Source organism: Mercenaria mercenaria, chromosome 3 (assembly GCF_021730395.1).
Source record: "Mercenaria mercenaria strain notata chromosome 3, MADL_Memer_1, whole genome shotgun sequence".
In the NCBI taxonomy this organism is placed as follows: Eukaryota; Metazoa; Mollusca; class Bivalvia; order Venerida; family Veneridae; genus Mercenaria; species Mercenaria mercenaria.
The window spans coordinates 55,673,901-55,735,139 of NC_069363.1; the positions used below are offsets into that span (position 1 = coordinate 55,673,901).

The window sequence follows — 61,239 nt, forward strand, 5'->3', positions numbered from 1 at the left end:
ATAGTATTTCTCAGCAACCACTAGCAGGAATTTAGCCAAACATCATAAGAGGCTTAACTATCGGGAGGAAATATGAATATTATTATCATCTTCATGACTTTTCATTGAGTTATTGTTCTTTGATTATTCAGCACTAGTATACTGTAGTACCATTCCTTGTCTGGGAATTTTTCTCGGCAACCACTGACTAGAATTTAGCGAAACTTCATGGGAAGCTTCACTCTTAAGAGAAGATGCGCATACTGTCTTCATGTTCTGGTTGGATGAATTTTCACTGAATTATTACCCTTTTAGTATTCAGCAGTAGTTAAATACTATAGTACCATTTCTTGTCCGGATATTCCTAAGCAACCATGAAAATTCATAGGAAGCTTCACTCCCAACAGGAGATGCGCATATTGTCTTCATGTTCCAGTTGTAAGATCATTACAGAGTTATAGCCCTTTAATTATTCAACATTAGTAAACTATAGAGCCATCCTAGAAACAACTGAATGCTTTACTCTCGACAGCAGGTGAGCATATTTTCTTCATGCTGTGGTGGAATGATTTTTCAATGAGACTAGATTCCCACAGGCAATGTCGAGCCTGCCTTTTGACCCCTAACTGTGACCTTGACCTTTGTCTCACTGAGTTAAACATTCATGCAAAATATAAACGAGATTCCTCAATGCATATTAAAGTTATGGGTCGGACAAGATCTGACATGACCTTTGACCTCCAACTGTGACCTTGACCTTTGAGATAGGAACCTGGGGTTTGCGCATGAAACCCCGTCTCACTGAGATTAACATTCATGCAAAATATAAACATGATTCCTCAATGCTTATCAAAGTTATGGGCTGGACAAGATCTGACATGACCTTTGACCTCCTACTGTGACCTTGACCTCTGGGATATGGACTTAGGGTTTGCGCATGACACTCCGCCTCGCTGCGGTTAACATTCATGCCAAATATAAATAAGATTGCTCCATGCATGTCAAAGTTATGGTCTGGACAAACATCTGGACGATGCATGCACTGACGCACACACACCGAACAGCCATTTGGACAACTATATCTTCGCTTCTGTAAGCGGGCTCAACAATAAAATGTATTGCCCTCTGATTATTCAACATTTGTCAACTTTATGTGCCCAGTTGGTGAATTCCACTTTTATTCTTTCAATTTGCAAGAATCGTCCATTGATTTTAGCTATAGATGGGTAGACTTTCTGTCTATTAGCATTGAAGATCTGTACGAAATTATTACATATTGAAAACCACTGTCAGTTCAGGAATTGGACAATGAGTACTAGTCCCAGCTGACTACATGTTCACCCACATGCAGCAAAAAACCAGAATTCCACAAGAAGCTGTCAAATGATCACAGAAATTCCATACTGTTGCACCTTTTATTGCATACAAATATCAGATAAGCTCCTGAAATTTTTCCTAAGATTTGCCAGATAACATAAATATGAAAAGTTCTATCGCACTAAAGAATGTACATCCAAACGGCAGTATGCTATGATTGGTATAAGTACCACATAAAAACTAACAAATGTAAAAATTAGACGAACTACAATGGAAAAAGTCAAAAGTTTTCTAAAAAATGGATTGTAACAGTCGATAAAAATTATACAGAATAAGCTGTCAACAATATACAATGACCAGAAACAATGTCTGTTAATTAAATTTAAACTGAAACATTTGCAACGGCAGTATGCTATGATTGGTATAAGTACCACATAAAAACTAACAAATGTAAAAATGAGACGAACTACAATGGAAAAAGTCAAAAGTTTTCTAAAAAATGGATCGTAACAGTCGATAAAAATTATACAGAATAAGCTATCAACAATATACAATGACCAGAAACAATGTCTGTTAATTAAATTTAAACTGAAACATTTGCAACCATCTGAAACATTTGCAACCATCAACATTATGTTCAAATGTTCACAAGAAATTCCTGAAGATGTATTGATTTTGTTATACAAGGCAGTAGCAGTGATGGATCTACCCAAGTTAATGACGTGAGCACGAGGTGAATAAAAATCCCTGTCAAAGATTCAGGTATATATACTTATTAAGCAAAAGGCAAGCCTGAAGTGGTTATAAGCACAATTAAACCTGCATGAAGGTGTAGCCGAGGTGCCAGTATATTGTAAGGAGTGGTTATAACCATTTAAGGAATGTCACTGCAGTTAAATGACCCGTTTTTATATACCTAAATATAGTAATAATAACATGACTGTTCGAATTAGTTAATCATATAGATATTAACATTAAGTCTTTTTTATCAAGAATAGATGACCAGTTTTTGTGCACACTTCCGGTTATTGTAGCTGCTTCTGGTTACTGGCCTAGATTACAGGATTCTGTCCTAGGCAATTCTGTTACTATTTACAGTCGTGGCAAAAAGAGTTTCAAGACTTGTCTGACATTCGGTCCAGGATAACCCATCTGACCGAATGGAAACTCGTCTGACCAAAAACATGCCCTTTTCTCGTTATTCCGAGCCCCTAAGCCGGTTTTTCAGTGCTGGTCAGTAGAAGATTTAAGTTTCAAAAGAGTTTTTGCTATAGTTTGGTACTCCAACATCTAAACTTATAAAATCCCCATGGAGAAAAATTCTAAGGATTTTTGTAAATGAATAATCTAGGCTTTCACATGATGACCCTAACCCTCTGAAACAGCCAAATTCTTTCTTGTTAAAACCGAGACTTGCAATCATTTGTACTAGCTCTGAAAAATTAAGGCTTTTTTGAAAAAGTTCTTTGTTAAAATTAAGAACAAATATATTATTGTGTTAGCGGACAAAAAAGTTTTAAAATAAGTGCTTTCTGTTTTCTGTAAGAAGGTTATATATTACCCCAATGATTTTAGATAAGCAAATTTTGTGCCCAAATTTTCTGTTGTGTATATTTCTATTTTAATGCAAGTAATTCTATTTTCTTTTTACTTTTGTTTATCTGTCATATGATTTTTTACAACATATATAAAATTTAGAAACAGGAAATAGCTGCAAGTGCAAATTTTCCAAAGGCTCGGATCAATGAGAAGGCTCGGAATTACGAGAAAGAGGCATAATAATAATAATAATGTAATATATTCATGAACAGTATAAAAGATGTCAAATGTGTAAAAATCTTCCATTCATCACAAATACATGTATATAAGCAATACCAAATATGTACATGTGTATTAACAACTAAGAAAAAAATATTATTAATATACATGTATAAGAAATATCCTAAAAAAATTTCGATTACAAAATTATTTCAAGAACACATTCGATAACAGATAAGGTAAAAATACACATCACACTTGTTTTTTAGCTGCACATAATTTAAGATTTGAATCAGTTTCTTGAATCCACTATTTAAAACTTAACATCACTAACGTTGACTCTGATAAAGAAGAACAAATAAGTAGTAAGTTATTTTCAGGATATGATATAAAGTACAGAGAAGTACAGCATATTTTAGATAACACATTTTCCTGTATGACTTAACAACACTTTTTATATGCATTTCCTAGTCAAGCAATACTGCATAAAACTCGCCAAATAGTTTTTATTTACAAACAATTGAAAGAACCAGTCCTGTACTTTCTCAATTTCAGAAAAAAAAAAATGCATGAATTTGCAGCCTTGAGATTAGTTTGTGTAATTATTGACAACTTATGGCACATAGGTATCACATATATAACACTTGTCATAACATACATAGGCTATCACATTTTCTAGACACACTCTTATGCTTCACAGTATATAGTAGGAAATATCAAACTGGCATTGTGGTTGCCTTCATATGGCTAGCATATTACTGACCTGTTCAAAGCCTTTCCTTATATGGAGGGCTGAGCGCGAAACTATTGTATCTTGTTCTTTATTCATATACAGTTACAATAGTTTCGCGCTCAGCCCACGAATTATATAGCTTGATATGTATACAAAATTGGCATACTATTGAAAAAAAGCAAATTAAACTAATGAATGAGGTAATGTCACTACTAGAAGGTGACTATCTTGACTGTGGTGTAACCAAATGATCTAATGATATTTATAGGTTATTAGCTTCGTATCGGGAAATATGCACGAGTTCTTCAGCGGAAATATTGCGCGACTTTAGGAGCGCAATATTCTTCCGCTGAAGAACGAGCGCATATTTCCCGATGCAAAGATAATAACCTTTTATTACATACACATCTACACGTATAAATATTATGTAATTATCATAAATATGTTCAATAGCCTGAATACGATTGACAATACTGAACTAAACAGAAAACTAGAACGTGTCTGTAGGACACAGGGTGTGCCCCCCACTGGTACATTTGTCAAAAATAAGGGGAAATAATTAAAATGTTTACAGTCTTAATGGAGTATAGCATTTTATGAAAAGGATTCATTATTCTAGGCCATATACGTTTTGAGCTTTGACCACAAACAAAAAATCCACTATTTTGGATATTTCAAGGGCCATAACTCTGTAATAAATGCAAGATTCTCAGGAAGAATGCCAAGTGTGAAAGGACACATCATGATTAAGATTCATGCAAGGTTTCATGAATCTATATCAAATACTTTTTGAGCTAGGCTTGTCACAAGGTGAAAATGTGCATTTTTGACTATTTCAGGGGCCTTAACTCTGAAAATAGGGGGCGGAGCCAGACAAAAAATAGGAGGTGCGCAAGTTCATATCATGATTAAGACTCGTGCAAGGTTTCATGAATCTATATCAAATACTTCTTAAGCTAGGTGTGTCACAAGGTGAAAATGTGCATTTCTGACTATTTCAGGGGCCATAACTCTGAAAATGGGGGGCGGTGCCAGACGAAAAATGGGAGGTGCGCAAGTTCATATCATGATAAAGACTTATGCAAGGTTTCATCAATTTATATCAAATACTTTTTGAGCTAGGCGCGTCACAAACTTCGGACGGACACACGGATGCACGGACAAGACCAAATCTATATGCCCCCACCACTCATGGGGGGGGGCACAAAAATAGTGCAACAAAACACACAGAATGATGTCACGCACCCAATATGAAATTTAGGCATCAGTGTATGGAAAAATATTGACGTTTCCGGTACTAGTGTAACTTAATGGGGAAAAGAAACGAGTATGTAAAAAATATACAATATTGTGTTATTCATACAATATGTTGCAAATGTTGAATGAGAAACTTTTCATACAGACCTAAATTTCATAGCAAAACCCATAGAATGTGGCCTATAGAGTCTTAACAAGGTCTGTCCATTAGTTGACCTAGCAAAGTATGGATTAATACAAAAAAAAAAACCGGGCAACTAGAATTTTCTTTTTATGTTACATATGAGTGAAGTCAAGAGAGCAAACCAAATTGTTTTTCTCAACTAATCACTTAGCTGAAGCCCTAGACCTATTTTTTGACCTCACACAAACCAGTTTCAAATTTCAAACTCCACCTATATTTCATAAAGATGAACAGCCTAACAAAGTGTAATTAAGACTGGGCCAAGATTGTGACATTTAGCGTGTTAACAGTCAAACTGTTGACCACAATGACAGATGTAGGGTATCGTAATAGCTCTCACCTTTGAACACTGCTCAGGTGAACTAAACATAAACACTTTTCTGTACAGTAGTTTTAAAGGTTCAAAAGACCATGAACTATCCCAAGAAGTAGGCAACAAAAACAAAGACAAGAGGGCCATGATGGCCCTATATCGCTCACCTGAGTACCACTGGCGATCTAAATGATAAGATCAAGTTTTGACAAAGATCACATAAGCATACACATAAAATATCATCAGGATAAACATTTTGTTGTAACAGTTCCTTTTGACCTATGGGTCACATACTAGTCAAGGCCAATTTCAATATCAAGTTTGAGTATCCTATGCTCAAATGCTGCATTTTTGTACTAGTATTTCTTACCCTGGAAGACTTAAATAACATTTAAAACCAATCTCATTAGATTCAGCCGAGGTATATTCATTAACGTGAAATAAAGGGAGGTAATTTGTCATATATCCAGTCAAAAGTTATCTACCCCGATTGTCCGAGACAATCTGATGGCATAAATGACATTTCTAATCATAACCTTTATTGGTTACCGAGATACATCATTTTAATTTGATATAAAGGGAGGTAATTTGACATAAAATCAGTCCATAGTTATCTACCCTGATTGTTTCAGTCCAACTAATGACAATAATGAAATTTCAAATGAGTCCAATAAATACTTACTGGGATAAATCCATTTTTATTGAAATCTGGGGAGGTAATTAAGAATATATTAGAAAAGTATTCATATTGATAAACGTTCAATCAATAGTTATCTAACATGACTATTTCTTACCATGGAAGACATAAATAACATTTCAAACCAATCTCATTAGAAGCTGCTAGGTATATTCATTTACATAAAAAACAAGAGCCATGTTAGACATGGCCAATCCCCCCGCCGGGCATATTATAATTGAAGGCTAAAGTTCCTGGCAAGTTAGTGTCTGAAAGTATTAATTTTGGGGAAAGCTTTGAAGAACCATTTAGTTGTGGTCTGCATCAGGGGTTTTAAAGATGTGGAAGAAAGAATAAGTCAGTGGTGAGGTGGTTTACTGCTAAATTTTATTAATTTTCACGAACAGTATAGCTATGATGTTTTTCTATATGGCTACTGTAAAAAGAAGGAATGGAAAGCTAACAGGGAACACGAGTGCCAGAATGTCACAATATATGCCCGTCACAGCAAATTTCTTTACTCTAGCAGCTGTATTTGCAAATGGAATTTTAATTTTGTGGTTGTTTAGTAATCATTGTAAGTCTTTTGTTTTTCTAAGTCCACAAAAACTCCTTACCAGGTAGAGATATCTTAAAATACACCTAAAATTGGAAAGTAACATCCATGCTGTACCACAGAAAAGTGGTCTTGTTTATTCCCTACGGTCAATTATAAAAATGTTACAATATAAGTTATTTATAGTAACAACTAAGGCAAGTTAATCTTAAAAAAAAAAAAAAAAAAAAAAAAAAAATTGTAAGTCCACATAAAAATCTTTACCAGGTAGAGACTGGTCAAAATACACCTCAAAATTGGATGTAGCATGCATGTTGTACTACAGAAAAGTGGTCTCGATTTTTCCTTACGACTAGTAATGAAAAAGTTACAATAAAAGCTATTTAAAGTAACAACAAAGGGAGGTAATTCTAAAGAAGGGAACTGCACATGACACTTCGTCTCATGATGGTGTATAATTGTGCCAAGTTACATCAAAATCCCTCCATGCATGAAGAAGAAATGCTTCGGACAACGTCATTCTTGTATCTGACCTTTGGCCTCTAAGTGTGACCTTGACCTTAGACCTAGGGACCTGGATCTTGCGCATGACATTCTGTCTCGTGGTGGTGAACATTTGTGCCAAGTTATATCAAAATCCCTCAATGCATGAAGAAGAAATGCTCTGGACAATTTTTTTTAAGAAAATATGATAAAGGGGAATATCTCAAAAAATAGGCAAGGTAGAGTTATTGTTCTTGCACACTGCACTTCCTCCCAATGTGTTCTATCAGTGTATGAAGTTTGAAGAAAATCCCTCCAGTACTTTTGGAGTTATGCTCTGGACAAATTTTTTTAAGAAAATAAGATAAAGGGGAATAACTCAAAAAATAGGCAAGGTAGAGTTATTGTTCTTGCACATTGCACTTCCTCCCAATGTGTTCTATCAGTGTATGAAGTTTGAAGAAAATCCCTCCAGTACTTTTGGAGTTATGCTCCGGACAAAGATCGTTGCGGACGGACGGACGGACTCACAGACGGAGAGCATTTCTAATATCCCCTTCGCCTTTGGCGGGGGGATAAATAAAGGGAGGTAATTGGTCATAAATTCAGTCAATATGTATCTTCACTGACTGTCCAAATCAATCTGATAGCGTAAATGTAATTTCCAATCAGTACCTTCATTAGTTATGGAGATATACCCATTTTAATTTGAAATAAAGGGAGGTAATTGAACATAAAATCAGTCCATAGTTATCTTTCCTGATTGTCTCAGTCCAACTTAAGGCAATAATGAAATTCAAATAAGTCCTAAAAGTACTTACTGACATAAATCCATTTTGATAACAAAATAGCTAATTTTGGCCCTTTCAGGGGCCATAACTCTGGAACCCATTATGGGATCTGGCCGGTTCAAGAAAGGAACCAAGATCTTATATTGACACAAGTTTTGTGCAAGTTTGATTAAATTCAAATCATAAATGAGGCTGTTATTGTGCAGACAAGGTCAAAATAGCTAATTCTGGCCCTATCAGGGGCCATAACTCATGAACTCATAACGGAATCTGGCCAGTTCAAACAAGGGTGCAGAATGTCACAATATACGCCCGTCACAGCAAATTTGTTTACACTAGCACCTGTATTTGCAAATGGAATTTTAATTTTCTAGTTGTTTACAATGTTGTTTTTTTTAGAAATTATTGTAATTCTTTTATTTTTCTAAGTCCACAAAAAAAATCCTTACCAGGTAGAGATACCTTAAAATACACCCAAAATTTGAAAGTAATATCAATGTTGTACCACAGAAAAGTGGTCTTGGTTTTTCCCTACGGTCAATTATAAAAAAAAGTTAATCTTTAAAGAGAAAAAAAAAAAAAAAAAAAAAAAAAAAATCGAAAAAAAAAAATTACAAGTCCACACAAAAATCCTTACCAGGTAGAGATAGCTCAAAATACACCTCAGAATTGGATGTAACATGCATGTTGTACTACAGAAAAGTGGTCTCGATTTTTCCCTACGACTTGTAATGAAAAAGTTACAATATAAGCTATTTATAGTAACAGCAAAGGGAAGTAATTCAAAAGAAGGGACCAGTGCATGACACTCCGTCTCATGATGGTGTACAATTGTGCCAAGTTACATCAAAATTCCTCCATGCATGAAGAAGAAATGCTCCAGACAAAGTCATTCTTGTATCTGACCTTTGACCTTTAAGTGTGACCTTGACCTTAGACTGAGGGACCTGGTTCTTGCGCATGACACTCCGTCTCATGCTTGTGAACATTTGTGCCAAGTTGTATCAAAATCCCTCAATGCATGAAGAAGAAATGCTCCGGACAAAGTTTTCATTCTTGTATCCTTTGACCTCTAAGTGTGACCTTGACCTTACCCCTAGGGACCTGGTTCTTGCGCATGACACTCTGACTCATGATGGTGGACAATTTTGCCAAGCTACATCAAAGTCCTTTCATGCATGAAGAAGATATGCTCCGGACAAAGTTTTCATTCTTGTATCCTTTGACCTCTAAGTGTGACCTTGACCTTAGACCTAGGAACCTGGTTCTTGCGCATGACACTCCCTCTCATTATGGTGAACAACTGTGCCAAGCTACATCAAAATCATTCCATGCATGAAGAAGATATGCTCCGGACAAAGTCATTCTTGAATTTTTCATTCTTGTATCCTTTGACCTCTAAGTGTGACCTTGACCTTAGACCTAGGGACCTGGTTTTTGCGCATGACACTCCGTCTCATGATGATGAACAATTGTGCCAACTTTCATCAAAATCCCTCCATACATGAAGAAGATATGCTCCGGACAAAGTCATTCTTGAATTTGACCTTTGACCTCTAAGTGTGACCTTGACCTTAGACCTAGGGACCTGGTTCTTGCGCATGACACTCCGTCTCATGATGGTGAACAACTGTGCCAAGTTTCATCAAAATCCCTCCATGCATGAAGAAGATATGCTCCGGACAAGGTCTGTGGACGCCGCCCGCCCGCCCATCCGCCCGCCAGGGGCGTTCCCATAATACGTCCCGTTTTTCAAACGGGCGTATAAAAAGGAACCAATATCTTGTGGTGATACAAGTTGTGTGCAAGACTGGTTAAAATCAAATCATAAATGAAGCTGCTATTGTGCAGACAAGGTCTAAATAGCTAATTTTGGCCCTTTCAGGGGCCATAACTCTGGAACCCATTAAGGAATCTGGCCAGTTCAAGAACGGAACCAAGATCTTATGGTGATACAAGTTGTGTGCAAGTTTAGTAAAAATCAAATCATAAATTAAGGTCAAAAGGTCAAAATAGCTAATTTTGGCCCTTTAGGGGCCATAACTCTGGAACCCATAATGGGATCTGGCCAGTTCAAGAAAGGAATAGAGATCTTATGGTGATACAAGTTGTGTGCAAGTTTGGTTAAAATTAAATCATAAAATGAAACCACTATCATGCAGACAAGAAATTGTTGACGGACGCACGCACGCATGGACTGACGACGGACGAAGGGTGATCACAAAAGCTCACCTTGTCACTATGTGACAGGTGAGCTAAAAAGAAAGGCTGAAAGCAGCATGAATAGATGTTTGCAACATAAAGTAATAAAAATCGACACATAATTACTACATTCTTCCATACATATTTAAAAACATCTGTTAACTTGTATACATACACAGACAGGTTTTAAACTTTAACAACTTCAGACAAGTCTATTCTTGAGAATTAACCTTTAGCCTGCTGCCAGCAAGTGATTCTGCCTTTGTGACTAGTGCAGACCAAGATCAGCCTGCATGGATCATGGTCTTCACTGTTCGCTGTTCAGTTAGTAAATTAACAATGAACACCACTTCGATTAATAAATGGTATTGCCCAAATTGAATGACGGACCAGTCCATTTTAGAAATTTAGCAGGGTAAAGGTTAATACATTAAGCAGCCGGTATTGTTTCTGTACACACAGCATTGACTCTGATGTAGATGTGATAATTCAAATCCTGTCAAAAAAGTTTCATTGGTTGCACTGATAATTTTTCTGCAAGGTCCAGCTGAAAAGAAACAGAAGCAATAATTATATATCCAAATTGACACTTATCTTTGGTGTCCAGTCTAAATGAGAACTAAGAGTCAAAATCTAAAGAAACAATAAGCAGTATTTTAATTATTAAGCTTATAAGAGCTCCTGAATTCCAGTATTACCCTTTTCCTCACAGGTAACTGATAAATTCCCATATTAATTGCAGGTGGAAATCTTTAGTATGAAAATTTTCAGTCCGTCCTAACACGGAACAACCTCTGACTGGAAATACCGTCAGACATGTCTAGAAAGACCTTCCTTTGGAAATGATATAAGAATCTTTCACCAGCTGAATGTGCAGATTGAAATAATCTGACTCAGGTAATTGTTTATGTGGTAACGAGGTTCTGCCAAGTTACAACAAAAAAGTTACAAGAGAGCCAGATATTTCCATGCAAACATTCTACCAGTGATAGATTCTTTTTCTTGCATACTTTATTCTTCAAATAACAGAATAACAGAAGAAATACAATAAAATGAATGCATTTCTTTTAAGCACTATCATATCATAGTAGCATATGAATTTACACATTCATTCATAAATTACAACACATCCTGCAAGGAGGGCTATGAGTTTTTTTCCAGCAGTAGAAAAAAGGCGAGAAAATCTTGTCTGGCATGCAAGAAAAATAAATGTTCGCACCTGACAGGTGGTCCCCCACAGGTAAAATTTACTCTATGTTTGGTTAAATAGGCAGAGAAATAGTGGTCTTGGTCTTCATAAGCAGGTTTATAGTACCAACTTTTATTCAGAGATGACTTTAGCCAGGTTTGACAGTTTCTTACTTAAAAGTTAACTGTTCAAGTTAGCATTTATTTATAACCAGTGTTTTTGTTACATTTCTTAATCATTAAATCTTAAACATTCTAACCCGATTCTGACCCGATTTGATTTCCAGTTAAACAAAGAAGGAAATCAAGCTCTGTATATTTTGCGATAAACAACGGTTGATGCGCGGACTGGTAAGAGAGCATTATGATGTCAATTATGATGTCAAATTGCTGCATTACGTCCAATACATTACTCCTCAGTCAAATGAAGTCCAGCATAATATTTACTAAAATATGTCAATGAGCATGTCAGAATGAAAACAATCAAGACCTTCTTGTGATTTATTGTCTAATTTACCATGGTTCATCGTTCAGATGCTTCAGTATTTAACCACTCAGGCTAACGCCCTCGTGGTTCAATTCCTACGCATCTGAACTCTGAACCATGGTAAATTAGATGATAAACCACTCGAAGGCCTTGATTATTTGTTAATTGTACAAACTGTATAGAATGCCTGGCAGTAGCCCCATACTGTATTTCACTTGGATGGTACAGAATGCCACTTACCATACAATGCCCCAGATTTCCACTTACCTTACACTGTATTTAGCAAGAATGGTACAAAAACAACCTTTAACTAGAAGATGCTTTTGTAAAAAAGCGCATGTCTCCCCCAATGCATAGTCGTATAGGCAAGAAGTCAATAGGGTATAGGAGCGAAAGTCAAAGAGACACTGGTGGACATCTATTTGGCATGTCCAGTCATCCCACTAAGTTTCAACATTCTGGGCCTAGTGGTTCTCAAGTTATTGTTGAGGCTCCTGTGACCTTGACCTTTGATCAAGTGACCCCAAAATCAATAGGGGTCATCTACTCTGTATGTCCAATCAGCCTATTAAGTTTCAGCATTCTGAGTCAAGTGGTTCTCAAGTTATTGATTAGAAAAAAGTTTTCTATGTTCAGCCCCCTGTCATCTTGACCTTTGATGGAGTGACCCCAAAAACAATAGGGGCCATGCATCTACTCTGTAAGTCTTATCACTCTATGAAGTTTCAAGGTTCTAGGTCAAATGGTTCTCAAGTTATTGACCAGAAATGGATTTCCATTTTCTGTCCGCTGTAGCCTAGACCTTTAATAGACTGACCCCAAAATCAATAGAGGTCATCTACTCTGTATGTCCAATCATCCTATGAAATTTCAACATTCTGGGTCAAGTGGTTCATAAGTTACTGTCTGGAAATGATTTTACATGACCAGGCCCCTGTGATCTTGACCTTCAATAGAGTGACCAAAAAATCAATAGGGGTCTACTCTGCATGTTCAATCATCCTATGAAGTTTCAACATTCTGTGTCAAGTGATTCTCAAGTTATTGATCGGAAATGGTGTTCCATGTCCAGGCCCCTGTAACCTTGACCTTTAACAGAGTGACCCCAAAATCAATAGGGGTCATCTACTCTGCATGACCAATCATCCTATGAAGTTTCAACATTCTAGGTCAAGTGGTTCTCAAGTTACTGACCAGAAATGGTTTTCCATGTTCAGGCCCCTGTGACCTTGACCTTTAATAGAGTGACCAAAAAATCAATTGGGGTCATTTACTCTGCATGTCCAATCACCCTATGAAGTTTAAACATTCTGGGTCTAGTAATTCTCAAGTTATTGATCGGAATCCGTTTTCCATGTTCAGGCCCCTGTGACCTTGACCTTTAAAGAGTGACTCCAAAATCAATAGGGGCCCTCTACTTTGCATGATCAATCATCCTATGAAGTTTCAACATTCTGAGTCAAGTTGTTCTCAAGTTTTTGATCGGAAATGGTTTTCAATGTTGAGGCCCCTGTGACCTTGACCTTTAACAGAGTGGCCCAAAAATCAATAGGAATTACTGTGCATGTTCAATCATCCTATGAAGTTTCAACATTCTGGATCAACTGCTTCTCAAGTTATTGATCAGAAATGGTTTTCAATGTTCAGGCCCCTGTGACCTTGACCTTTGATGGAGTGACCCCAAAAACATTAGGGATCGTCTACTCCAGCAGCCCTACCACCCTATGAAGTTTGAAGGTTCTTGGTCAAATGGTTCTCTAGTTATTGATCGAAAATAAAGTGTGAACTAGTACCGACAAACAGGGCAAAAACAATATGTCTCCCCCTGTGGTGGGGGGAGACATAATTCCAAACAGTATTTAGTTTGGATGGTACAGAATACCACTAACCCCATACTGTATGTAGTAAGGATGGTTCTAATTACATTTACCCTATACTGTATTTAGTTAGGATGGTACAGATATAAATGCCACTTATCCCATGCTTTATTTGTTATGGAATGCCACTAACTCCATACAGTAATTGGTTAGAAGGATACTGAATGCCACTTATCCCAGAATGCCACTTATCCCATACTGTATTTAGTTTAGATGGTATGGAATGCCATTTTACACCATATCGTATGCAGAATGCCACTTATCCCATACTGTATTTGGTTTAGATGGTATGGAATACCACTTTACCCAATACTGTATATGGCTAGAATGATACAGAATGCTACTTACCCCATACTGTATTTGGTTAGGATGGTATGGAATACCACCCCTGGTATCACACATAGCCATATGTTGTCTCTCTGGATCTCCAGCCACCAATACTTCTTCTTCATGCTCCATCTGTACGGTCAAAAGTTAAACTTAATTTATGTAAAAGGTTAACTTTTAGTATGGTACCATAAAAGGGCCATAATTCTCACAAAATGCATATCAGAGTTATGGTTCTTGGCCTACATAGTCACCTTATGATAATAAACAAGTGTGCAAAGTTACAAAGCTGTAGCTCTTATAAATTTTGAGAGAAGGTCGACCTAAACAAAAATTTTAACCCAGAAACTCAAATTTTCTTCTAACAAAATGCATATAAGAGTTATGGTTCTTGGCCTATATAGTCCCCTAATGATGCTAAATAAGTGTGCATCATTTCAAAGCTGTAGCTCTATAATAGTTTTTGAGAAAAGATGGACCTAAACAAAATTTTAACTGACGCTGACGCCGACGATTAAGTGACAATACCTCGTACATTTTTTTCAAAAATCAGACGAGCTAAAAACCTCTAAAAACACAAGGTTTACTTTAGAGCACTCACTGTAACAATATACGCCCATCACAGCAAATTGCTTTTGGCTTTCAAAATACTCTACTTACTAAAACTGAGCAGACTAGTTGTCATTTTTCTCAATTTCAATTAATTCAAGGGCCATAACTCCAGAACAATAAAGACTATCCTAATAGTTATCAAACTTGACCAAGATAATGTAACTGTATACATTATGACTAAGTTTGGTGTACACCGGATAAGATTTTGACTAAGTTATTAAGTGGACACTGTCACATTTTGCAATTTTAAGTAATTCAAGGGCCATAACTCAAGAGTGACTGGGAGAATCTAGCTTGTTACCAAGCTTGTCTGAGATACTATGCCCACATGGTGAACATTAGAAACTCAAGTTAGTGAGCGGATGGTCAATTTTTGCAATTTTGTAGAATTTAAGGGCCACAACTTCAGAGCCTATAGGACAACCTGGCTGTTTTCAAACTTGCTTGAGATATTATGCCCATTAACATCGTGACCCAGTTTGCAAAGCACTGTTTAAGAGCTGCTCAAAGTTTGAGAGCTGACATTGTCAATTTTCGCAAGTTTGAGTAATTCAAGAGTCATACCTCAAAGGAGGCCTGGATTATCCAGTTGGTTATCTAATCTAGTCAAGATTTTATACCCATGAGCATTATAACAAAGTTTCTTAAAAATTGGATAAGAACTACTCAAGTTAGAGAACCTACACCCGGCATCAATTTTCTTAATTTTGAGTGAATCAAGAACTAACTCCAGTGCCTCTGAGACAATTCAACTGGTATCGAACTTGCTCAAGATATTATATCCGTTAACATTATGACTAAGTTTGGAAAACATCAAATTAGAAATGCTCAAGTTAGAGAACAGACAACTTAAGCAGACACGACTCAACCATCGCAGATGATCACACAATATGTTTCATTTCACAGACATATCAGAATTATGTGTACTGAAGTAAAATGGCAATATAGATTTCCGTGTACCTCTTAAATATAATATACAGTAGAATTCCGCTATTAAGACCACCCATGGTTCTTTGTAAAACTGGTCTTTAGCCTTAAATACTTGATCACTGTGTTAATCATAGAATTACAGATCAAACTGTGTAGTAATTAAGGACGCACTTAACTGATAATGATTTGAATTTTGTTCAATTAAAGACAATTACAACAATATCGAACCTTTTCAAACTTCATTCTCCGCTGAAATCCCAAACGTATTTACATTAATAATAACAAACAAACACCGTTTAGATCTAATTAAATCCGTTTTAATCCAGTCAATTCGATCAGCGGGCATTCGTCTAATTACAAACAAATTAATTATTTCAACAATTTCTTATGTTAAAATAGCGATGTAAAACACCAAACATCTTTAAATAACAATTTCAGACAATCAAACAGTTTGATACGTTGTTTTGATAAAGTTTAAAAGACTTGTAAGCAATTAACGGATAAATACACAATGTACACGCTTAACGTGTTAACACGATGTCGCACGTGTTAATTACTGAGGCGTTTCGCGGTAACATACAGAAAAATTTGAGTGGTCGTAATTGCGGTGATTAATTAAGTGTGAAAAAATCAAACAGTTCTGAAATTGGTGGTCGCATTAGTGGATTAGCAGTCTGGTCTCATTTTCGGACAAACGACCATTGGTTTAAAGAAAGAAATATTCCGTTCTTTGCAAAATCGGTCGTATTAGCGGTGCGGTCGTAATTTCGGCGTGGTCGTAAGTAGGAATTTTACTGTAGATACATAACATAATGTTACAAACAAAAAGTTGAAATGTCGCGGAAATGTTAGAGAAGAATTATCAATCTTTTTGCATCATATCCCTATCTACTGGTGTACAAAACTTACAGGTTCAAGATGCCTGCAGGTATTCATTAAATCATCTAATCTCTCAGAGAATCCTGGAGCAAATGCTTCTGGATTTATTGCAATAAAACACTGGCCCTGTAACAGAATAGTAAAATGTACATCAAAGGCCTGAATGGCCTGAGTCGGCTAATGATTGATGCACTGACAGTATAGTCTACCAGTTTCAGTTTGTTTTTAGTTTTTTTCTTAAAATTTCATAACACAGCTCGATATTTACCCAAAATATTATATCCGGATACGATTATACTTTTCTCCAGTTTGAACAATATATTTTACAAATTGTGATGATACGAAGACATTTAGCAGCAACTGGCAGTATCTGACATTGAAGTTTACGGTTAAATTACCTCTTATTTAAATCTTTTCATAAAAAAGTTGTTTCGTTCCGTGAAAGCAGCCAAACATAGACGATCTACTTTCGATTTCAAAAACTACAAGAAAATACAATTTAATGTTTCGCCGATTTGTTTATTTCTCGAAAAATAAGAATTAAAATCATTTTTAATATCAGTAGTAACTAAACAAACCAGTAAGAGCTTCTTCTTCCGATAATTTATCCGTTTACTGACTGCAAAATTCAACCCAGCAAAGTTTATAGAAATCATACGATGCGTGTTTACGTTCAATGTGGGATAATTAAGGCTGATGAGCTATGTTACCTAACGCATCCAGACGATTCAGATTTTGTTTTTAAAAAAGCATTGTGTGCGTTTCTGTAATTTTATATACGTTTTTATACGCTTAGAAATTATTAGACATGCGTATTTGCATTATTTCTATACGTAATTTACTTTAATACGCATCTTATCTGGAGCCCTGTGGAACTATTTTTTGTCTTTCGCTGGATGTTACCCAAGCTTTGTAAGCCTGCGCAATTCTTAAAATGCACATTTATGCTTAATGAGTTACATTCGAGAATTGCACAATTACAAGTCATAAATATGACAGATTACATCGTATATTGGTCATAGCAAAGGGAATTGACATAACTTAACTTCATTCATGCAGTGAACTGTTTGAAGTTTGAGAAATCTAATGGAACTACATCCCTTCACTGTGTTATTTGGTCCATTTAGAGAATCGTTGGATAGCAAGGATTCGTCAAAAGGATTTCAGCCTTTAGCCGACTCAAAAATCAGGCATCTTTTCTAAAACCAGTGATAAAGTCATTTGATGGTGCCTTGTATATACTTAAGTTCTTTATCACATTGTAATTTCACACCTATTTGGTATATATTAAAGATTAAGAAAAAGTTTATATGTAATTACCATTTTTCATATATTCCAAAAATTTAAGAAAGAAAAAGATTTACTACATGAAGCTAGATCCCTGTTAAATATGAACATTTTATTGTCTGTTATATATTATGTAATTACCTCCCTTTAATGAGCAAACAGTCCAGTACTTCTTTTGATTTCCATAGAATTTCCTGTTTCACATTTTCCTTTGATAGATACAGGGATATATCAAGATTTAAATCAGTAGGAAAGTTTTAAATTATTATTTCTTTAGAATTAATTACATCTTCAATCTGCCTTAGTCAGAAACAGAAATAACCAAAAGGGAGGTAATCATAATTTTAGGAAATTGTACAACTACTGAAATGCTGCTAAATATAAATTTTTCAAGACATATCAATGATATATATAATAATAATAATAATAAAAACATCTGTATATTCCTATGACTCCTTATACATATAAATTGTTTAACCAATGTATTTTTTTATCTCAATCCAGCAACCAGGTAAGAAAACGAAAACACATTTTAAGATACTTCCAATATATCTAACATATATCAAATGTCCACAATATGAAATATAGTTGAAACTCGGTATCTCAAAATCCAAGGGATCAAGTGTTTTACTTCAAGATTACCAAATTTGACTTAAAATGATATTTTGTGCACACGTTTTAGGGATGATATTTGAAAATATCTTCGAGATATTGGAGATTTTAAGATAAGCGAGTTTGAGTTACCAAGTCATATATGTAAATGACGAGCTGAGGAAATCCATTATATAACAACATTTTGTTGGCTGCCTTTAAAGACTTTCTTCCAATATTACCTAGAGCACTATAAAGGCTTGTTGGAATTCGAATAAAGTGTGGTAAATTTAAAATCTGAGTCAATACTGACAAAAATTCATACATACCAAATTAGCAACAGTATCTGTATTTTTCCATCTACGTACATTAGGTCCGTATGATGCGTTACCTAGAATACCACAAAAGATTTCAACCATCATGGCTAAGCCATATCCCTTGTAACCACCAGTTAGTTCAGAACCTCCTAACGGCATCAAACCACCACCATTTAACACAGGCTTGGGATCATTTGACATCTGTAATGTTTAAATAGTCTCAATGGTCAATGGAAACACAAAGCAACATGTGAAGACTTTTTTACACATACAACAGATAACTTGCCATGTAACCTTAAACTAAGAAAAATTCATCATACAGAACCAAGTAACATTAGCTTCTATGAAAAGCATGTACCATTCAGTTAAAAACTGAATATTTGGCAAATTAATTTTTAACCTGAAGATAAAAAAAACGAAGTATATTAATGAATACTGCCCTTGAAGTCTTCAATTAAGGTAGTTCTGCACGTTCGGATAAAAAAAAATTCTACATTTGAATGTAGAATTTGATTAAACCCAGATTTTTTAAACCTGTGCTTGGTTTTTTGCTAGACTGATTTGAGAAAAACCTTATGCAATTTTAATAATGGAAGTCTATGGGAAAATCACAACTTTCATAACATTTTCACAAGTAGAAATTTTTCTACAGTGTAGATTTTAATTAAACTTCTCGCAGTCATAAATAAACATATGGTCTATACTGTGGTAAAATAAAATGTATCGGTCCTTGTGCTTATTTTTGAGATATCTGACCATGATTAAAGTGAACTGCACATTTCAAGCTAATTATAATACAGTATTTTGAATTATTTGACGTGTCAGATATTTTAAATACATATTTTAATTTAAGAATGGTAGTTACAGTGCCGTTGTAATAAATTTACTCACGGCTTGCCATTAATTCTTAAAATGATTTTCATTTCAGTACGCCGAATCCAGGCTTTGTCTATGTTTTCCGGATAAATGACATTATGCCATCACTTCCAGTTAGTCAAACATGCAGAACTACCTTAAATAAATCAGTGTAGCCATGAAAATTATGAATATTTATGATTTCACAGTATATCAACATTAGAATGATGGCAGAAGTACTAACTTTACCATGCTGGTCTACACCCCAACCTTCTGGAATTCTTATATTCTTCCTGTCATGGAGTTCTATCTGAAAAACATATCTAACAATAAAGATGACATCCTTCAATTACAACATCATAAAGATTCAAAAACTGTAAAATCATTGAATTTCATTTGCATTTTACCTTACATGGCTATTTTCAGGGCTGAATTCATAGGTTTCAAATTCTAGAGATAAAACAGAATTTTAACTGGTCCTATGGGATTCATTTTTTATGTACCACGAAAATGAGTCCCACAAAAAATACTTATTTTATAAATTTAAACACTGATCACTCAAAGTTGCAAGGAATGAGCAAAGTGCTTAAGATATAAAGAGTTTTGTGAGATTTAAACATAGAAAATAACAAGAGCTCGTAGAACACGAAATGCCCCCCTTGATGCATTCAGTAACTGCACAAGGAACAGAAATTATTTGGTCTCTGTGCACATTCTCTAGTTATTTGGCCAAAAAAGTTCTGCTGTTCTTAGTCAATGTGACCTTGACCTTTGACCTACCGACCTCAAAATCTAGGGTCATCTGCTGGTCATGATCAACCTCCCTATTAAGTGATCCTAGGCCCAAGCATTCTCAAGTTAGCGTTCGTAAATGGTTTAACAGTTAAACTGTTCCGGGTCACTGTGACCTTGACCCTGACCAACTGGTCTCAAAATCAACTTTCATGATCCTAGGCCCAAAGCGTTCTCAAGTTATCGTCCGGAAAATATTTAACTGTTCCGGGTCACTGTGACCTTGACCTTTGACTACTGACCTCAAAATCAATAGCGGTCATCTGCTGGTCATGATCAACCTCCCTATTAAGTTTTGTGATCCTAAGCCCAAGCATTCTAAAGTTATCGTCTGGAAACTGTTTAACCGTTCCGGGTCACTGTGACCTTGACCTTTGACCTACTGATCTCAAAATCAATGAGGGTCATCTGCTGGTCATGACCAACCTCCAAATCAACTTTCATGATTCCAGGCCCAAGCGTTCTTGAGTTATCATCTGGAAACTGATTGGTCTACAGACTGACCAACATACCGACCGACTGACCAACCGACATCTGCAAAACAATATACTCCTCCTACTTCGAAGAGGGGCATAAAAAGGAAATGCCTTGGGTCAGTCCTGCAGTATTTTTAATTCATCTTTATCTTCTTTTAAATGAGAAAGAATACAGGCTAGAACCATGAATAACTGTCCAAAAAAAGTTTAATACATGGAAAATACATTATGCAATAAAACAAGAAAATGTAATACCTACCTTTCCTAGTGCACATGTTGAGGTAGCCATGTCAAGTACAAAACTGTCCCCATTCTTGCCGGGAGCAGCAAGGCTGAGGGGATTGGTACCTAGAACAGCCTGAATAAAGAATTAAAATGTTTTAATCAGACATGAAACTGATGATGAGAATATAACCACCTACTGTGAAATCATTAGTATAAGTGCTGTGCCATGAGAAAACCAACATAGTGCGTTTGCAACCAGCATGGATCCAGACCAGCCTGCGCATCCATGCTGGTCGCAAACGGGATTTTTTTCTTCATGGATTTTGTGGTTGCATCGATCCATCAAATAAAATCTAAACAAACATATAAAAGTTCCTTTTTTTTATCTTCAAAAGTTGAAATCCAGCAAATTTTTATCCCACCTTGGCAAAAACCAAGAAATTTCATGCCCACAAATGATTTCAAAGTAAAATGCAAAACAAACCTCAAAAGACATACTCATTTTTTCACAGGAAGTGAAGTCGAGACTGATTCAAATAAACTTCAAAATTTCACCACATCAAGTCTAAATCAAGTGTACATTGCAACAGTATAACTGATGTCTTCCACCTGAGTATATTTGGCATGAAACTAGATTCATGAATTTATTCTGAACACACTGCCAGTCTGATGTTTGATCTAACTATATAACTTTGACCATGAACCAACATGACTGAAAATTGACTCTGAGGTATCACCATTTTATTATGGCAAACACTTGTACCAAGTTATTTCAAAATTCTTGAAATAAATCAAATAATTATTTCTCCCTGTTTACTGCAAGAACATACCTTTTTTGACCTTGTCGGAACTTGTAGAGGTGATGTATTTGTAAACGACATGCCCTGGAAGGAATTTCATAAAATGACATAAAGAGTATGCTAAGGTGAAAAGTATTCCATGTCTTGATAATTAAAATGTTTACAATAGAAATGAATTAATTTCTTTTGATAAATGAAAAACTAAACGTAACCTTTTAGGATGTAGACATTAACCCTTAGCCTGCTAAATTTCTAAAATGGACTGTTCCATCATTCAGTTTGGGCAGTACCATTTATCATTTGAAGGGGTGTTTACTAAAAATTTACTGACTGAATAGCGAACAGTGCAGACCATGATCAGACTGCACGGATGTGCAGGCTGATCTTGGTCTGCACTGGTCGCAAAGGCAGAATCACTTGCCGCCAGCAGGCTCAGGGTTAAATTCAGAACCAGTTTATTGAACTTCAGTACATGTAGACCATTTTTAAATACTTTCACAATTTATATTTCACAATGTATTTACCATAAGTCCTTCTTCAACAGCTTGCATTGCATACCATCCTGCTATCCCATAATGATTTGAGGCTGCATAATAAATATTGCTACATTATGTCATCAACAAATAATTTTACATTTTTTCATATTTTGATATCCTTTAAAGCTACTCGCCCACAGTTTGGGTGAAAATTTTTAATATGTTCTTTTCCACCAAGTTTTGCATAGAATGTATATATAACAACTGACAAAAAGGGTGAAAATAAAAGTTAGAGATTGGTGAAAATGCATGAAGAATGTAAATTTCCATGGTCAGTTTCAGTGGTTTTAGATTCTAGCTAAAATCTTTACCGCATTGTAAAAATCAGCCATACTGAAGGTATTCCTACCCTTTGCAACAACCCATCCTACCCCTGCTTCATGAGCTTTCTTGATTGCCAGACTCATAGCAAAATCACCAACAACCGGTCCCAAGAGATTCTTGCCATCTACTAAGGCTGTGCCAGCAGTCTCCTTCACTATAACTGGTTCTGTGTCACTTACCGTGATCCCAGTTTCAATGTCATGAACATACATATCTGAAATGAAAAACAATGTTGTCAGAAAAAAAGGGCAAAGTTGGCAATAAGCACTTATAAATACATGTAGTCACTGTGTATTTTTGTGAAAACGAAAAGAAACCAAAATGTGAGTGGCCAGCAATGTAGGTCTGTACAGTAGCTACCAATCTAGCCAAACATTAGTCATATAAGAGTAGACTAGCAAATGTTATATAGGACAGTCTAGCAGTATAGAAGTCAAAATATTTATTAGATTTATTTAACTGTGATCTACTTTATCAATATGTTGTCGCATTTGTAAAAGTTACATTTGAATTTGTTGCCATGAATATAACTTCTTCAGGTTACTTTCAATTTTATTTATCATTTCACTCAGTACACACTAAATTACTTCTGTATATTATTTTTTAGTCAAGATCAATATTCCATGAGTAATTTTTGTTCAAATACACTAAAATTAATATTAAGTTTTTCTATAACAAAACAAAATTTTCTGTAAAATGCATGCAATTTTTCCTCATTGCATATCAAGACTATGTAATAAAAAATTTGGTATGCCATGGCAAAATCTTTGTATGTTAGACCTTTGAAATAAGATCATCTACAACAGAATAATGACAAAACATCCATTATGTCTTACTTAAAAGTCATCTTTGTCAGCTGGAAAGAAAGAACATTATATGCCTTTCTCTTACTTAAGAAAAAGGTTGAGATGCACTCTGCAATGATTTTCAAAATCTGCAAACCATTTGTTCAATTCTTCTGAGGAATCAGAATCTCCAAAATTCTATATTAAGCGCCAAACATAGAACCTGGGACATGCTGATACTGGGATAAGAATCAACACAATATATGATGATATTATCTTGTCGTTCTTGCCAATTAACTGTCAGCAACTGATACAGGTAGTACCCTGTAATAGGTCTGTTTGTTTTGGGTTTAACGCCATTTTTCAACAGTATTTCAGTCATGTAACGGCGTGCAGTTAACCTAACCAGTGTTCCTGGATTCTGTACCAGTACAAACCTGTTCTCCGCAAGTAACTGCCAACTTCCCCACATGAATCAGAGGTGAAGGACTAATGATATCAGACAGAATGTCGTTTATCAAATAGTCACAGAGAACATACACCCCGCCCGAGGATCGAATTCGCGACCCCGAGATCCATAGACCAACGCTCTTACCTATTGAGCTAAGCGGGCGGGCTCTGTAATAGGTAAGTGAGGAGTTTCCATATGAAATACATAAATTAAAAGGGACAAGTGCTTATGTTTTATTTCTTAGCAATTTAAACTATGTTTCTAAAGATTACGAAAAAATGTATCAATGGTTCAAGCATATGTTACCACTGGACCAACAAGCCATATGCATCATATGTGAGAAAATTATTCTGAATTTTGGAGAACTTGTAACTGGGCTATTTACAAGCTGATATTGTCCAACAAATTTGATGCGATCCAAGGAAATAGTGAGTTAATTTTCTTTTGGGCAATATATCCACTCGCGTCAAACACTCAAAAGACCAAAATAGTGGAGGATTAATTTCCGATGAAATTGTCACTGCTGCCGATTTGGGTTTAAATGCTGATTTTGTTGCAAACATGAGATAACTTCAAATGAAACTTATATGTATCAAAAGGGGATTCAGTTCCTCATTAATTAATGTAAAAATTATCAAATATATAACGAATTTCCTGGTGATTTAAACCTAAGTGTGTACTGTACAGGATAAATGTTTACCCCGTCTTCACAGCAATATACACAAGTGACAAAACCAATAATTTTAAATGACTGTGTACTGTGATTTATCCTCCATTATTTTGGTCCTTTGAAGTTTTGACAGTATCATTGCCCGTCACAAATGTAAAACAATCTGACCGTCAAATTATTTTGACAGCAAGCTGATATACCTTTTAAAATGTAAACTTTAAAAAAGATATCGAAATTAAACTTATTGCAGTCCTTAATTTTATGTATTAACAAATCCCTGAATTATTATTTTATTAAGCTGAGAAATTCAGAAATATCGATGCTAGAGGACAAACCATGGAGTCCTGTACTGCCAACTTAAAGAGCAACAGAATTTGCAACTTCTTCATTACAATTATCTGTAACCTAGAATGTAACATCAATAAATCTACAGAAATCATTTAACGCATCTCACCAAGTCTATTTAGACCATGGCTGTAGTGACCACGGTAATCAGCTGCGACTAAATTTCCAGCAAGGCTTGATGCATGGGCTTCTTTTGTACCAACATTGGTCATGCAATCGATTATAAATCGCTTAACTTCTTCTTTGGGAACAGCGTCCCATCTGTCCTTTGGCATGAAATCAGAACAATTTCTGCATGACAACTTCAGTAGCTGTCTAAAATTGGCAAAACAACTATAAAGTTTTTGACATGCCATTGTTGACTTTTCCAAAACTTTCGGACCTCTCTCATTGAAGAGTACTTGGTATATTTGAAAACTTCGGACTTCTAGCTTATATTGAATTATACCGAGGATGCCCGATTCGCAACAAATCGACTTTTTGCCAATTTTAAGGTGTAAATGAGGTAAACTGTCTAAGTTCTTTACAAGGAATTAATGTGCAATTTCCACAGTGTTGCCAAACGTAGCCAGGCCAATTTTACTTATTTACAAATCCTTACATTATTCTAAAGAATGAATAATTTGTTATTCTGTGTAGATCTACTGTAATATAGTAGGTCCCAGAAAAGGCATAAATTAGCTATATAGCTAAATATAGCTAGAATTAGCTGTAAAACCAATAACAATAATGCAAAATATGTCAAAATCAAATGGTTTTTAAGATGAAAGACAATAGAAAACCAAGATCTTTGCGGTCACATTTTTAATAAATTAATTAAATTATGCAGCAATATTTGGAGATAAATCATTGAAGAATGTGTCACGTGTGGGAATCATCATTGCATAAGACAAATTTTTAGCTCATCTGATTTTTTGAAAAAAAATGATAAGTTATTGTCATCACTTGAGCGGTTGTCGGCGTCTGCGTCGGCGTTGCCTGGTTAAGTTTTATGTTTAGGTCAGCTTTTCTCCTAAACTATCAAAGCTATTGCTTTGAAACTTGGAATACTTGTTCACCATCATAAGCTGACCCTGTCTAGCAAGAAACATAACTCCATCTTGCTTTTTGCAAGATTTATGGCCCCTTTTGTACTTAGAAAATATCAGATTTCTTGGTTAAGTTTTATGTTTAGGTCAACTTTTCTCCTAAACTATCAAAGCTATTGCTTTGAAACTTGGAATACTTGTTCACCATCATAAGCAGACCCTGTACATCAAGAAACATAACTCCATCTTGCTTTTTGCAAGATTTATTGCCCCTTTTGGACTTAGAAAATCAGTTTTCTTGGTTAAGTTTTATGTTTAGGTCAGCTTTTATCCTAAACTATCAAAGCTATTCCTTTAAAACTTGCAACACTTGTTCACCATCATAAGTTGACCCTGTACAGCAAGAAACATAACTCCATCCTGCTTTTTGCAACATTTATGGCCCCTTTTGGACTTAGAAAATATCAGATTTCTTGGTTCAGTTTTATGTTTAGGTCAACTTTTTCTCTTAAACTATCAAAGCTATTGCTTTGAAACTTGCAACACTTGTTTACCATCATAAGCTGACCCTGTACAGCAAGCAACATAACTCCATCCTGCTTTTTGCAATAATTATTGCCCCTTTTGGACTTAGAAAATCATTTTCTTGGTTGAGTATTATGTTTAAGTCAACTTTTCTCATAAACTATCAAAGCTATTGCTTTAAAACTTGCAACAGTTTTTCACCATCATAAGTGGACACTGAACATCAAGAAACATAACTCTATCCTGCTGTTTGCAAGAATGATGGCCCTTTTTAGACTTAGAAAATCATGGGTAGGACAATATTTCTATTACACAAAAAAAATCAGATGAGCGTCAGCACCCGCAAGGCGGTGCTCTTGTTCTGATGACTTATCGCAGAAATTAGCAACATGTATTGAAACTGAAACTGCAATTTAGATTTCCGTTCTGTGTGATTGTCTTTTAAATTGTCTCATAAACCATTTGGGTGGGATTAATAACTGCGTGTTTTATATTTGATATTGACATAATTATATATTGAACAATCGTAATTAGTTTGATAGCTATTTCTAGCTATATATAGCTAGATTTAGCTATATAGCTATTTTGTGACTTTTCTGGGACCTGTTTAGCCATTCTCGCAAATTACCACTACCAGAGGTCTACTGTAGTTGGACGCTAGTTGAACCCCAGGCACATTTTGCCAATATTTTATGTTTGGTTACATTAACTTCAAAAAGTTTCAACTAATCAGGGATGTTTCACAACATCTTCGTGAACCAGTCAAAACTTCAAAAATTTCGATATTGACACTGAATTTTGAAAAATATTATTTATCTTGAGGTAAATTTCTAAACGGCCGAGTAGAAGAATAAATTTTTATGCCCCCAAAAAATTTTTTAGGGGGCACTACAAGTTGCCCTTGTCTGTCCATCCGCCATCCCAATTTGTGTTGTTCATATTTCAAAAAGTATTTGACCCAGAGTTGTCAAACCTCACAGGAATGTTATTCAGCACGGAAAGCAGTGCACCTGACGTTTTAATTTGGACCTCACTTAGACAGGCCAGAGTTATGGCCTTTGACTTAAGTCAAAAATACACATAAAAAGGGCCTAACCTTGAGTTAAAAAAACAGGGAGGCACCTGTGTCCTATGGACACACATCTAGTTATTAATGGCAGTGATGCAATATTGTGACCAGTCATGTGGTGTGTGTCGTCCATTGTAAAAACTCTAGAGGCCACAGTTGTAACTCAATCTGTGTAACTTGGTCAGAATGTTTGTCTTGATGGATCTCTAGGTCAAATTTGAAACTGGGTCATGTAGGGTCAAAAACTAGTTCAGTAGGCCAGATCAATGGAAAATTTTGTTAACACTCTAGAGTCAACAGTTTAAGTTTGAAACTCATGAGAATGGGCGATATCGGTCAGTTAATTCCCCTGATAAAACAGGTGCGCCTATAGGTGGTGCTATATGCGAATAGGTCCCAGACTAAAAATTGTATACTTACATCGTTATACAGTCGTTGTCACTTCAAAATATTAGTAGAATTGGAAAGTATTCGAAAATGTCATCAAAGTTCAGCTTTTTATCACTTGAGCAGAATTTTGAGTGTTCAAAGAGCTTTATTCATATCTATTGATATTCTATGCTTTGAAAAATAACAGACAAGCTGTAAGGACTGTTTTAAAGTACATTTTCTGTGTGTCAGTTTATTCATGGACTGTATGATGGTCATATTTGTTAATTGTGGCAATAAATGCTTTATTTAGCTTTTAAGTAGTTTTTCAATATTCAATGCCCTCCTTTGGAAATCCTTTTATCATTTTGCAAGTATTCAGACTATATTCTTTAAATAAAGGATCAGTGTAGACAGTATATATTCCTATAGTTACAATTTAATTGGAAAGATCTGCATACACAGCTGAGGTCTTGAAAAATATAGAAATTATAAGAATGTTTACTGTAAAACGTTAAATATATGCCCTTGTGATAAGGTGTCCCTACAAATTTCCATCAGTCCAGTTAATTATTACATCTGTTTTTTTTTCATATATTTTATGAAAATATCATCCTGAGGCATAAATGATCTCTATTGACAAATTAACACATCTTGTGTTAATTTTAATTTTATGGTGTTGCCTCTTTAATGTTCAGTCAATTCAAATTCACAGCAGCTTGCCCACATAAAGTGAAATACAAACTTCCAAAAAAGGGCCATTGGTTCAATCTCAAATTTTTGTTGGGCCTAAAGCATCGCCTCTTGAGACCAACAATTAGTTAAAATGTTTTTAATCAACAACACAAAAAAAAACCTGACACGTTTGTTTCTTAACTATAGATAACAAAGTAGAAATATCACAAGAATGTCAAAATATGAATTTTTACATATTATAAAAACACCCGGAGGATTTTTAATATACAGACCACAAATTTGTAGAGCTTTGGAAATAAAAAATAACAACAAATGTGAGACCTATTAGACATTATGTCAAATCAGTGTTAAAGTATTAAGATAACTTATTATAAACATTAACATCAGACTGTCAAATATGTAACACCCACGTGGGAGCAGGAAGTGTTAAGTCTGCTTCAATGACATATTCTTTAACCCCCTAAGAGTTAACAGGACACATGGTATGCACAAAGTTTTTTTATGATAATCAGTATGCAGCCAGTGGATAGGAAATTTTATGCAAACTTAATATATCCAGAGAAATCATTGTCTATGTGAAACAAAGTATCCATACAAGGGTAAATTTAGCAATATTTTTCAACTAGCTAAATTAGCTAACCCCGCGTTGCTCACAAATTAAATAGAAATGTGACTCGCTTAAAAAAAATGCTAGGATATATATAACTGGCCAGTATTTTGAAGTGAGGCTATAAATTTCTTGTTAAAAACAGAAGAAACATGTAGCTATCTAAATAGATGATATTGATAAATTACATGATTGTATCTTTTTAAATAACTGAATCACTTTTTTAACACTATGATAAAAGCCGAGAGTACACCGCATGATAGGACCTATTCGCCCGTAGCGACACTTGTTAAATCATTTGGGAAGATAACTCGCCAAATGCTGCTATTGGTCAGAATGTTTGTCTTGATGACCTCTAGGTCAAATTCGAATCTGGGCCATGTGGGGTCAAAAACTAGGTCACTCTCTCAAATCAAAGAAAAAGCTTTTTAACACTTAGAGGCCACATTTATGACCATATTTTCATGAAACTTGGTCAGAATGTTTATCTTGATGATTCCTAGGCCAAGTTTGAAACTGGGTCATGTGGGTTCAAAAACTAGGTTGGTCACCCACTCAAATCAAAGGAACGCTTGTAAATATTCTAGAGGCCACATTTTTGATCCTATCTTCATGAAAGTTGATCAGAATGTTTGTCTTGATAATCCCTAGGTCAAGTTCAAATCTGAGTCATGTGTGTTCAAAAACTAGGTCACATGCTCAAATCACATGAAAAGCTTGTTAACACTGCAGAGGCCACATTTATGACCCTATCTTCATGAAACTTGGTCAGAATGTTTATCTTGATGATCTCTATGCCATATTCGAATCTGGGTCATGTGGGGTCAAAAACTAGGTCACCCGGTCAAATCAAAGGAAAAGCCTGTTAACACTCTAGAGGCTGTAGATGCATTTACTCAGGTGAGCGATCCAAGGTCATCATGACCCTCTTGTTTTCATTGTTAGCAAGTACTTTGCCTTAATGTTGTTTTAAGTTTCAATTGACATGTAGAATAATGGAAAAACACTAATTGGCTAAAACCACTAATATTTAATGTAACCATGGACCAAGCATTTGTAATCTAGTGTTTTCAAGCTTTGTGTAGTCGCATGTGTTGTGGGGATTACAAATTTTTGTTTACTTAACCGCTGTCTTTTTGAACAGTCTGCCTATATGTTCGTTTAAAGGTCCATTACTAAGGGAAAGTGAGTTGACAATTTTTTTCATAGCCAGTGCATAGACTTCTGCAAGACACTAAATAAGGAAGATTGGCAGGTCAAAATTTACAGGTGTTTGGAACTCAAAGAAATGTATGTGTATTATGTTGAAATTTCAATGAATCAACAGAATGACCCCCCAGGTCTTTTTAACTTTCTTCATACTTCATAGAAAAATAATTGTACATATACTGCGATTTATTTCGAATTTCTACATACCAACTTTCATTTTCCAATAAAATGAAATAGTTTCTGTGCTTTTTAAAAGAAATTAAAATGTCCACTTTCCTTAGTATTGGACCTTTAATAGTTTGCTTGGAAGCAGTGGTCTAGTAGATTACTAGTAGTAAATTATTACATCAGAATAACTGACATGTCAGGATGACACCACCCTTTCCTTCGGAAGGGAAAATAAAAACACAAATGCTGAATAAATTTGAAAACCAACCAAATTTTTACTTATCTTCTAAACTAATATTTTACAAAGTGATCTAAATATACAAGTTAGAAAAATGCCAAAAATACTGATAAAGATGACAAATCAGCTTAATGAATAAAAAGAGTAAAGTTTTAAGTTCTGCCAAAAAGTAAATAATAATCTAAATAAATGGTAAAATTAAAGTATCCTAATGTATTTTGTGACTCTGGGTACTTTTATGACTCTGTGCCCTAAAATAACAGCAATATAAATTAATTACCAATATTTACTGAAGTATTTAAAGATGAAAATCTAAAACTAATTGCTGTTAAAACAATAGAATTTAAATTACTTAATTAAAGAAAATTACTTACTAATTTAGAGAAAAGTTACAATGAATTTAGTAAAACTCTTAGGTTAAATAAATAGCCAAAAATAAATACAGAATTAATTAATTATTAATTACTAACCCTAAGAGAGTTTTATAGATGTTGTCTGTCCAAAAGTTCCTTACAGAGTGAAAAATTGGCTCTGAAATTCTACAGAGGTAAACTCTTCCAGAATGCTGTCAACCATGAAGGATGTAAAGTACATTCTGATTGGTCAGCATTTTTCTGATAAGCCATTCAACATTTATCTTACATTTACATTTATAGACTAGCTGAATGCCCTTAATAGATTAGCTAAAGGTCTATGCTTTTAAAAACTTAAAATACCATACTTTCTGTAAATACAAACATTTATGATAAAATATTAGACTGTTAGATGATATTATGCAATACTAAAACTATGTATTATGTACCAGTAACATTGTGTTGTAAAAATCCAACTTTACAACACATGAATATTTATGCTTTTACAGTAGACTGGTCACCTGTTTAAGTTTGGAACTCATGAGAATTGGTCAGAATGTTTGCCTTGATGACCTCTAGGTCAGATTCAAATCTGGGTCATGTTGGGTCAAAAACTAGGTCACCCGGTCAAATCAAGGGAAAAGCTTGTTAACACTCTAGAGGCCACAGTTGTAACTCAATCATTTTGAAACTTGGTCAGAATGTTTGTCTTGATAATCTCTAGGTCAAGTTTGAAAATGGGTCATGTGGGTTCAAAAACTAGGTCAGTAGGCCAGATCAAAGGAAAATCTTGTTAACATTCAAGAGTCCAAGGTTTAAGTTGAAACTCATGAGAATTAGTCAGAATGTTTGTCTTGATGACCTCTAGGTCAAGTTCGAATCTGGGTCATGTAGGGCCAAAAACTAGGTCACTCGGTCAGATCAAAGGAAAAGCTTGTTAACCCTTTAGAGGCCACAGTTGTGACCCAGTCTTTATAAAACTTGGTCAGAATGTTTGTCTTGATGATCACTAGGTCAGCTTTGAAACTGGGTCTCATGTGGGATTAAAAACTAGGTCAGAAGGTGGGATCAACTCTGGAGAGCGATATAGGGCCATCATGGCCCTCTTGTTTTTAGAAAGAGGTGAAATACTTCAAATACTGTGAAATCATTTAATTTAATTGGGAGGAAGTTTTGTGGTTTTAGCCAAAACAGTATTTCATGGGGATTTTAATTTATGTATTTTAAATTTCGAAGATAAAATGAATAGCTAATTTCTTTGTTTGTTGGGATTTAAATTCATTTAATTTAGTAGATTGACAAAACCACTTAATCCATGAAAAATGACACCCTCTCACATGAAAATTTATTAATTTTACAGTACTACCAGTATGCCCAATTCCCAGTGCAGTTATTACACTAGGTTTTGATCAGAAAATTAGAAGACCCCTATATTACGCATTGTCATGGATTCAGAAAACTCGTATATATCATTGTAATTATATTTTCAACTTTTACAGGAAATTTTAGAGTTTTATTATGGCTGAAGGACCTGGACGCACACAGTTTTCTTTGAGACCAGATGATGGGTTGAACAAGTAAGTTGTTTTCAGTTGGATTATGAATATGATAAGGATAATGCCAGTGTACATATTAACTTTTTATATTCATTATGATAGAAACTGAGTAATGTTACAGGTGTTGCACATGCACATTATGTAATGAAGTGTTATTTAATCTAGGTAGTAAATTGTTAACACTAGTAAGTTAAAAACATTAAAAGTGTTTAAAAATCATAATACATTTGTTTTGCATAAAATATTAAATGGATACAGTCCATTTCAAAATATCCATTCCGACAGAGATTATAGGTATCTTCAGCACAGGGCAATATTACTGGCAAAGGATTGTACTAACTGTCAACGTGTAATAAAGAATTACCAGCTTTTGTTAGAAAATTCATGGTATGGGCATCCCCAAGTTTTGTAAATATAACACACTATTTAACAGGTGCTTTACCTTTAATGGCAGGTCATTTTCAATCTTAATTATTGTATCTTGTTTTCAAAACTGTTGAAATTTATACACAGATTTTAGAAATGAAATTCTTTGGGTACGACATCATTTGCAGAGGATGTTGAAGACAAATCTGTATTGTTATGATTTTGCTTTGAATATTTCACAGATATTTTTCTGATGATTATTGCAAGTCATTCTTCAAGGTGATTCAGCAGCTGAGAAATGATGAGGCATTCTGTGATGTCAGTCTGCAGGTAGAGAACCACACATTCCCTTGCCATAAGGTAATCATTTGCATATCTAAAGTGTTTTGTTGCTTTTAAAAAATGAAGTACTATTAGAACTTGTTAAAAACTATTGCTTGTAACATTGACCATTGGTAAATTTTATTTCTCAATTTAAATTGATGCTGTAGTAGATACAATTTAGCTGTCTTGTTAAAGCCATGTTAGAATGCTGCTCATTTACATTCTATTTCATTGATAGCATGCCCATAATCGACTTTTATCTAGAACAAAAAATTGAAGATTAAACTTCCTTAATGTTGTAGGACTGTTTACACCAAATAGGAAGTGACTACTCAGTGTTACATTCAAATAGGAAGTGACTACTCAGTGTTACATTCAAATAGGAAGTGACTACTCAGTGTTTCATGCGAAGTAGTTCAAAATGTAGTTCCATGCTGTTGATGAAATCTGGTATAATGAGTCATATAAGGATGCAACAGTTATATTTTTGGCTTAGTTTTATTGCTTATTGTATTGAGAAAAGATCTAGACCACGTTCATTTTGAATTTCCAGGTTTTAGTTTTATTCATTGGGAAAATGTCTACATACGCGTAATCGATAAATGACAAATTTCGTCGGAGCATTTTCAGAGGGTGATGTTTTTCAGAACAGATTGTTTTCCTTAATATATATAACATAGCATCTCAATATTTTTTCATTTTTGGTAAGAAGACATGTTACTAAATGGCTATATATAGCTTTTATATCATTGAAATGCTCTAAAGTACTGAAAATGAAATCTCAGGAATTAATCATCTATATGAAATAAGGAAGGAATTGAACTGGTATATTATAACATGTAGGTTGTGTTAGTACTCCATACTTCTGTTTAATGTTTAGCTGCAATATGCAGTAGGTTGTGTTGATTGCTGGCAGTCCATACTTCCATGCAATGTTTATCAACAATATGTTGTAGGTTATGTTGATGGCAGGCAGTCCATACTTCCATGCAATGTTTATCAACAATATGTTGTAGGTTGTGTTGATGGCAGACAGTCCATACTTCCATGCAATTTTTATCAACAATATGTTGTAGGTTATGTTGATGGCAGGCAGTCCATACTTCCATGCAATGTTTATCAACAATCATGACAATATGTTGTAGGTTATGTTGATGGCAGGCAGTCCATACTTCCATGCAATGTTTATCAACAATATGTTGTAGGTTCTGTTGATGGCTGGCAGTCCATACTTCCATGCAATGTTTCTCAACAATATGTTGTAGGTTATTTTGATGGCAGGAAGTCCATACTTCCATGCAATGTTTATCAACAATCATGACAATATGTTGTAGGTTGTGTTGATGGCAGGCAGTCCATACTTCCATGCAATGTTTATCAACAATCATGACAATATGTTGTAGGTTGTGTTGATGGTAGGCAGTCCATACTTCCATGCAATGTTTATCAACAATATGTTGTAGGTTGTGTTGATGGCTGGCAGTCCATACTTCCATGCAATGTTTATCAACAATATGTTGTAGGTTATGTTGGTGGCAGGCAGTCCATACTTCCATGCAATGTTTATCAACAATCATGACAATATGTTGTAGGTTGTGTTGATGACAGGCAATCCATACTTCCATGTAATGTTTATCAACAATATGTTGTAGGTTGTGTTGATGGCTGGCAGTCCATACTTCCATGCAATGTTTATCAACAATATGTTGTAGGTTGTGTTGATGGCTGGCAGTCCATACTTCCATGCAATGTTTATCAACAATCATGACAATATGTTGTAGGTTATGTTGATGGCAGGCAGTCCATACTTCCATGCAATGTTTATCAACAATCATGACAATATGTTGTAGGTTGTGTTGATGACAGGCAATCCATACTTCCATGTAATGTTCATCAACAATATGTTGTAGGTTGTGTTGATGGCTGGCAGTCCATACTTCCATGCAATGTTTATCAACAATATGTTGTAGGTTGTGTTGATGGCAGGCAGTCCATACTTCCATGCAATGTTTATCAACAATATGTTGTAGGTTGTGTTGATGTCAGGCAGTCCATACTTCCATGCAATGTTTATCAACAATATGTTGTAGGTTGTGTTGATGGCAGGCAGTCCATACTTCCATGCAATGTTTATCAACAATATGGTAGAACATGACAAGCAAGATGTAGTCATAGGAGGAGTGTCTAAAGATATTTTCTCAGTTATACTGGAATTCTTATATTCAGGTATATATGCTATGTAATATTTTCAGTTAGTTTTAATTTCAAGTTGACTGAAACCTTTCCAAACCAATGAAACAGCTTACAGTGTTTATGTTTACCTTTATGATTGATCACTTGCCCCTCACCACTTTGGGTTTAAAACCCTGCTACGGATGTACATAGATGAAGTTTACCTATTTTCATGAGAAAAGAAGTAACAGGTAAACATTTTACATGTTTTCAGTAGAAATAGAAGTAACAGGTAAACTGTTTACCTGTTTGCATGTGAAAAAGAAGTAACAGGTAAACAGTTTATATGTTTTCAGTAGAAATAGAAGTAACATGTAAACTGGTTACCTGTTTTCAGGAGAAATAGAAGTAACAGGTAAACTGTTTACCTGTTTTCAGTAGAAAAAGAAGTAACAGTGAAACAGTTTACATGTTTGCAGGAGAAATATAAGTAACAGGTAAACTGTTTACCTGTTTTCAGTTGAAAAAGAAGTAACAGGTAAACAGTTTACCTGTTTTCAGGAGAAATAGAAGTAACAGGTAAACATTTTACATGTTTTCAGGAGAAATAGAAGTAACAGGTAAACTGTTTTCATGAGAAAAAATGTAACAGGTAAATAGTTTACATATTTCTAGTATTTCTAGTAGAAATAGAAGTAACAGGTAAACTGTTTACCTGTTTTCAGTTGAAAAAGAAGTAACAGGTAAACAGTTTACCTGTTTTCAGGAGAAATAGAAGTAACAGGTAAACATTTTACATGTTCTCAGGAGAAATAGAAGTAACAAGTAAACTGTTTTCATGAGAAAAAATGTAACGGGTAAACAGTTTACTTGTTTCTAGTAGAAATAGAAGTAACAGGTAAACTGTTGACATGTTTGCAGGAGAAAAAGAAGTAACAGGTAAACAGCTGACATGTGTGCAGGAGAAATAGAAGTAACAGGTAAACTGTTTACCTGTTTTCAGTAGAATAAGAGCTGTCTCCATAGGATGACACATGCCTCCGATGGCACTTTGAATGAATAGTTATGGCTGATGTTAGAGTTTAGGACCTTTGACCTACGAACCTGGGTCTTGCGCGCGACACGTCGTCTTACTGTGGTACACATTCATGCCCAATAATTTTAAAATCCATGCATGAATGACAAAGATATGGACCGGACACGCCCATCAATGCACTATCATGAAATGTGACCTTTAACGTCTAAGTGTGACCTTGACCTTTGAGCTACGAACTTGTGCGCGACACATCGTCTTACTGTGGTACACATTCATGCAAATGACAAAGATATGGACCGGACACAAGTGCACTATCATGAAAAATGACCTTTAACGTCTAAGTGTGACCTTGACCTTTGAGCTATGGACCTAGGTCTTGCGCGCGACACGTTGTCTTACTGTGGTACACATTCATGCCAAGTTATTTGAAAATCCATCCATGGATGACAAAGATATGGACCGGACACGAATGCACATCATGAAAAATGACCTTTAACGTCTAAGTGTGACCTTGACCTTTGAGCTACGGACATGGGTCTTGTGCGTGACACGTCGTCTTACTGTGGTACACATTCAGACCAACAGACAGTTCAAAAACTGTATGCCTCCCTTCGGGGGCATAAAAAGAAGTAACAGGTAAACAGTTTACATGTTCGCTGGAGAAATAGAAGTAACAGGTAAACTGTGTACCTGTTTTCAGTAGAAAAAGAAATAACAGTTTACTTGTTTGCAGGAAAAATAGAAGTAACAGGTAAACTGTTTTCATGTTTTCAGAAGAAATAGAAGTAACAGGTAAACTGTTTTCATGTTTTCAGGAGAAATAGAAGTGACAGAAGAGAATTGTGAGGATTTACTCATAGCTGCTGATATGTTTTCAGTATCAGAGATAGTCACCATCTGCTGTACATTTCTTACAGACAAACTACAACCTGAAAACTGCATAGGTAAGGCTAACAAAAAGAACAAGAAGGTTTTCTGTAATTATTGTTTCCTATTATTTCCTATCTTTCTCAAGTAGGGTATGAAGTTGATGCAATGAAATCTGTTAGATGGTCCTTCGTAAGCTTAGAATGCACCTAAGAAAAATAATAGCAGACTCACTTTGATTTAGTGTACTCATGAGGGGTAATGAAATGTATAACACCCCTCACATCCCCTAGAGAGGGGTTAATCGGAACTTTCTTATATGAATACATGGAATCCATAATCCCAGAGGGCCAGAAAATATATCAAATATAGAGTCCAATTACAGGGAGACTTTTTATGGCTGCCACTTGGTACTGAAAGACACTGTTGTGATAGTTATTAAAGTCTGTGAGAAGCTCGTTTGAAAGCATAAAACGCATCCAAGCAAAATAATAGCAGACTCAGTGTGGTTTAGTCTATTCATGAGGTAGATACATTATAAGGCTGTTATTTCAGATATAAAATGCTATAGATGATTTAAAATCACATCATAGAACATTAATGCCGAAATGATGCTTAAATCTGACTGGAACTATGAGTGATGTATTATCAACAAGTTTTGTTCTTTTAATATATAACTAAAAGAGTTTAGCTGTCCTCAATTGTTGAAGTTGACAGAAATAACCTTATGCTTTCAAGTTTAACAATTATTTTACCAACCACCACTACATTACAAATAATGACTAATTAAGTAAGATATCACTTGAAAATTAGGCAACCTATATGAAATGTGCTGTGCCATGGGAAAACCAACATAGTGGCTTTGCAACCAGCATGGATCCAGACCAGCCTGCGCATCTGCGCAGTCTGGCCAGGATCCATGCTGTTCGTTGACTGTTTCTCTAATTGGAATAGGCTTTGAAAGCGAACAGCATAGATCCTGACCAGACTGCACAGATGCGCAGGCTGGTCTGGATCCATGCTGGTCGCAAAGCCAATATGTTGGTTTTCCCATAGCGCGGCTCAAATGTACTTTGTTGTCAGTTAAGTGAAGTATTACCTCTGCTTGACTGAGCTACCTTCTTTATCAAAATTCCATTACTTTTAGAAAGGTCCTTTCAGTATTATGTTGTTAATAAAAATTCCTAGATTCATAAAGCAATAGGGTAAATGAAGTACTTAAAATGACAGGAATATGAAAATATCTTTATCATATTTGTCAAAGATTTGAATGTATATGTTAAGCAGTGATTCCATAGAAATGAAAAATTGTAACATCTTTATATCCTCCCTTTTGTCTAACATAGGTTGTAAAGTGATAAATGCTAAAGTTTTAGGCAGTTATAAAAACAACTTGCCTTTTTTGGGTTCATATAATTGAAATACCTCTATATCTATTAAATGGAAATATAAAACCAGAAATTCTACTGAGATCAAAAGAAATATACAAGATTTCTTTTTATGTATTTGCATCATGAAGGGGAGTAATTACAGAAGAAAGATACAATAAATCATTTATTCTTTCAAATGTTTTTGTTTGTAAAATAATTCTCTAGCAGAGTATTTGAAAATTAAAAAAAAATGTCTTAAAATGTTGCTTAAATGACCACCTTTAAGCACTAAGCTATATTTAGAAACATACTTATTCTGCTTGGTACTTGCAGGTATCTACCTATTTGCTGCCACTATATCTTGTAATGTTCTCAAGAGAGACGCAGAGAAGTACATATACAAACACTTCCTGAAGGTTGCGAAAGAAGAAGAATTTCTCAATCTTGAAAAAGATTCTCTTATACAGTTTTTACTGAGTGAATGTCTACATGTAGAAAATGAGTACCAAGTATTTAAAGGTACAGCATTTTTTCAACCCTTTAATTTAGTTTTTAAGTGCATATTTGTAATACAGCAATGTAAATAACATAGGTCGTGCAACAGGATTTACTAGAATTATTTGTATATATATTTTTTTAAGAATGTAGTAAATCAGGAGATTGATACACCAATAATCTATCTGATGGTACAAATGTAAATCAATAGTGTAGAAATTATTTTGTAAGTAATTTTTTATCTACATCAAATTCATGAATAGTGTTTCTTGAGCATTGTTTGATTCCACAGTTCAGTGTTAAGAAACTGTTTTTGTATCTACCTACTCGCAGCATGTATTTCAAGTTTTGTTCATCTCCATCATATTTAGCTCTAAGTGCAGCATACATATTTGTATTTCTGTTCATCTGCAAACGTTTTATAGATACTTAATTTTCTATTTAGCTGCAATGGACTGGATACTACAGAATCCATTAGAGAGAAAGAAGCATATTTTCGATGTTCTGGCACCTATCAGATTTCCTATAATATCTGAGGCACAGATGGACAAGTATCTATCTACACTCAGTGAAACTGAGTTAAGTATTAAAATAGCGTTACAGAAAATATTAAATGACTTTAAATCTGAGCGGAAAACTTTTGGTTTAATAGATAGCAAGTTAAAATCTGTGAAACATCATCTTATGGTGCCAAGGAAATGTTCAAGAAAAAATATTTATTTGTGTGGAGGATTTAGTCGCTTGAAAGGAGATCGATGGAGTGATGCTAAGACACTTAATACTGTAGAAAGGTTCGACACATTTTACAAAACTTGGCATGAATGTCCGAGTTTTCAGTTTCACCGGAGTGCTCTAGGTGCTGGTGTTGTGGATGGGCAAGTGTGTGTTGTTGGTGGAGAAAATGACATGTTGATTTTAGATTCTGTAGAAACATATGATCCTGTCACATACGAATGGAAGACACTTCCTGGCATGACTTCACCAAGGTTAGTTCTAGCATGCATTTATGAAAAGTTTTATCGGTAAGAATATTAACAGAAGTGAATTTATGTTAGTTTATACCAATTTATTTATAACAATTTATTTTAACTAACTTCATTATGATAAAAACTTGAAGCTAACTTTTATTTCCACTGTCCACTGCATGAAAAATGGAGAACCGTATATTAGGGAGTTATGATTATGGCACCAGTTTGGTTCTTATCTGCAACCAGTCATCTCTCACCTTCTCTTTTAGATTAATGCTTCCCTTTTCATTAAAGCTTAGCTTTTATTTAACCATAGAAGTTAAATGACCTGATTTTGATTGTTATCATACCGCTGTTGATTTTGCTTGTGCAAAACTCCCATATTACAAAATGTTTTATAGTTTTACTATTTCTGTATTAAAGAATACTGCCTGTATTTCTGTTGACCAGTATTTAGCCAAAAAATGCTGTTGACAAATTTACAGGTTTTGCTGTCAAAGATACCTGGAGTTTTTTTATGATTTCCATGCTTTTAAATGCAGATTGGCACAGTTACTTGTTTTGAATAGACTGGAACTTGTTTTTTTTCCGCAGCAGTAATTTCTTTATTAATTTGAGTAAAGGGCACTTTGAAAAATTTCTGTCTATAATTCTGTATAATATAACAATACTTTATTGCTTTTCATGTACAGTAATATTGTCAACATTTGTAGAAATTCTGTCAGCCTTGACACAGCCTCACCTTTTTTTAGCTCACCTGTCACATAGTGACAGGGTGAGCTTTTGTGATCACCCTTCGTCCGTCCACAATTTCTTGTCTGCATGATAGTGGTTTCATTTATGATTTTATTTTAACCAAACTTGCACACAACTTGTATCACCATAAGATCTTGGTTCCTTACTTGAACTGGCCAGATCCCATTTAGGGTTCCAGAGTTATGGCTCCTGAAAGGGCCAAAAGTAGCTATTTTGACATTGTCTGCACAATAGCATCTTTATGTATGATTTGATTTTTACCAAACTTGCACACAACTTGTATCACCATAAGATCTTGGTTCCTTTCTTGAACTGGCCAGATCCCATTATGGGTTCCAGAGTGATGGCCCCTGAAATGGCCAAAATTAGCTTTGACATTGTCTGTACAATAGCAGCTGTATTTATGATTAGATTTTTACCAAACTTGCACACAACTCAACACAAGATCTTGGTTCCTTTCTTGAACTGGCCAGATTCTATTATGGGTTCCAGAGTGATGGCCCCTGAAAGGGCCAAAATTAGCTATTTTTACCTTGTCTGCACAATAGCAGCTTCATTTATGATTTGAATTTAATCAAACTTGTACAAAACTTGTGTCACCATAAGATCTCGTTTCCTTTCTTGAACCGGCCAGATCCCTTAATGGATTTCAGAGTAATGACCTCTGAAAGGGCCAAAATTAGCTATTTTTACCTTGTCTGTGCAAAAGCAGCTTCATTTATGATTTGATTTTAACCAAACTTGCACACAACTTGTATCACCACAAGATCTTGGTTCCTTGATTCCTTTATGGGTTCCAGAGTTATGGCCCCTGATCGGGCCAGAATTAGCTATTTTGACCTTGTCTGCACAATAGCAGCTTCATTTATGATTTGAATTTAATCAAACTTGCACAAAACTTGTGTCACCATAAGATCTTGGTTCCTTTCTTGAACTGGCCAGATCCCATTATGGGTTCCAGAGTTATGGCCCCTGAAAGGGCCAAAATTAGCTATTTTGACCTTGTCTCCACAATAGCAGCTTCATTAATCCCCCGCCGTGTCCATATCTCCTAAACCCCTTGAAGGATTTTCATGAAACTTGGGTCAAATGATCACCTCATCAAGACGATGTGCAGAACCCATGGGTCAGCCTTGTCGGCTCAAGGTCAAGGTCACAACTCAAGGTCAAGGGTTGAGCCTTCCATTTTGTGTCCGTTCTACATCTCCTAAACCCCTTGAAGGAATTTTACCAAACTTGGGTCAAATAATCACCTCATCAAGACGATGTGCAGAACCCATGGGTCAGCCTTGTCGGCTCAAGGTCAAGGTCACAACTCAAGGTCAAGGGTTTGAGCCTTCCATTTTGTGTCCGTTCTACATCTCCTAAACCCCTTGAAGGAATTTTATCAAACTTGGGTCAAATGATCACCTCATCAAGACGATGTGCAGAACCCATGAGTAAGTCATGCCGTCTCAAGGTCAAGGTCACAACTTAGGGTCAAAGGTTTGAACCTTCCATTTTGTGTCCGCTCTATATCTCCTAAACTCCTTGAAGGATTTTCATCAAACTTGGGTCAAACGATCACCTCATCAAGGCGATGTGCAGAACTTACGAGTCAGCCATGTCGGCTCAAGGTCAAGGTCACAACTAAAGGTCAATGGTTTGAGCCTTCCATTTCGTGTCTGCTCTATATCTCCTAAACCCCTTGAAGGAATTTTATAAAACTTGGGTAAAATGATTACCTCATCAAAACCATATGCAGATATTATGAGTCAACCATGCCAGCTCAAGGTCAAGGTCACAACTAAGGGTCGAAGGTTTGAGCCTTCCATTTTGTGTCCACTCTGTATCTCCTAAACCCCTTGAAGGATTTTCATCAAACTTTGGTCAAATGATCACCTCATCAAGAACTCATGAGTCAGCCATGTCAACTCAAGGTCAAGGTCACAACTGAAGGTCAAAGGTTTCAGCTCTGTATCTCCTAAACCCCTTGAAGGATTTTCATGAAACTTGGGTCAAATGATCACCTCATCAAGATGTTGTGCAGAATTCATGAGTCAGCCATGTCAGTTCAAGGTCAAGGTCACAGCTAAAATCAAAGGTTTACCCTTTCACTATCCATAGCAGTGATGGGGGATTTAGCTGTCTTTCAGACTGCCTTGTTTATGATTTGATTTTAACCAAACTTGCACACAACTTATATTACCATAAGATCTCGATTCCTTTTTATATGGCCTAAGGGACGTATTATGTTATCGCCTCGGTGTCTGTCTGTCTGTCTGTCTGTCTGTTGGTTAGCAATTTCCCTTCCGCTCTTTAACTCTTGAACCCCTTGAAGGATTTCAAAGAAACCTGACACAAATGTTCACCTCATCGAAACGATGTGCAGAGCAGAATTTTCGGATGACTCAATTCAAGGTCAAGGTCACACTTAGGGGTCAAAGGTCATATGACTTTGTTTTGTGTGTATATTGCTCTGCCTTTGCGTTGCATTGCAGTGCTCTTGTTTTTATTTGGCAGATCCTCCTTTTGTTCACTTACAATATTTGTTTTTAATTACTTCCCTTTTATGTTACTTTAAATAGCTTATTTAATAACTTCTTTATTATTGACCGTAGGGAAAAAACGAGACCACTTTTCTGTGGTACAACATGGATGATACCTCCTATTTATAGGTGTATTTTGACATATCTGTACCTTTAAGAAAATTTCAACTATATTTTCTCATGATTCTTTTGATTGATCTTGATTATGAATTTTTAGCTCGACTATTCGAAGAATAAGTAGAGCTATCCTACTCACCACGGCGTCGGCGTCGGCGTCGGCATCGGCGTCGGCGTCACACCCTGGTTAAGTTTTTCGTACCAGTCCACATTTTGACAAAGTCTTTTGAGATAAAGCTTTGAAACTTTCAACACTTGTTTACCATCACTATGTCCAGTTATAGGCAAGAGTACATAACTCTGTCAAGCATTTTGACTGAATTATGGCCCCTTTTGACTTAGAAATCTTGGTTAAGTTTTTCATACCAGTTCATATTTTGACAAAGTCTTTTGAGATAAAGCTTTGACACTTTCAACACTTGTTTACCATCACCATGTCCAGTTGTAGGCAAGAGTACATAACTCATCAAGCATTTTGGTTGAATTATGGCCCCTTTTTGACTTAGAAATCTTGGTTAAGTTTTTCGTACCAGTCCACATTTTGACAAAGTCTTTCGAGATAAAGCTTTGAAACTTTCAACACTTGTTAACCATCACAATGTCCAGTTGTAGGCAAGAGTACATAACTCCATCAAGCATTTTGACTGAATTATGGCCCCTTTTGACTTAGAAATCTTGGTTAAGTTTTTCGTACCAGTTTATATTTTGTGTAAAGTGTTTGACATATGGCTTTGAAACTTTTATATCTTGTTCAATATAATAGTCTCTATCAATAGGCAAGAGTACGTAACTCTCTCATCTTTTTTGGCTGAATTATGGCCCTTTTTAAACTTGGAAATTGGTTCTATTTTGTAAATGTCCATGTTTTGTCAAGACTATTTGACATATGGCTTTTAAACTTTAAGCACTTGTTTATCATTATGATTTCCATCTGTAGGCAAGAGTACATAACTCTGACAATTATTTTGACTGAATTATGGCCCTTTTTGGACTTTGAAATTTGTTCAGTTTTTCTTACAAGTCAGCGTTTTGTCAAAACTGTTTGAACTGTGGCTTTGAAACTTTCAACACTAGTTTATCAACATGATTTCCATCTGTAGGCAAGAGTACATAACTCTGTCAACTATTTTGACTGAATTATGGCCCTTTTTGGACTTGGAAATTAGTTAAATTTTTCATATAAGTCCATGTTTTGCCTAACATATAACTTAACATATTTGCCATCATGGTCACACATTGCCATTTAGTGCAAGACTAATCGAAATCCACAAATACAGGAAAATTTTTTGTTTAATCCATTGTTTTGTTTAGTCTGAAAATCTATGGAAATATTTTGACCCCATTCTTCAATCAATTCTTCGAATAGTCGAGCGCGCTGTCATCCAACAGCTCTTGTTGACCTTCTTGTCCTTAAGTGCAATGATAACAGGTGAGCGATATAGGGCCATTTAGGCCCTCTTGTTTGATGTTGTTACGGCCCCTTTCCAACTTAAAATTCGGACAATAATTCATGAAAAGCTTGACAGGTCAAGTTCGACTTTGCCTACAAATATGCTTTGGAAATATTTGTGTGGTTAGATTTGAAACAATAAATGTGTTCCTATATTCTATCAGTGAAAAAAATTTAGGCAGTCATTCGGATGGCAATATTTAAATCACTTATCATTATGCTACGCACTCATGGTTTTATTAGTACACGTCAGGACTCCTGCCTATGTTTTATTCACTGTTAATATATAGGGGGCACATTTGTTATTTCTTAAACAGTCATTGGTGTTGTATTATGACATATATATTCATTGTTCTATATTTTGTAGATGTGGTCTTGGTGTTTGCAGTATAGACAACTGTCTGTATGCAGTGGGTGGATGGGTGGGGTCCGAGATAGGAGGTACTGTAGAGAAGTATGATCCAGAGCTTCAGAAATGGACAATCATTTCTCACTGTAGATCTCTCAAATGTTGGATGGGCATTACTGCAGATAATGGTATCAAAACAAGATTGTATTTTTTGTTAAGTAGAACTGTCATGGTTAATCCCAATTTTAGTATATTGGCATATATTTGAATATCGATGCAATAAAAGTAAGAGAAAATGAAGAAAAAATAGAACCAATAAATGAAACTATTTCCCTTGAATGTTCAAAAGAAAATGAAAATAATAATAAAACTTTGTTCAAAAATCCAATGACAAGTATCCTAAGTATCTGCAGGCAACAGACAGTTAGCAAGACTTAAAAATTTACTGTAAAATCATTTAATTTCGTGGGGATGAAATTTCGTGGTTTTGGTCAAAACAGCAATTTCATGGGGATATAAATTCGTGGATTTCAACTTTTGAACATAAAATGAATGGGAATTTTAGTTCTTTGTTGGGATTAAATTTAGTGGATTGACTCAACCATGAAATCCACGAAAATAAGTCCCCCAGGAATATTAATGATTTCACAGTATATTCATTTGATTCTCAAGTCTGCCCTTTTCACTTCACTTTTTGTATATCTATACCACTGACATGATTGCAAGTTTTCCTTTATTATATAACAGATTTTTCTCTTTAAAATATTTACAGGGTTGATGTATCTAGTTGGCGGGTGCAATGATTTAAGTGAGGAACTTACAAGTGTTGAAAGTTTTAATCCTGTCACCAAGGAGTGGACAAATCTTCCTGATTTAAACACTAAGCGCTCCTACACAGGAGTTACAGTTCTTGATGATTGTCTATATGCTGTAGGGGGTTGGAATGAACCAGATGGTGCTCTCAAGTCTGTAGAAAAACTGGACTTTAAAAAGGTTTTGTATTGTTACAGATAATTAGCATTTTTAGAGCAATTTTCAATTAATAACATTATTATACCAGCATGCACATTTTTTGATATTTAAAGTCTGTATTGACCAATGCAAATGCACCGTTTCATTTTTTACAAAGTAATTGATTTTCAGTGCTCCTACAAAGTGTAAGTAGAAATGCAAAGTCTTGTTGTTGTTTTTTTTCATGCTTATTTCATAGCTGACTACACAAATTACATGTAGAGCTATCCTACTTACAATTTTGTTTGCATCTTCATTCATGTCCAGTTCTTAAATTTTTGATGCATTTTCATTTTATCTCTGTTACATCTTTATGAAATTGCTTCAGACTAATAAGTGTTGTTTCACATCATCATCTACATCATATGACATAAGGTCCATAGCTCTGATAGTAATATTTTTACTTTGTACTTCAGGTTGAAGATTGGATGTACTTTCACTCTATATCTGGTCTTATTGAATGGATTTGATTCAAACTTGAAGTCATTTTTCTGCCGCATTACCCACATGATACTATGACAAGGTCCATAAAGTGTAGATGTGCATCACATCTTTAATTCAGGATGGCTATTTGAAAATTTCAAATTCTATAGTTTTTTTTTGTCATCCTTTTTTCTGTGTCCATGGCCATGTCCTGATCACAGAAGATTTGCACATAAGGAGGTTTCTCAAAAACTACTAGGCTAAGGTTTTCAGACTTCGCACATGTCTGCATCATCATAACTGTGGCTTACATTTTGTGAAAATTATGCCCCTTTATCAGCTTTGAAAAGTTTGGTAAGATTTTATATGTTAGATAGATCTAGTATTATTTAGATGGATCTGAATCAAGCGCACTGTTATTATACAGCTCTTATTTGTTTCTAGGATGGATAGATTAGGTCTGAGTCTTTTAGCACAGATGTTTGCCTCAGTGTTACAGTATTGAGGCAAAACCTAGGCATCAATCTCAAAATTCGAAGGTCAGACTTAGGGGACAAAGGTCATTTTAGAGCTTGTTCAAGCCATAACTTTTACATGCACAGAGCAATTTTTTTCAAGTTTTTTTTTTTCAGATTTTTTTTCCAAGTGAAATGGGGTGATATACACAACATAAGTCTCATTATATGTATAACATTGTCTGTTTGTTTTTTAACAGGGTTACTGGGTAGAAGTTGCACCATTATCAACAGCGAGAGCTGCAGCAAGTGTTGTTGTTGTTAACAATATGATATATGTAATGGGTGGTCGAAATGCAACACACGAGTTCACTGCTCCCTCCACTCTAGACACTGTGGAAGGGTATGATCCCAGCACTGACACATGGAATGATTTAGGGACAATGTTATCTAGTCGCTGTGAAGGTGCAGCTGTCATTATATAAAAATACGAGAGTACTCAAACTGTATCAACAATATGTGATTATTCATGGCCTTATTGTATGCTAGTTTTTAGCTCACCTGTCACAAAGTGACAAGGTGAGCTTTTGTGATCGCGCGGTGTCCGTCGTCCGTCCGTGCGTCCGTAAACTTTTGCTTGTGACCACTCTAGAGGTCACATTTTTCATGAGATCTTTATGAATGTTGGTCAGAATGTTCATCTTGATGATATCTAGGTCAAGTTCGAAACTGGGTCACATGCCTTCAAAAACTAAGTCAGTAGGTCTAAAAATAGAAAAACCTTGTGACCTCTCTAGAGGCCATATATTTCACAAGAAATAACACGTTCACCTTGATGATATCTAGGTCAAGTTCGAAACTTGGTCACGTGCCGTCAAAAACTAGGTCAGTAGGTCTAAAAATAGAAAAACCTTGTGACCTCTCTAGAGGCCATATATTTCACAAGATCTTCATGAAAATTGGTCAGGACGTTCACCTTGATGATATCTAGGTCAAGTTCGAAACTGGGTCATGTGACATCAAAAACTAGGTCAGTAGGTCAAATAATAGAAAAACCTTGTGACCTCTCTAAAGGCCACATTTTTCATGGGATATGTATGAAAGTTGGTCTGAATGTTCATCTTGATGATATCTAGGTCAAATTCGAAACTGGGTCACATGCGGTCAAAAACTAGGTCAGTAGGTCTAAAAATAGAAAAATTTTGTGACCTCTCTAGAGGCCATATATTTCATGAGATCTTCATGAAAATTGGTCAGAATGTTCACCTTGATGATATCTAGGTCAAGTTCGAAAGTGGGTCACGTGCCTTCAAAAACTAGGTCAGTAGGTCAAATAATAGAAAAACCTTGTGACCTCTCTAGAGGCCATATTTTTCATGGGATCTGTATGAAAGTTGGTCTGAATGTTCATCTTGATGATATTTAAGTGGGTCAAGTGCCTTCAAAAACTAGGTCAGTAGGTCAAATAATAGAAAAATCTTGTGACGTCTCTAAAGGCCATATTTTTCATGGGATCTGTATGAAAGGTGGTCTAAATTTTCATCTTGATGATATCTAGGTCGAGTTCGAAACAGGGTCATGTACGGTCAAAAACTAGGTCAGTAGGTCTAAAAATAGAAAAACCTTGTGACCTCTCTAGAGGCCATACTTGTGAATGGATCTCCATAAAAATTGGTCAGAATGTTCACCTTGATGATTTCTAGATCAAGTTTGAAACTGGGTCACGTGCCTTAAAAAACTAGGTCAGTAGGTCAAATAATAGAAAAACCTTGTGACCTCTGTAGAGGCCATACTTTTCATGGGATCTGTATGAAAGTTGGTCTGAATGTTCATCTTGATGATATCTAGGTCAAGTTTGAAACTGGGTCAACTGCGTTCAAAAACTAGGTCAGTAGGTCTAAAATTATTAAAATCTTTTGACCTCTCTAGAGGCCATATTTTTCAATGGATCTTCATGAAAATTGATCTGAATGTTCACCTTGATGATATCTAGGTCAGTTTCGAAACTGGGTCACGTGCGGTCAAAAACTAGGCCAGTAGATATAAAAATAGAAAAACCTTGTGACCTCTCTGGAGGCCATATTTTTCATGAGATCTTCATGAAAATTAGTGAGAATGTTCACCTTGATGATATCTAGGTAAAATTCAAAACATATGTCATGTACCTTCGAAAACTAGGTCAATAGGTCAAATAATAGAAAAACCTTGTGACCTCTCTAGAGACCATATTTTTCAATGGATCTTCTTGAAAATTGGTCAGAATTTATATATTGATAATATCTAGGTCAAGTTCAAAACTGGGTCACATGAGCTCAAAAACTAGGTCACTATGTCAAATAATAGAAAAAACGACGTCATACTCAAAACTGGGTCATGTGGGAAGAGGTGAGCGATTCAGGACCATCATGGTCCTCTTGTTGTTAAATGTTGGATATGTTATTGTCAGCAGAATTGTTTGATGCTTTAAGTTTAACAGAATCACCTTTTAGCTATCACATAGTGGCCCAGTTGTTCAAAACTTTAACCAGCTGTTAAACTAACAAGTGGTTAAAATTTGATTCAAGATGGAAAACATTAGTTTAATGTTTAAATTTTACTGTAAAGACTTTTAAGTGTTCATATTTCTAACTTGAACATTTGCTTTACAATGTCTTCTAAAATGTTGAAATATTAAAAATTGGCTTAATCACTGTTAGCTGAATCACCAGTTAAAATTTCAAACAACTAGGACAATACCTTTATGTTATGTTTCTTCTAATAAAAACAAGTTTGGTTTCTGTAAAAGAACCTGTTGTTTTACTAACTGAGACTATGTAACTCTGATTTAAATCAACGCATTTGTTTTGTTAATTTATTTACATGTATTTATTTCTTTCGTTATACTATGTCCACGTGCAGTGTAAAAACAGGTCAGATAAATCATGTGGAAATTGACTTCCTGCATTTATAGAATATCATTTTATAGAAACACAGATTGAAAAGTGTGATATCAGCGTGATGTTTTATTTATTTGATTGGATTTTTAATTTTTCAATCAAAATAGATCTTCTAGTCCATTGCATTAAATGTTTAAATTTTAGACTCCAGAGCCTTGACCTCATATCACTTGCACCTCACTTTTCTAGTTTTGAGTCTTACTTTGATCTTCTTGTGTAAAACCATTCATCTACTGAGGAGTATGCCTTCGCTTGAAGTAATACCCAGATAGGGTCTTTCTGTATCTACCTAGGGACCTGCCTTTGCCTTAATGATACCCAGAAGGGCACATAGGTCTCTCTCTCGCATGAAATGATTCTAAGTCTTCCTGTGACATGAAAGACAAACAAGCAAACATACATAACATATAGTGTGTGTTATATTTTAGAACAGATTTATATTCTTTGAAATACCCAGTATATCAGAAAGAGTACAGTCTCTAATTCGAACAGCCCTCAGACCGGAGTTAAATTTCAGTTTTGAAGACTTTTCGGTTTAGAGGGTTTTTTCGGTGGAATGTGTGCTAATTTACATAAATAGTTATGCAGTTACAAAGTAACCCAAGTCATTCAAATCGTGATCCAGTCTAGTTACTGTATAAAACAACACTGTTCAAGTTTTTATGGACATATGCTGCCAAAAAGAGTAAAGTCTGGTATTCAGGATAATATGCATGTGCAAAAATTTAAATTGCCTTTAAAATTGTTTGGTTTTCAAGGAAAATTTTTGTTGAAAAATAGAGTTTTGACATGAAAAATTTGTTCAGTTTCCAGAATAGAGGAGTGCAGGTTTACATAGGTATTTTTATCATGAATTTAGTTAGCCAAATTTAGGGACCACAAAATTTGTTCAGTTTTAAAAAGTTTCAGGTATTCTGAGGTTTCAGTTTAGAGGGATTTCACTGTAACCTGTTTGATACGAAACAAATAAATTTTTGCTTGTGGTTAATGACATTATCTTCAAATAACTTGCCTCAAAAGGCAGTTGTTTTTGAGTGTTCTTTTATGTACTGGCTTAAATTGTGTTTCTGGATCTACCTAGAGTTTTATTGTTGATCTTTGCCATTCAGCCTATAGTCTTTCTGAACATTCAAGTTTAAAGGTTGCCATATGATCATAGTTATTTGAGCATACAAAAGCAAAACACATTTTTTTGAGATATTCCTTAAAAACTGAAATTAATTTTTAATTTTGAATAAAGTTTTAGTCTAGATAAAGTCAGAGAAGTACAGAAAAAGCTGAAAATGCTGAAGTGTCATCTAAAATACCTTATTTACTACGGTTTTAAGGACACCTGCACAAGTAGGAAGAGCGAATTGTTATGATTGCCTTTAATTCACACAAAGTCTGGTTGAAACTGTTTAGTGCATTTTAATGAAATTTTATCACAGTGATCCTGAGGGATGGGAAAAGAAAATATTCCTATTTTTTTGGCAAGCAATCCTGGTTGACATGGCAACACTGTTCTCAATGGCTGATTAGCAAAATTAAATGTAGCAATTCACAGAAATATGCCATAGGAAGATATTTTTCAAGTATATTTAAGATAAAATCTATATGAAGATCCTTTAGAAGCAACCAAGAAAATAATTATAGCAGACTCACTTTGACTGTGTCTGTTCATGAGAGGTATTGAAATGTACAACAACCCTCACACCACCAAGAACAAAGTTTTAGGGGAGACAACTATTCTGTTGTTTGTTTCTGTGTGCAAAGAAACGGCATATAGTTCTGCTTTACTTTTACTAAAAATTAGTTTGTTTAGATGATTTAAGTACATGCTTTTCAGTGAATTATAGAAATAAGAGTGAAATGTATCTGGTATTTTCACAGTGAAAAAAAAGATCAAATATATTATTCACTGGTAAATAACTATATTTATAGTATAAAATGTTGTTTTTTTTCAAAACATGAAATCTTTGATTTAACATGTAAGATCAAAATATCTTTCACTCATGAACACCATAACACCATATGAGCCGTGCCATGGGAAAACCAACATAGTGGGTTTGCGACCAGCATGGATCCAGACCAGCCTGCGCATCCGTGCAGTCTGGTCAGGATCCATGCTGTTCGCTAACAGTTTCTCCAATTCCAATAGGCTTTAAAAGCGAACAGCATGGATCCTGACCAGACTGCGCGGATGCGCAGGCTGGTCTGGATCCATGCTGGTCGCAAACCCACTATGTTGGTTTTTTCATGGCACGGCTCATATCTTATTTTATGCTAACTAATGAAATACTGTATTCTATCAGTTAAATATTCATACCTCATCGCTCACACTGTGAAAATATGAAATCTATATTTTCACACTGTGAGAGATATGAGCTCCGCCCCTTCATACATTGTGTATGAATTTTAAATTATTTTCTTAAAACGGGATGAAAATTATAGTCGCACTTTGTTCTTTATAATATATTTCTCGATTCAAATTATTTTACTTAAAGAGAATTTCATACCGTTATGCAGCAAAATATAAAACAAAACTGAACTTTACGTTGCATGCGTCTTTATAACGTCACAGCACGTCTCACGTCATGTCTGTTTACGCGCGTCTGTTTCCCACGCTGAGATTAAAACAGTTGCAAAATGCATTTCTCAACGTAATTGAGCATAAAATAAAAAGAAAATTTGTTTGTTTTTCGTGAATATGGAATATATCTCACCTCGAAGTGAGAAAATTTTCACATTTTCACTCGCGCTACGCGCTCGTGAAAATATTTGAAATCTTCTCACTTCTCAGTGAGATATATTCCATATTCACTCAAAACAAACAAATATCCTCTATTTACATTTTCTCTCGTGGCTATGCCACTTGTGACAATATTGCATCTTGTGTTCAGTCGTGAAAGATATGTTTCAATCTTACACTGAAACAAACAAATGTCCTATATATCTTTTCCTTTTCAGTAAAAGTTTTGTGAACAGATTTATTTTGCTGACATGTAACATTTTGCAGAAAATATTAATTGTTTCAATCAATGTTTTTTTGACCTGACATTTATAATGTTATTTTAATTTGCTGTGATATTATTTAACATTTGTTATATCATGAATTTAAATACCATCTATTCAAACATAATAAATATGTAATTGCAAGGTTTATTGCTTTATCACTGATAATTGTTATGTTTTTTTTTATGAAAAGAACATGTTTAGAGTTGACATTCTGAGCCCCATATCATATCAAAATACAACAGAAACTTTTAAGTTTGTTGGGTTTTGGTTCATAAGCTGAGCCGTGCCATGGGAAAACCAACATAGTGGCTTTGTGACCAGCATGGATCCAGACCAGCCTGCGCATCCATGCAGTCTGGTCAGGATCCATGCTGTTCACTTTCATTGTCTATTGGAATTAGAGAAATCATTAGCGAACAGCTTGGAACCTGACCAGACTGCGCGGATGCGCAGGCTGGTCTGGATCCATGCTGGTCGCAAAGCCACTATGTTGGTTTTTCCATGGCATGGCTCAGCTAAAGATACAAATGCATTTAAACAGCTTCTCCCTATGAAGCACTTAATGGATCTTCATCAAGTTTGGTCTGTAGCATTATTATTAGGTCTTCTCCCAACTGTCTTCAAATTGGGACAATTGATCCTCTTTTAGGGACCATTAAGGCTAAAATTGAAATACGTTTGAACAACTTTTTCTCATTAATCGCTTGATTGGATCTTTATCAAATTGATATATAGCATCGTTGTAAGGTCCTCTCTAAAACTTATCCTATGAAAAATGGGGGAGCTTAGCCCCTTTTAAGCACAGCTAGAGCTTAAAATAGAAATACCTTAAAATGATTTCTCATTTACTGCATGATGGATCTCCATCAAACTTTGTCTTAAGCATTAGTACATTGTCCTCTCCCAATTTTGTTCAAATGGGGGCGCTATGTTCATTTTAGGGGCTTCTATAGCTGAAAAACGACTTCTTCTCATGAACCTCTTGATGGATCTTCACCAAACTTGGTCATTGTTAAAGTCCTCTCTGAAATATGTTCAAAATCGGGGAACTTGTCCCTTTTAAGGGACTCCTAGAGCTGAAAATAGAAAAAACATAGAATAACTTCATGAACCGCTTTGCAGATCTTCATCATCATCTAACTTTGTCTGCAGCATTATTGTAAGGCCCTCTCCCACTTATATTCAAATGGGGGCATTAGGGGTTGCTAGAACTTATATCTTTTAACAACCTTTTTTCATTAACTACTCGCCGAAACTTCTGGTTTCACAATGGTTCTCTTGTTTTACGTATTTTCTATGAAACATGAAAAAATTTCAGGCTGCTCGCCAGCAATTAGAAAATATTAATACCACGGAGTGCGGTATTCCTATGCATATTTGATTTTTGTGCTTGTTTCGCTAGCACATGCTTTTTGTAAGTATTAAGGCGAAATCGAGTTGCTCGTTGTTAGTTTAATCGTTATATCCAGTCTTTATATGGATCTGAAAGCTTAAAACAGCATGCATTTTTTTTGCTGGCTCCGGTCGCAATTCGTAATTATTCTACATCACAACCAAATTAGATATTCTGTAGACAACAAATGAACAAAAAGCTTCTGCTCAAATAACAAAATCATTATTCGTAGTTTTAGGCTTTAACTTTTAAATTCTCTGAAGAAAATTTAATATGAATTGATATAAGGATTGATGGCAATGAGAGGAGAATAACTGCAACACTCTTTTTCCATTTTTATACTTATTTTTTTCATATATTTACACGTAAGGTAATATTGTTCGTTGCCTTGAAGGGAAGTTATTGTACTGCATACAAAGCAGTTCTTTAAGACAAACCCCTTTTCAAACAAGTCTTTCGTTTGGGCACGAATCATCTCGAGTGGTAGCTCTAAGTTAATCTGTACTGTTCCGTATGAACACAGATATTAATTGATAAACGTGAAAAAAGCAATGGAAAGAAGAAAAGGAGAGACACTAAGATATAAAGCACTTTTACGGCAACCAGAAAATGAAGTTCGAGAATACAATGAATTGCATGTATCAAACGGAGCCTCCGTGGCAGAGTGGTTAAGGTCGTTGACTTCAAATCACTTGCCCCTCACCGATGTAGCAGGTCTGTGGTTTTACCCAGGTGCCCATCCGTGATGGAATAATGCACGAAGGGGCACCTTGGGTCTTCCTCCACCATCAAAGCTGGAAAGTCACTATATGACCTTTAATTGTGTCGGTGCGACGTTAAACCAACAGAACAAAACAAAGCATACATCAAACAGTAAAAATAACAAATAAAATAAAAATATAAACAAAATAAATTTGTTGATCAGTTTTCATATGTTATGCATCCTTGTTATTTCCTTAAAGGAAAACAAACGGCACTCCATGCTGTTTTCATCTTGTTAAATTGGTGTAAAAGTCAGTTTTAGAACCGAAAAAAAACATTGACCTTCGTTATTTATTTCCTCACCCATATGTTTGTTATAAGCATTTGACTTAAAACGTAATTTCAAACTATGTTTTATATCATTTACTGCCGAAATTTAAAATTAAAAAATGAATTTAAATATTTAACATTTTGATCGGCCTCAAAGTGTTAACGAGGCATGAGACATTCTTATATTGTAAAAGGCCATGTTTCTGTCAGAGTTTGAAGTTTTCAAATTGTGCGTTTCCTACATGTTAAAGGGCACATTTCCATTAATTTCATTATCTATCCCGTTCCACCGAAGATTCAAGACAGATGATAAAGTGTGTGTTGTGTAATTGAGATTAATAAGTTCTAAATTGTCGAAATTTACTTTTCTCATGAAGAAAATATTAAAATGTATATGATATAACTGAAATATACAAATTCCATTTTTGCCCTTAAACTTAATGGAACGGTAAAATATGCTTAAGTGGTGGCAGGTGAGAGGATCCACAAGCTTGAAGAGTTTGCTTTTTATTCGACCATGGCACGCGTGTTGTAGGTATAGTAACACTATTTTAGGAGTATTAGTTTTCTTTCAGAACTAGCATAAGTAAATATTTACAAATAACATCGCTCTGTTTCGACGAAAGGATAAACAAACTCGAACAACTTTCTCATTTCCATTCATCGACGACGTCAGCGCGTTTTGGTTGAAGTTTTGATGCACTTCTACTTTATCTACTTGCTGTATTTGCTTTGAACTTTAAATAATTGTTCCTCATCATCACCTGTGACACAATGGCCATGTCTCTGACACCAATACTTCATCAATAATGCCGCCTTTCTCAAAATTTCATGCACTTTCACTTTATTTCTGTTATTACTAAATGGATTTGTTTCAAATTCAAAATAACTGTTCCACAGTTTCATCTACATCATATGACACAAGGGCTATAGCCACTGGCACCAGACCAGAAAGAAAATGCCTCTGTACATGTTATATCCTACCCCTAGGTATTCTATAAGAACCATGGTCATGAACGGGAAAATGCACTAATCCAATTCAATCGTAAGTTTCTCATCTAAAACGCACAGTTCGGTGAATGGGTACCTAGTATATTGAACAAGTGATAAAATAATTTATCCTCCATCGTGCACCAGTCACATTATCTCAATATTCCATATTGCAGAGATGCTCCACATATTTTATGCTTTCGTCAACACTTGCGTGAACTCCCCTAATGAACATCCGGTCTTGAGGTCACGGCAGTGTGCACATGTTAGGCGAAATAAAAACAAACAAAAACAGACTGATGAACTTACTCTATTTCTATTATCATAAATGGAATCGATTCAAACCTGAAGCAATTGTTCCGCATCATTACCCACAAGCTTCCTACCTCTGGCACCAGTATTTCATGAATTTTACCCATTTCTTGCTTATAGATTCGCATTAAAATTTTGATGCCTCAGTGTTATTAAATGGATTTGATTCAAACTTAAAATAGTTATTCACATCACCTCCCACATGAAAGATACATAACGCTAGCAATTATTTTCTATGATTTATGTCTGTGTTCCTTTTATACTTAGAAATTCTGGCTAATGTTTTGATGCATTTTCAGTCCATCCAGTCCAACTATATAGACCACCACCAGCGAAAAAAAACTGGCTGAACTATTTCAGCATACAGATTGTGAGTTATACATCATATATATGATATAAACATAAATCTTGCAGCAGTCACAAAACATTTAAATGATAACAAATTGGTTTACACTCTTCAACTACATGCTTTGAAAAAAATCACAATTTATAAAGAATTAAGTCCCTTCAAACACAAAATTCAGATACCACATGGAAAGGAAAATGAAGTTTTTAAACTTAGAAATGAACTTAATTAAAAATTTACACTACTAAAAGCAATGTCAACCATCATAGCACCAAGCAGGTCTCTGTGAAGAAAGCAGAATAGCAGAATAACCCCAGCAAAATAGTAGAATAGCAGAATATCTCCAGCAGAATAGCAGAAAAACTCTAGCAGAATAGCATAACATTTTGCAGGATTTATTCTGTTATTCTGCTATTCTGCTATTTTTAATGTTGTTCTGCTATTCTGTTATTCTGCTGGAGTTGTTCTGCTATTCTGCTGGAGTTATTCTGCTGTTCTACTAACTTCACAAAAACGCATAACAGATCTATAGTAAGCAATGAAATTCCGAACTTCCTATTGCACTTGTTACTGAATTACACTATCACTTCATAAAATTCGAAACATTACAGTAGTTAACAATAGTAATATTAGTAACAATCAGAAACAAAAGCATTACATGATCGGTCATTCTCAGTTGATGGTCACTGGGATATGAAATATTGTGACTAAATCAAACCGAAAACATTTTTACTGCCAATTTCTCGTTACTTTCAGAAGGATGACTGGAAATTTAACATTAATTAATTTACTCGCCTATTGGTTGTTTGGTGTCTCAACTTTCTTAACAGGTTATTTTCTGTTGTTGTTTTTTCTACCCAGTAGGTAGAAACACTGCCTTTTCAGAGAAAATTAATTTAGTTTTTCTACTTTGTGTGTTTCATTTTTTGGCAACCACCAGCCACGGACATGATTGCAGTAATGCTGACCGTTCTAGTTGCTTGTGAGTTGTCGGACATTGATACTCTATGAAATTTTGACATTTTTATCTACATACATGTTCATTATTAATTACAGAGTGTTTCAGCTTCTTGGTCACTGTATTGTACTTAATAGCATTTTCTTACCTACGCGCTCTTCTTACACTTTTAGTTGAATGTGTATTTTTCCCTCTTGACATTTTATCACCAGGTGATATTCTATTTTTCATTTGTTTTTACCGTTTTTCCCCGTTGATTTATTTCTTATTGTATCAATTTCATTTCAGGACTACAATCAAATAAGTTTGCTTTGTTTAAAAGGCCAACGCATTCCCGAATTTTGTAGGATTTTGGTGCGAGGATAACTTTTAATTTCTGATATACCCTAGACGATAAGTTCATTTCAAAATACAACATGTTTAATTAATACAAATGCTGTACAATGAGAGATTGCTCCCGTAAATAATAAATGAATATCCAAATACTTAAACTAAAGCAGCAGCAGCAGCAGCAGCAGCAAACTTGAACGCTAGAATGTTGAAGCCCAAAGGGCAACAATGTCGAGCTCATTATTTGTTGACACACCGCCTGAATAACTAACAACTTTCGGCAAATTTTAACAAGTTTCATTTCAACTAAAGTTCATCTACACAAAAAGAATACACAAAAAATCTTTACCAGGTAGATATAGGTCAAATGCACCTAGAAATGTGATGTATCATCCATGTTGTACCACAGAATAAAGGTGTTGCTTTTTCTGTATTGCCAATAATAAAAAGTTACAAAATAAACTATTTATAGAAACAACAAAGAATAGTAATATTCTAAAAAGAATAAGTAAAAAAAAAATTTTAGACTACCAAAAAGTCCTTACCATGTACAGATATGTCAAAAAATACATTTAAAATTTGAGGTACCACCCATGTTGTACCTCAGTTTTTCCCTAAAGGTATAAAATAAGCTATTTATAGTAACAACAAAGGGAAGTAATTCTATACGAAATATTGTTAGTCCACAAAAAGGGATCTATCAAATATAAAAAAGATTGATCAATGCATGACAAAGTTATGGCTTAACATCTTTTATAAGCTTTGACCACGAAGTGTGACATTGACCTTTGAGATAGGGGCCTAGGGTTTGGGTGTGCCGCTTCGTCTCATTGAGGCAAACTCTCATGCCAAATAAACATAAGATTGTTCAATGCATGTCAAAGTAATTGCACGGACAAGCTCTAAAATGACTTTTGACCCCTAAATGTAACCTTAACCTTTTAGGTTGGGGTCTGGGAGTTGCTCGCGACACTCCGTCTCATTGAGGCAAACATTTATGCCGAATAAAAAAAATTGCTTTATGTATGGCAAGGTTACAGCCCGGACAAGCTCTAAAATGACCTTTGATCTCTGAGTGTGACCTTGACCTTTGAGATAGGGACCTGGGATTTGCGCTCGACACTTCGTCTCATGGGGGTAAACATCTATGCTAAATAAAAAAAAGTTTGCTCCATACTTATCAAAGTATCTTTTCCCAGATTTTTAAAAATGATTTGAGGAAACTTAATAGACAAGAAAGACAGACTGAACATCAGAACGTAGCTTTTCCCTTTTTAAAGTCCGTTTCAGCTGTGCTGATTAAGTTCTCTTGCACTCATCCACCTGTTACAAATTTATTTTTGGAGCTTCAGTCATAATTCTTGTTTGGATGTAGGTAAGATTTGGCCTACATACCGTATCTTATCCCATATTTTATTTTCTAAGCGTAAGTCATGGCAGTCGTTTCTGTTTTAGACGATAGCATCAGGTTTTACAATACTTTAATCTGCAAAATTTATTGCTTTCAACGATGAATTCGTGTCAGCTTATAAATATTATTGACAGACCAAATCTCCGTAGAAATATAAATTAATCAATGCTTTAGTTCAATGTAAAGACAAACTTTTGGACGCCACATGCTAGGTGAAGGACTCTTTTAAATCTTTCGGTTATTTATGGTCGTCGTTCTGGTCTCCTCAATTAATTAAAGGTACACTTGAACATAATTTCATACTAGTATTTGAAAATACGGAAACTTACTTCATAATTATAATATATGTAAGGATAAAATTAACATGTCATGTGTTATAAAGTACAATGTATTTATAGGTTTCAAATACATATTTGTACATGTATAGCTAAAAGCAATTTAGACGTGTTCTACCAAGAAAAAGCTTTTTAGCAATTGAATGTTACTTTAAGGCATTTAAATATGAGTGTAGCTCTGCATACAACATTGAATTATATATTTAGTAAAGTTAAATACATTTGATGAGGATTTTCTACAATTCAAGTAAATATCTAAAGTTAAAACATTTCAGTGAAAGATTGGGTATATAATTAAGGGTAAGTTTTGGAAAAACCTTCATTGCAGCACAATTTATCAGTAAGAGGTACTTGCCTATTAGCTAATTGTTTAAACAACTGAAAATGTAGAGTGTACGTCCATTTAAGAGCAGTAAAACACCCAAATTAAGTTTTATTTACTACTCATTGATAACTTCTCCTAATTGAAAGCATTCAAGCATCAAAGCTCTGTCTTCGCTCAAGTAATTTCAGGAAGGTTTTGCAAGAAAAGTGTAAAATATGAGACATTTTCTTTCATTTTTTTTGTTATTGCGTTTTTGTAATTTGACTTGCTAAAGCTAGAATCACACTGCTGGATTCCCATCCCCGGATTGCTCCGGATGTGTAAAAAAAAAGGGGGTTTGCTAATTTGTTAGGTTATAAATCTCTA

General features: G+C 35.0%; 2 protein-coding genes across 2 annotated transcripts; one reads left to right on the top strand and one right to left on the bottom strand.

Annotated features, from left to right (window-relative positions):
- Nucleotides 1-1,380: 1,380 nt before the first annotated feature.
- Nucleotides 1,381-25,403, bottom strand: LOC123524670 (uncharacterized oxidoreductase YjmC-like). Its single transcript, XM_045303027.2, has 10 exons — nt 25,113-25,403; nt 22,778-22,966; nt 22,417-22,478; nt 21,923-21,976; nt 21,127-21,225; nt 19,844-19,909; nt 18,757-18,945; nt 16,580-16,675; nt 14,150-14,260; nt 1,381-10,796 (listed from the first exon to the last, which is right to left on the bottom strand). The coding sequence occupies exons 1-10, from the start codon at nt 25,357-25,359 to the stop codon at nt 10,749-10,751; spliced, it is 1,161 nt and encodes a 386-aa protein (XP_045158962.2). The 5' UTR covers nt 25,360-25,403; the 3' UTR covers nt 1,381-10,748.
- Nucleotides 25,404-25,429: 26 nt separating this feature from the next.
- On the top strand, nt 25,430-50,341 carry LOC123524669 (actin-binding protein IPP-like). The gene is made up of 10 exons (XM_045303026.2): nt 25,430-25,508; nt 32,765-32,842; nt 33,430-33,547; nt 35,602-35,737; nt 37,535-37,663; nt 39,290-39,475; nt 39,897-40,437; nt 45,638-45,807; nt 46,392-46,612; nt 47,769-50,341. Exons 2-10 carry the CDS (start codon nt 32,784-32,786, stop codon nt 47,991-47,993), a joined length of 1,785 nt encoding a protein of 594 aa, XP_045158961.2. The 5' UTR covers nt 25,430-25,508; nt 32,765-32,783; the 3' UTR covers nt 47,994-50,341.
- The last annotated feature ends 10,898 nt before the right edge of the window (nt 50,342-61,239 follow it).

Coding starts and splice junctions, on each gene's coding strand:
- LOC123524670 (XM_045303027.2), bottom strand. CDS start 25,359: ATGGCATGTCAAAAACTTTATAGTTGTTTTGCCAATTTTAGACAGCTA. Junction 22,967..25,112: donor CCATGGTCTAAATAGACTTG/GTGAGATGCGTT, acceptor TTTTCATTTCAG/ATATGTATGTTCATGACATT. Junction 21,977..22,416: donor CTGTTGAAGAAGGACTTATG/GTAAATACATTG, acceptor AATTCCTTCCAG/GGCATGTCGTTTACAAATAC.
- LOC123524669 (XM_045303026.2), top strand. CDS start 32,784: ATGGCTGAAGGACCTGGACGCACACAGTTTTCTTTGAGACCAGATGAT. Junction 37,664..39,289: donor ACAACCTGAAAACTGCATAG/GTAAGGCTAACA, acceptor TGGTACTTGCAG/GTATCTACCTATTTGCTGCC. Junction 40,438..45,637: donor CCTGGCATGACTTCACCAAG/GTTAGTTCTAGC, acceptor TATATTTTGTAG/ATGTGGTCTTGGTGTTTGCA.